Source organism: Myodes glareolus, chromosome 6 (assembly GCF_982192425.1).
Source record: "Myodes glareolus chromosome 6, mMyoGla1.1, whole genome shotgun sequence".
NCBI classification, from domain to species: Eukaryota; Metazoa; Chordata; class Mammalia; order Rodentia; family Cricetidae; genus Myodes; species Myodes glareolus.
The window spans coordinates 41,333,544-41,405,632 of record NC_142031.1 but is presented as its reverse complement, the minus strand read 5'-3'; the positions used below and the strand labels follow the sequence as shown (position 1 = coordinate 41,405,632).

The following is a 72,089-nucleotide window of genomic DNA, read 5'->3' as shown; positions in this document are numbered from 1 at the left end:
AAAGAAATAAGGAATTAATAATGTATTAGGTTTGGTTTGCATCTTTGTTTACTATTTATGCAATACTTAAATTGGGTTTAATTAACTCAGAATAAAAATTAGGGACACAGAACCCTAAGTCATATTTATGCTCAAAATCCTCTTATATACATAGACACAACTGTATTAAATTCTCTTCATTTATTTGAATTTTGAATTACTTACCTAATATAAAATAAATGGATAGTAAGGAGTACTTTATAGAGTCTAATATTTGTTGTGGTGTAAGGAATTATTTTATAACAGTACCAGATCTACTAACATTTTGAAGTAGCTAATCAATATAAACTAATACACAAGTGATGCATTATATATTTGTCTATTTGTGCAATTAAATTTTATACAACCTCAAATTTTAAAATAATATTGTTTGAAAGAAAATGCAATTAGAATAAAAGACTTTTAATTGCATATACAGAAAACATTTTAAATCATTACGGTTAGGTTTTGTGTTTAATTTCTGCAGATTTTAAAACCAGTAACTATGAATGTCTGGAACCACACAAATGATCCTAACTTCATGCTTATGGGATTGACAGATTCCAAGGAGATCCAGCTAGTCCTCTCTGTGCTCTTTCTCTTTATATACATGGCCACTGTACTGGGGAACATAGGCATGATGCTAATCATCCATCTAGATGTTCAGCTTCACACTCCGATGTATTTCTTCCTTACCCACTTGTCATTCCTTGACCTCATTTATTCAACTGTCATCACACCTAAAACCTTAGAGAATCTGCTGACTTCCAGAAAGAGCATTTCCTTCATGGGCTGCTTCAGTCAATTATACCTTTTTGCCCTCTTGGCTGTTACTGAATGCTTTATACTGTCCTCAATGGCCTATGATCGCTATGTAGCTATCTGCAATCCCCTACTCTATCCAGTTATTATGTCCACAAGGCGCTCCCATGTTCTCATCTCTGTATCCTACATGATTGGAGCTATGGATTCCTCTGGCACTGTCTTTCGCATTATCACCTTGAATTTCTGCAAATCCAAGGTAATCCATCATTTTTTTTGTGATGTATTCCCAATTTTAGCCCTCTCCTGCAGTGATACCCATGATGCTGAAGTCACCATATTCATTCTAGCTGGTATTACCGTAGTGCTGTCCCTTATCCCTCTATCCTCATCCTATGTGTCCATTCTCTCTACAATTTTGAAGATAAATTCTTCTTCAGGTAAGCACAAAGCCTTTTCCACTTGTGCCTCTCATCTTCTGGGAGTCACTGTCTTCTATGGAACTGTGATCTTTACTTATATGAAGCCAAGCAAGTCTTACTCCCTGGGAAAGGATCAAGTAGCTTCTGTGTTTTATACAATTGTGATCCCCATGCTGAACCCACTCATTTATAGTCTCAGAAACAAAGAAGTGAAAAGTGCTGTCATTAGGCTTGTTAAAAAGAGAGAGGGCTCTCAGAAATTTAAATAACAATGTTGCTATTTATCTAAACACTTCTCTTTTCCTACTGATCCTATCACTTATTTGTTTTTGTTTTCAATGCAATGTGGCCCTGGCTGTTCTGGAACTCTCTCTGTAGACCAGGATATCCTCCAACTCACAAAGATCCTCCTGCCTGGCTTTCCAAGGGCTGGGATTAAAGGTGTGAGCTACCACCACTGGGATATTAAGCGCTTCTTTATCTTTTCTCTCTGCATGAATTTATCAGCTATGTTTTCTTTTTTCTTTCTTTTCTTTTCCTTCCTTCCTTCCTTCCTTCCTTCCTTCCTTCCTTCCTTCCTTCTTTCTTTCTTTCTTTCTTTCTTTCTTTCTTTCTTTCTTTCTTTCTTTTTGTATTTGTGTTGAGCTTCCCTTCCACTACCAAAGTTTTGACATTTCTGAGAAGGGGACATAAAAGTCTGTCATTACTGAAAATCAGGACATGCATATGAAACCCATGCTCTAAATATTTGAGTTTATCAGAACAAATATCATTCAATGTGCGAAAATAATCTTGAAATGCTTAAGCTTATATAGTACTCAATATATTATTAAATGTCAGATATCTGACTTAGTGAACATTATGCTGACACATTAAGATTTTTGAAAAGTGATTCTCTTTGTAATATGAAATATTTTTATTATTGGTCTTGTCACTAGTAAGTGAGTGACACTTTCAGTCTCATCTTCCTCAGATGAATAAAAATAATTATAATTACAAGTCAACGTGATAACAAAATGTATATACCACATTGATGAAAATGAAATTCTCTGCTTATTATAATTTAAAATTATAATTTATTTGTAGTTGGTTTGAAGAATATTTAACCACAATTCAGTTAATTAAAATTATACAAATAGTCAGAAATGAAATCAATAGTCTTGAAATTTGTATTTGATTTAAATAATTGAAGCATAATTAATTAAATGATAAGGTAATGGTATATTGTAATATTTGTGGCAATATTGAAAATATTTAAGGTTATTAAGTAAAAGAAGCACTGTAATAAATATTAAAAAATATTTCCTCATACTTATCAATCAATATGATAATTATACTTTTTTGTAGTGTATATAAACATGCATGTCATTCCTCTGTATTCTTTTGTAACTTTCTTCATTCACTTAAATGCCAAATATTTGACCATCTTTGTCAATGAAACTTGTGTGTTGAGCACATTCTCAGTGTGTGGCTAACATTTTATTTCTTACGTTATATTGCTTTAGAGCTCATAACCTATAAACGCATCAAATCAGAATTCCAGGGATAGAAATAATCCCATTGGGGTCAACTGCTACATTTTAAAAAGTCAGATCATCTGCAATATTGCAAGAATATTTTCACTGAGTTTTATCTTATTAATTTACATTTAAAAAGTGTTAAAAGTAAATCACTGAATTAAATGATTAACAGAGATTTTATTGTATTATAGACAAAGTACTCTAAGGAATATTATTGGCTGTACTGATGTATTTTGTTGTAACTCAAAAACTTTTTCAAATAGAGAATTAAATTTATTTTCAGAATTATATATATATTATATTATTTCTTTTTAATGTGTATTTCATTAAGCTTTCTTTTAGAAAAGGTAGTACCACTCTCTTAGTGTTTAACTTTGTGGATCTCTTATAGTTATATAGATATAAATTATACATTTATATATTATATTTCTTAAGTAGATTATGATTATATTTTTTTACTACATTTCTCTATATATTCTATTATGGTTATTTTCACAAATTCAAGCTTTCTGGCTCATTCAAATATTAAAAGTTTCCTTATTTTATCTCTTTCAAAGACTGGCATTAGACTATATAAATATTTTGTGAACATTCTCTTTTTTTTCCTCCAGTGTACTGTGTTGTTTGTAATTTATAATTTTGTTACTCCTATTTGTTTATTTTTATTATAAATAAAACAGTTTAATAAATGTTCACAATTAGTATTTTCTAGTTTGCTTTTCTTTGATTTTGAATATGCCTCATTCTGTATATTTTCCTCATTTTCTGTCATATTTTATTGCAGGTATTGAAAATAAATATATTTTTAAATACAGATTTTATTGAATCCTTTTAAATGCAGATATAACCTAATAGCTTGTATCCTATAAGCATTACAGATTTCAATAGCCGCATAACTTTTAACATTTACCATTTCTGAATACAATGTATATTTATAACCATAGAACTACTCCTACTCTTAGATTTGATCAGGGGAGTCTCTGCTATCAATAGGACAATCGTTAAACCAGTGAGTAATTTACAACGAGTGCTCGTCCCTAAAAAGGACATCAGCATTGCATACACGGTATTTTGACTGTATTAGCCCCCGCTATTATTGTCCTCTTATTTTCTTCATCTTTCTTTAATTTCTGGTAGGACTACTTCTCAACATGTGGACAGTGTGTGTGTGTGTGTGTGTGTGTGTGTGTGTGCGTGTGTGTGTGTGTGTGTGTGCGCACGCGTGCACGTGTGTGTGTTTCTAGGACATGGGCAGTGGACACTGGTACTACAGTTCATCATTGTGACATTCATGATACGAAGAAATCCCAGTGTTTGTTTCATATTACTGTAGTCAATCCTCCAGCTGCCTGTCTGCTTCAGTGTTACCTCGACCTTGTAAGGGGGTGATATTGATGTCTTATTAGGGCTGAGTACTCATCTGTCATGTATTCTCAGCACTTTGTGCTATTAAGAATCTCCTCATTAACTGCTACCCATAGAAATGAGCTTCTCTGAAATAAGCTGTGAGATGCACTAACCTATATGTATAATCACACACACCTAGAAGGCAGTTGTCTAACCATATTTTAACTTGCAAGTCTATTTTCCTTGTCTTGTCTATTTCTATGTCTAGGAATATTACATCTTTTGTGTTAGCAACTGTAGTAAAAAAATCTGTCACTTTGTAGACTGTCAAAATTGCAAACAGTATTTTATTTTAAGTGAGATGTTATACCTGTTTTACATTAACATTTATATAGTATGATTACCAATGAAAGCTATATTCAACATGAAATATTTTATGTATATTTTTTCAATTTAATTATTATTTCTTTATATATTTTATCCTTTGTATTGTGTTGCATACCTTAGTCAATGCTATAAGAATAATTACATACACAGCAAATTGAGGTAAAAATTTGGGAATTTTGTCTCTTGAGTCTAATCTCATGTTTCATGAGTCAGATAAAAGCTTGGAGAATGTAGCAACAAGAATATAATTTTTTAGTTTATGATGCTAATACAAAAAGTTTTTAAACTATAGCTCAATTTTAATGTATAAATAAAATCATATTATGTGAAATCACCGGTTTCCATATTTTTTACAATGCCTGTTCCTCCCAAAAGCTTGGATTCAAAGCACATACATCAACAGTCAGATATACAATAATCTCTAATATGACCCCTAATATAACATAGACCCATTTGGTGTGGGAGAATTGTCTGTATTCTGTCAATCATGTTTTAAATAAAATGCTGATTGACCAGGCAGGAGGTGTAGGCAGGAAAACCAGACAGGAAGTGGAACTGATGCAAGGACCGCAGGAGAATTCTGGGGAGGAGAAAGTTGATTCCTGCCACTCCTGCCCAGATCACCGAAGCAGCAGGATGTGAGCTGCCCCACTGAAAAAGGTACTGAGCCACATGGCTAACATAGATCAGAAAAATGGGTTAATCAAGATGTGAGAGTTAGCTAATAAGTAGCCTGACCTAATGGGCCAATCAGCATTATAACTTACAGAGACCTCTGTGTCATTTTCTTTGGGGCTAAGCAGCTGGGGGACTGGGCAGGACAGAAATCCGAACAAGCAGGCCTGGCCTTCTCATGTTACACCCATTTCTCTTTTACAAGTATTTGTGTTCCATTTTCTTCCAATATAAAATTTATAAATATTTTTTTCTCCTTTTTTCTCTATAGGTAATTGGACATTGAATCTTAGACATGTGGCAAATTCTCTGTCTTTGCACTATGTACCTAAACTTTTTTATTCTTTTATTTTGAGTCAAAAATTATAGGCAGTTGTCTCAATTTTACTTGAGATTTCATTCCCCTCATCATACTTTCTTAGAAACTGGATATTTTGCCAGAATTAAGAGGCTGAACACTCACTACCTTTTTCTTTTTTTCAATTTTGAATGTTTTGCCTACATGTGTATATATTACACTCCTGTAGCTTCCTCCGTGTCCATGGGATTCATATACCATATTATTGAAGCTATGAATGGTTATGGACTGCCAACTGTATAATGAGAGCTACATACAACACTCTGCAAGAGCAGTACTTAACCTTGGAACTATCTTTATTCCCAATACTTTATTCCCAATTCCTTTTTCTTTTTTACTGTGTCTTATGACTTACTTAAGACCTAGAATAATTCTTACAGAATGGTCCATAGAATGAATAACACAACTGTCAGAAGGGATGCCTGTTTTTTCCTTCATTCTATGATTAAGATAGGAGACTGAAGCCATAAAAGCTCGGTTTTAATACTGAAGTCAGTCTTAAGAGATGTACATGGAAAATTTAATTTTGTGTACTGTTTTCTTTAGTAGGTAGTGATACCAAATATATTTCTTGGATTGCTTACAAGACCTACATGAAATGATATATGCAACTGATTCTCATCAATATCTAGTAGAGTACATATAATTGTGCATTATTATCACAAAGGAGGAATGTTTGTTTTGACTACATTAGTTTTTATGTATTTGAAAATAAAATTAGGAAGACAGTTCAACTACAGAAAAGCAATATTGTTTTATAGAGCATTTTGTGTAACATGAGTCCTTATATGCTTTTCTTTATATTTTATGAAGAATATACAGGAGAATATTTGTGAATGGACTAATAATTATGATCAAATGAGGACAAGGCAAGGAAGGGCATATCACAATGTCCATATGATCAGACTTTTCTATTGCTTCTCTTTATAGGAGCACATTTCCTGAGAAGAAGATAAAACATTTCTGAAATTCAGAAGATACACTTTCATCAAAAAGTAGAACAAACCTTTTAATTAATTTTTAAAAATTCTTCTTTAACTTTGCATACCAAACCCAGTTACATCTCCCTCCTGTTTACTCTTCTTCCCTACACTCCCTATTCACTCCTCAAGGAGTGTGAGGTCTTCAACTGGGAGTCAACAAAATCTGTCACATCGCTTGAGGCAGGAACATTCTTTATGGTCATCTTGTACACAGGAATTATCTGCATTCAACTGATATTTCAAGTTATTGTTTTGTTTTGATAGGTGAGGGCCTTTCAAAATATGACTCTCAGTGAGACATAAATTTTCATTCTGTGGTTATAAAAGAGAAATCCATAAATGAGCAATTGAGTGGAATAGACAATTCACAAAAGAAGTTCAAGTGATTTAAGAGCACACACACACACACACATATTTTTAACATCTGGAGCAAAATGCAAAGAAAATCTATATTGAGAATCAGTCTTATGCATTGAAAATGACTGTGACATGAAACATCATGTGTGTATGTGTGGTGTGTATGTGAGTGTGTGTGTGTTGTCTGTGAGTGTGTTTGTTTGTGTGTGTGTGTCTGTGAGTGTGTGTGTTGATGGAATATATGTCACTGAATCCATGTTAGGACTTTTTATGTTGCTTCCTCAAAAGACAAGAGGAGAAGTTCCTTATAATACAACTATACTATATACACACACACATTTACATATGACTAAAGAAAGGAAAGACACTGTACTTTTTAGGCAATCATTTTCATATAACAAATCACAATAACCAAAGTTTAGAATTGGCCTAGATATCATCAACAGAGGAATAAAGAAAAATTGTCTCATATACAAAACTCAGTATTCTTAGAAAATTTGATGAACAAATACTATTGGTTGTTGAAAAATTGGTAGAAATAGAGAACTTTATGTTAAGTGAAATTAAGCAGACTGGGAACAAATTCACATGTTTTCACTTACACATGAAATATGAAACTGATTTGACTTGTCAAAAGTTGTTTGGAAAGAGAACTATATTATCCAGGTTGAAGAATGAGGTTGAGATAGAGAAGGAGAGTGTTACTATTATTAAAATAAAAATGTATATCTGTAAAATATTGATGAACTAAGTAAAAACTAGTCCTAAAGGAAAGGAAAAATTTCCATTTCCTAAGTAGTGGCAGAAAAAGAAATTGTAACATAATAGCAAAAATAATTCAAGAGAGGAGGAAGGATAAAGACAACATAGATGAGATCAAATAACCCTTTCTCAAGGTCAGTGGATGAACTCAATGCCTTCTAGAGTAAATTTTTTTTTCAGAAAAGAATTTGAACTTTTTTTTTGAAAGTAATTTTTTTAAATTATAAAAGGTTCCATTTCCGCCCCTCTTCCCAACACCCTCCCACTCCCCCCACTCCCTCTCCTCCTCCCTCTTTGTCCCTTAGGGCAGTCAGGGTTTCCTGCCCTGTGGGAAGTTCAAGTTCCTCCCCCATTCCTCCAGGTCCAGGAAGATGAGTATCCAAACAGACTGGATCACCAAAATCCAGTATATGCAGAGGAAAAAAGTCCCAGTGTCATAGTCAATGGCTTTTCAGAAAGGCTTTGGGCCAGCCACATTCAGAGAATCCGGCCAAATTCCGAGAATCTGGTTAGATCACGTCCTCGTTCAGTCCCAGTCCAACTGACTTTGGTAAACTCTCATTAGATCCATCCCCTTGTATCAGTGGGTGATAGCATCCCTCGCAGTCCTTATTTCCTTTTTCATTTTCTTCGTCCTTCTGCTCCTCATTTGGACCTTGGGGGGCTCAGTCCGGTGCTCCAATGTGGGTCTCCATCTGTATCGCCATCCTTCGACAGATGAAGGATCTATGGTGATAAGCAAAATATTCATCAGTATGGTTATGGGCCAAGGCCGGTTCAGGCACCCTCTCCTCTGTCCAGAGAACAGTCTGGGGAATCTCTCCTTGGACCTGGGATCCCATATATAATCAAGTCTCCTATAAACCCTAAAATGACTCCCTTAGTTGAAATATATTCTTCCCTGATCCCATATTCATCCTTCCTCCCTCCCCCGCATCCTGGTCCACCGAGCTTTCCCCATTCCTCCCCTACTTCCTTCTCTCTAACCCTCTCCCCTTCCAACAATCCTCCCACCCCCCCCCCATGCACCCGAGGTTACCAGGGACTCTTGTCTATTTCCTACCTCCTGGCGGAGAGCTAAATAATCTTCATCAGGTTCATCTTCTTATTTAGCTTCTCTAGAGTAAAATTTATGCAGAAAATCAATCTTAACTAATACTCAGCTCTCATTTTCTTCACTATTTTTACTTTGAGTTGGTTGTATTAGAATTTCATACATAAGTACTCTATCTATTCCAGGATTCCCTTTCCCTTCTTTGATTCTTTCTGTGTCTATAACTGGATTCAAATATTTCTTTAAGTACTTTATGACTTATATGGCTTACTGAGGCTCTTCAGTATTGTTTTTATGCACATTCCCCTAGAGCTGACCACTTTGATATCTTATTAGTTAGCTCAGACAACTTGTAGCTAGCTAACAAAAAAGAAAACCTATTTCCTGACACACTTCCCTGCCCACCCCCCATCCCCCAAAGCCTGCGCTAATGTCTAGGAGGTCCTTGGCCCAGGAACAAGAACAGGTCCTGCTCCTTCACTGAGGCTACCCACCCAGGGGGGAAGCTAGCACCCACCAGGCCTGAGGGGCGTGCACAGCCCCTCCAACTCCTGCTGCAGGGGCATCTTGACTCTGCACAACTCTCCAATCCCTCTTGAGTTCCCCTTTTGTCTGCAGGGTTCTTTGACCTCCAAGAGTCCTGTCCCTGTGCTGAGGACAACCTTTCAGACTGACCAGCCAACTGGGGAACAGTTCCTGAGCCAGCACTGAGGAGATCCACCCAGATTCAATCACAGCAAAGGTTGGACCAAGACACCAAGACTCTCCTGGCTGCATTTGAAGGAAGTGATGGGCAGTCACCAGTGCAAAAATTCCTCCAACAACCTGAAAGGCAACATGACATCACCAGATTCCAGAGATCACAAAACAAGAAGAACTGAACACCCTACTCCAGAAGAAATAGAAGAAATCAACTTTAAACGAAACTATATGAAAATTATAGAGGAACTTAAACAGGAGGTGAAAAACTGCCATAAAGAAATGGAGATAACAAACAAAAAGGTAGATGAAATGAATAAATCTTTCAAAGAACCCTCCCTCCAAAAGCCAAAAAAACAAGAAAAAGTAATCAAACAGGTAAGGGAAACAGTTCAATACTTGAAAAATGAAATGGAGGTAATGAAGAAAACACAAACCGAGAGAAGTCTGGATATGGAAAATTTGGGTAAACAATTAGGAACTGCAGAGACAAGTATTACCAACAGAAAACAAGAGATGAAAGAATCTCAGACACTGAAGATACTACAGAGGAAATAAACTTACTGTTTAAAGAAAAAAAACAAATCCAACAAATTCTTAACACAAAACATCCAGGAATCCGGGACACTGTGAAAACACCAAACCTAAGAATAATAGGAGTAGAAGAAGGAGAAGATTTACAGCTCAAAGGCTCAGAAAATATATTCACCAAAATTATTGAAGAAAACTATCCCAACCAAAAGAAGGATATTACTATGAAGGTATAAGAAGCATACAGAACACCAAATAGACTGGATCCAAAAAAAAAAACCATTCCCTCACCATATAATAATCAAAACACAAAACATTCAGAATAAAGAACAAATATTAAGAGTTGCAAGGGAAAAAGGTAAAGTAACATATAAAGGGAAACCTATCAGAATTACACCTGACTTCTCAGTGGAAATCATGAAAGCCAGAAGGTCTTGGATAGATGTGCTGCAGAAACTAAGAGACCAAGGATGCAAGCCCAGACTACTATACTCAGTAAAGCTTGCATTCACCATTGATGGAGAAAATAAGATATTCCAGGATAAAAACAAATTTAAACAATACGTAGCCACAAACCCAGCCTTACAAAAAAATTCTAGAAGGAAAATAACAAAACAACACCCATAATAACACAAGCATTTGAAAACCCTTTACCAGCACAACTCAAAGAAGAGAAACACACAAACACTACCACCAGGAAAAATAACCAGAGTCAACAATCACTTTCATTAATATCGCTTAATATCAATGGACTCAACTCACCTATAAAAAGGCACAGGTTAAGAGAATGGATACTAATTCAGGATCCAACATTCTTCGGCCTACAAGAAACACACCTCAAATACAAAACAGACACTACCTCAGAGTAAAGGGCTGGGAAAAGGTTTTCCAATCAAATGGACCAAAGTAACAAGTGGGTGTGGCTATACTAATATCTAACAAAATTGACTTCAAACTAAAATCCATCAAAGAGACAGAGATGGACACTTTATACTCATATCAGGAGCAATTCATCAGGAGGAAGTCTCAGTCCTGAATATCTTTGCTTCTAATATAAAAGCACCCACATATGTAAAAGAAACGTTACTAGAAATCAGAACATACATCAAACCCCAAACTCTAATAGTGGCTGACTTCAACACTCCTCTCTCACCAATGGACAGGTCAACCAGACAGAAACTTAACAGAGAAATAAGAGAACTAACAGATGTAATGAACCAAATGGATCTAACAGACATCTATAGAACATTCCACCCAAACAAAAAAGAAAATACCTTCTTCTTGGCATCTCATGGAACCTTCTCAAAAATTGATCACATAATTGGTAACAATGCAAACAACCATAGATATAAATAAATTGTAGTAATGATCTGTGTACTATCAGATCACCATGGAATAAAGTTAGAATACAACAGCAATTCTAACCACAAAAAGCCTATAAACTCATGGAAACTGAATGTCACCTACTGAACCATCCCTGGGTCAAGGAAGAAATAAAGAGAGAAATTAAAGTCTTCCTTGAATTCAACGAAAATAAAGACACAACATATCCAAACCTATGGGGCACTATGAAAACAGTTCTAAGAGGAAAGTTCATAGCACTAAGTGCCCACATAAAGGAAACGGAGAAAGCACACATTAGAGACTTAACAGCATACCTGAAAGCTCTAGAAAAAAAAAATCAGACTCACCCAAGAGGAGTAGAAGACTGGAAATATTCAAACTGAGGGCTGAAATTAACAAAATTGAATCACAGAACACAATCCAAAGAATCAATGAAACAAAAATCAGGTTCCTGGAGAAAATCAACAAGATTGACAAACCCCTATCCAAACTAATCAAATGGCAGAGAGAGAACACACAAATTAGCAAGATCAGAAATGAAAACGGGGATATTACCACAGACACAGAGGTAATTCAGAGAATCATTAGATCTTACTACAAAAGCCTGTATGCCACAAAATTGGAAAATGTGAAAGAAATGGGCACTTTTTTAGATAAATACCATATACCAAAATTAAGTTAAGACCAGGTGAGCAGTTTAAATAGACCTGTAAGTTGCGAGGAAATAAAAGCTGTCATCAGAAACCTCCCTACCAAAAAAAGCCCTGGACCAGATGGTTTCAATGCAGAATTCTATCAGAACTTCAAGTAGAGTTAATACCTATACTCCTTAATATGTTTCACAAAATAGAAACAGAAGAGTCATTGCCTAACTCATTGCCTAACTCATTTTATGAAGCTACAGTCACCCTGATACAAAAAAAAACACAAACACTTAACCAAGAAAGAGAATTACAGACCAATCTCACTCATGAACATTGATGCAAAAATTCTCAACAATTTTCTGGCAAACCGAACCCAAGAACACATTAGAAAAATGATCCATTATGATCAAGTGGGCTTCATCCCAGAGATGCAGGGGTGGTTCTTACACCTGTCAGAATAGCCAAACTCAAAAACACCAATGATAGCCTATGCTGGAGATGTGGAGTGAGGGGTACAATCATCCATTGATGGTGGGAATGCAAACTTGTGCAGCCACTGTGGAAATCAGTGTGGCGGTTTCTCAGGAACCTGGGAGTCAACCTCCCTCAATACCCAGCAATTCCACTCTTGGGAATATACCCAAGAGATACCCTATCATACTACAAAAGCATTTGTTCAACTATGTTCATAGCAGCACTATTTGTAATAGGCAGAACATGGAAACAACCTAGGTGCCCCTCAATAGAAAAATGGTTAAAGAAATTGTGGAACATATACACATTAGAGTTTTACTCAGCGGTAAAAAAACAATGACATCTTGAATTTTACATGCAAATGGATGGAAATAGAAAACGCTTTACTGAGTGAGGTAACTCAGACCTAAAAAGAGTAATATGGTATGTACTCTCTCATAAGTGGATTCTAGCCATAATTAAAGGACATTGAGCCTGTAATTCGTGATCCTAGAGAAGCTAAATAAGATGAACCCAAAGAAAATCATATAGTTATCCTCCTGGATATTGGAAGTAGACAAGATTGCCAGGCAAAACTTGGGGGCACAGGAGTGTGGGGGGGTGGATGTAAGGGGAGATGTGTAGAGAGAAGGGAGAAGGGGAGGATTCGGGAAATCTTGGGGGAATGGGATGTGTGGGATGGTGGAGGGTGGATATGGGAGCAGGGAAGTAAATATCTTAATTAAGGGAGCGATTTTAGGGTTTCCAAGAGACTTGACTCTAAAGGGGTTCCCAGGTCCAAGGAGAGGTCCCCAGATTGTTCTTTGGGCAGCAGAGGAGAGAGTGCCTGAACTGGCCTTGTCCCATAGCCACACTGATCAATATCTTGCATATCACCATAGAACCTTCATCTGGGGAAGGATGGAGATAGAGACAGAGACCCACTTGGAGCACTGGACTTAGTTTCCAAGGTTCAAATGAGGAGCAGAAGTAGGGAGAACATGAGCAAGGAAATCAGGACCACGAGAGGTGCGTCCACCCACTGAGAAGGTGGGACTGATCTAATGGGTGCTCACCAAGGCCAGCTGAACTGGTTGTGATGGGGCATGTGGTCAAACTGGACACTCTGAATGTGACTGGCAATGAAAGCTAACTGAGAAGCTAAGGACAAAGGCACTGGGTTTTGATTCTACTGCATGGACTGACTTAGTGGGAGCCTGTTTTGTTTGGATGCTCACCTTTATAGATCTGGATGGAGGGGTGAGGACCTTGAACTTCCCACGGGGCAGGGAACCCTGACTGCTCTTAGGACTAGAAAGGGAGGTGGAGGTGGGGAGGGTGAGGGAAAAGGGAGGCGAGAAGGAGATGGAAATTTTTAATAAAAAAACCTATTTCCTCCTCTCAGAGTCTAACTTTTCATCTATTGTGGAGAACATATGATGGTGATCTGTTTGTCACAGTTTGTATGTTTTTCTAAAGTCTGGAGATTATATTATCTGGTCATTATCAATTAATATCCTTTGTATAATTATATTGTCCTCAGATATTTTGATCAACTGAATGATTCCTTGAAAGTAACTCTGTTCACCACACAAGTAAACAATATTCTAAAATTCTGAAATATTTATTCTTTCTGAAGAAACCTCAGGAAAAGTAATTTCAGAATTAAGGGAATCAAGACACATAAGAATCTCCTATTCTTCTTTCTCACTGTGAAAAATGGTCAGATAGGGTCTTAGTTCTGTTAGGGCTAATGTAATAGAATTCCTCACTCTTAACTCAGAAGCTCCCTCCAATTAGCAACTGCTCGCAAAGGGACAATAAATTTTTTCACCAGTGTCTCAGTTGCTATACAAGCCACAGTTAAGTGCAGGGCCCATTCTAATCAAAGAAAAGAAAGTCAATTCAACATATACTCAATGATGCTTTTGAAGGAACGATGTTTTTGTCTCATGTTCTCTTGTTTTTCGATTTCTAGATATTTGCTCATGTATTATGATTTCTAACTTTCTGTGTGAATGAATGTGTGTTTCTCTCTGTGTGTATATGTTTCTTGTACTTTTTTAAAGTTCATTTTTATGTTTGTTTTGTTCAATTCTGTTTGTGTTGCTGTCATTGTTGTCATTGTTTCCTGCATTTTTTCCTAGTGAGAGAAAGAAATGGAGTAGATTTGGATAATTGTCATGGTCAGGAAGATATGGGAGGGATTACGGATGGGGAAAGATTGACCAGAACACATTTTATGAAAGAAATCTGCTTTCAATATAAAGAGAGGATAGAAGTAAATAAGCATCTGAAACACAGGATAAAAGAATAAGAATAAATAAAATGTGTATTACCCAGTTTGATGCATTGTATAATTTTAAAGTATGTCCTTATGATAAGAGACAATCTATATGAATTCATATGCTAACATTTTTTGTACCAAGAACAATATTTTTCATGATACTTTGCAGAATTTTAAGTTTGCGTTTAGGAATGGGAAAATGAAAAAATATAATTACAATATATTGGATGCAAAAAATCAATAAAAACTTCATGTTTATGGTAATACACAAATACATACAAAAGAAAGTATGACATGATTGTCTAAGGAGTCCTAACTTAAAGTTGTTAACACATGAAGAATAGTGTGTAGCAGTATGATCAAATTTTATAAAAAGGCTAACCTTTCATATTGATTGGAGGTTGTATCTATACAGTCCCATAACTTTTTGTCACCTCTCCTGTGAAAAAGTTATGTAGTTTTGTTGAAAGGAACGGCAGGCTGGCTCCAGCCACCGGCCCGACTAGCTTTACCCAAAATAATTACACAGAAACTGTATTCATTTTAAACACTGCTTGGCCCATTAGTTATTGGCTAGCTCTTACATATTGATTCAACCCATTTCTATTAATACGTATTGCCACTTGACTGTGGCTTACCGGGATGAGTCTAACCGGAGTCCATCTAGGAGAGGAGAGCTATGGCGACTGAATCACTGCCTTCTTCCCAACATTCTGTTCTGTCTACTCCACCCACCTAAGGGCTGGCCTATCAAAAGAGCCAAGGCAGTCTCTTTAGTAACCAATGAAAGTAACACATGGACATATGACTCTCCTACATAGTTTAGTACTTATTTTATTTAAAATATAAGATTCTTCTCCATTTAGATATTATCTATAATATTAAAAATACTGCTGATTTCTGTGATCAACACAAACAGATATTAGAAGTTCTCTAAATCACAGTAAAAATGAACATAAAAGAAAGGTAAAACCACATACTAAATGAATGGAAAAGAAACAAGAGCCCATATAACATGAAGTGGTATATGGCATATATGGGGTCAGAAATGACAAAAGTCAGTAAATGAATAAACTACAAATATTTTTAAATTACTATTTCTAATAACAGCACTAATTTAGTAAGAATATATAAAAACAGATTATAGAAAGCATAGAAAACAAGAAAAATAAATCATAAACTATTTCTATAGTGTTTAGATGTAATATAGTTAGTAAGTGAAATAACTTATGAGTATAGGTGAATTGCATGCATATTTAAAAGTTTTATGTAGTGAAAATTTGCTAATCCTGCATATTTCAAATTTCATGTGATTAAAGAAAATCTATTTTCACTACTAATTATTTGCCTTTGTTGTTGTAGCCACAGGGTGATTGGTAATGAAAAGTCCCCAGACTATCTTGATACAAAATATACAGCTTTAATAAACAGAAGTAAGACTTACAACAGCTTACACCAGAATCCAAACGATTCGTCCGGAGGCAGGAGCCAGGTGAAAAAGAGAGCTAGTGGAGCACGCTTGCTAGGTTTATAGGCAGGCTTTTGCCTGCGGCACGCCCCCAAAACAAAATATGATTGGCTGAACTCCCCTATCATCTCCCCCTTTTTTCTAAAATAAGACAGAACCAAACCAAATACAACTATATACAATAGAAGCAAATAATAAATATAAAGTTACAAACAACAAGCAATGTTAAGCAAGAAACATACAACAAAAGTTCTGCTAAACATTCTATCTCAGGGAGTCTAAATAATGTAGATGGTAACTACAACTATTAATCTTCAACTCCATCAAAGATCTGAGAAGGAAAATAATTTTACTCAAGCAGCCTGGAAGTACAAGCGGGAAACTTCCGAAATGTGCAACGAATGGAAGAGACAACTGAATACCTGGGCAATCACCCAAAGTCTCGTATGCAATGTTGAGTCAACCAACTTTGGCTAAGGCCTGATGTAACTAACATGCCATTTTTCAAAGGCAAGAAATCTTTTAGGACTCTCTCACCCTGTCTTGGCAAGATAAGACAATCCTGCTTTTATCCATTTACGGATATTCTGTAATTCTGTCAGTGGTTGAGGTATGGGCTTTTTCTTTGCCCAAAGGCTAGTTCTGCTAGGAAGAAGACAAGCTCCATGTGGAGTGTCTTTGGTGTTCAACGTTCCCTCGGGAGTAGAGCGGTGATGCCAGGAGCAATTGTGTCTCACTACTAAAGAACTATGAGTTAGATTAAAGGCCATTTTCCACAGCTCTTCGAAGAGGTTGAAGATTATACTATCTATACTAAGTATGATCTCTATGCACCTAAATAACCTGATTAGCCTAAATATAAATATAATAAACATATATGACTATTGATTTCTATCTATCTAACTTGAAGACTAAGAGAATGAACAACAGTGCAATGAGTAAGGACAATAACCTCCAAATGTAAACAATGTACATAAATATCTTAATCAGAGGTAGGCATGTAAATATATGTATATATATTAATACAAATAGAGGTAGAAGCATATTCACATACAATATTCAATATATCAATGTACAAAAATCAACACCGATACAATTTTCTAAAACCAATAACTCACAAATACCAATATATTATTATTATTCCAATCAAATTACATAAATATCTTAATCAAAGGTATGCAAATATATGTATATATCAATACAAATAGAGGTAGAAACATACTCACATACAATATTCAATATATCAATGTACAAAAATCAACACCAATACAATTTTCTAAAAACAATAACTCACAAATACCAATATATTATTATCCCATCACAAATCAATCCCCCCCTTTTTTATATAAACACCCCTGAGTTTATAAAATAGCTCCCCCATTCCCTCATCCCTATATCAATTATAACCAATCCCTAAATGATGTCTAAACCTAAGGGCAAATTCTACTGGGAGAGGGGACGTCATCCTCTAAAATTGCTTCCAGCTGTCACAGGGGCGATGTTTCTCTTAGGGGGGTCCTGTGAAAATAATTGATGGTAAAATTCCCATATAAACATTTGGTGTGAGAGAGTTGTAAATAGTCTCTGAATAAGTCGAGGAGGTCTGGCCAGAGTGTTGTCAAATATTGTGCATCATCCGGAACTGTTTTGTGTAGCTGGTACCAAAAAACAGGTCTAAAAAGTAGCGCTATCAACATTATGACATCATAGTAACCAGGTGGAGTTAGTGTTGTGGGGCCCCATCTTCATCCTAGAAGCTTTAAAGATTACTGCAGGAAAATTTATTGTTTGTTATGGGAAAGTTCCGGAGAGGAAAGATGTAAACTGCCCTGCTGGAAAAGGTACTGAGCCATGTGCTAATGTAGATAAGGATAACGGGGTAATATGTGTCATAAGAACTAATAAGTAGCCTGACCTAATGGGCCAATCAGTTTATAACCTTATGGAGTCCTGTGTGGATTTTCTTTGGGATTTGCCGACTGTGGGGTACTGGGCAGGAACAGATACCCCAACAAGCCGGCCCATCATGTTACATGTTGTCACCATTTTTAAATATGAAGATGGAGATTTTCTCAGTTGACTGTTCATGTGGTTCTAAGTCACCAAGATCCAAAATAATCACACAGAAACTATATTAATTGCAATATAGCTTAGTCAATAGCTTAAGAGCATTTCTAGCTAGCCCTTACATCTTAAATTAACCCATTTCTATTTCTGTGTATTACCGTTAGGCTCATGGTTTACCAGAAAGGTGCTAGGGCACATCTATCTTCTTCTGCAGCTACATGGTGTCTCTCTGACTCTGCCCTCTTTCTCCAGCATTCAGTTTAGTTTTTCCACCTAAAGTAGTTCTACTCTGCCCTGCCATAGCACTAAACTGCTTCTTTATTCATTAACCAATAAAACCAACACATATACGAAAGAACTTCCCACAACATCTTACCTTTTCTGCTTAAATAAAAAGGTTTTAACTTTTTCATAATAAAATTACATATGCAAGAATTACAGTTACAATATTTATATCTACTTTGTCTTTTATCATAACTAAGGAAAGCTATAATGATAAGTATTTATTCTTTAACTCCATCAAATTATACAGAATGATATAATATTACCTAAGTTAACAGGATGTGCATTGTAAGCAACTTCCAAAACTCTAGAATGGACAGAGACATCTCGCGACATGGACAGTCATCCAAAGTTCTTTTGTAACATTAGAACATTTATCTTTAGCTTACAGGCCCATAGTATCCAGCAGATATTCCCAAGAAGCAGGAAATTTGAAGATCAGCAGTATTTTTTTGTGGGTCTTGCATGTCTATTTCATACAGCATAACATCAAGCAGTCCATGCAAAAGCAGTTTCTTGCCCAAATGGCATACAAACTCCATAGGGAGCCTCTTTGTTGCCCATCATTCTGATGAAGTAGATTGGTGCTGCCAGAAACAGATTTGTCTCATTGTCTTGAAAAATCCTAAGTTCTTAAAACATTTTAAGTGAGATATTCTGTTAGTCTTTAAAAGGTTTGAATAATACCTATCTAACTGAAATATATTTCTATACATCTAGAAAATCTAACATGGCAACAAGTGTAACTATTATAAATGACTATTTACCTGTATATCTTAATTATACATTACATTTTTAAATGAGTTGCACAAACACAATAGCTTAATCAAGAGCACAAATATACATATAGCAAAATTTGCCTTAAATTTATATCAATAAACCAAGTTCCATACCAATTCTAAGTATTAATCTCTATAGCATAACCCCCTTTAAATATAAATAAACATTTATAAACAGTATGTAGAAATTTGGGCATAATTCTCTCTAAACTGCTTCCTGCTTTCTGTTGGGTGAAGTAATTTTGTGCTTTTCAGAGATCTTTCAATGGGTCTTGGTCCATCAAATTTCATTAGTCTGAAAGGAATCCAGAGGTTCGGAATCCAACATTCCCAACACGATCTACAATAACTCGAACATCTAGCGACCATTCACAAGCACAAATCAAAGAAGAAAAACACATACACTCTACTACTTAAAAAAAAAATGACCAGAGTCAACAACCACTGGTCATTAATATCACTTAATATCAATGGACTCAATTCACCTATAAAGAGGCACAGACTTAGAGATTGGATACGAAAACAGGATCCAACATTCTGCTGTTTACAAGAAACACACCTCAACCACAAAGACAGACACTTACTCAGAGTAAAGGGTTGGGAAAAGGTTTTCCAAGCAAATGGACCTAAGAAACAAGTGGGCGTGGCCATTCTAATATCTAACAAAATCGACTTCAAACTAAAATCAATCAGAAGAAATGGAGATGGACATTTCATACTCATAACTGGAACAATTCATCAGGAGGAAGTCTCAATCCTGAATATCTATGCTCCTAATATAAAGGCACCCACATATGTAAAAGAAACTCTTCTAGAACTCAAGGCGGTCATCAAACCACACACACTAATAGTAGGAGACTTCAACACTCCTCTCTCACCAATGGACAGGTCAATCAGACAGAAACCAAACAGAGAATTGAGAGACCTATTGGAGGTATTGAATCAAATGGACTTAACAGACATCTATAGAACACTCCACCCAAATAAAAAAGAATATACCTTTTTCTCTGCAGCTCATGGAACCTTCTCGAAAATTGACCACATACTCGGTAACAAAGCAAACTTACACAGATACAAAAAAAATTAGTAACCACCTGTGTCTTGTCAGATCACCATGGATTATAGTTAGAATTCAACAGCAATGCTACCCCCAGGAAGCCAACAAACTCATGGAAGTTGAACAGTCAACTACTAAATCACCCCTGGGTCAAGGAAGAAATAAAGAAAGAAATTAAAGTCTTTCTTGAATTTAATGAAAATAAAGACACAACATACTCAAACCTATGGGACACTATGAAAGCAGTGCTAAGAGGAAAGTTCATAGCACTAAGTGCCCAATTAAAGAAAGCGGAGAAAGCACACATTGGAGACTTAACAGCACACTTGAAAGATCTAGAAAAAAAAGAAGCTGATTCACCCAGGAGGTCTAGAAGACTGGAAATAATCAAACTGAGGGCTGAAATCAACAAAATAGAAACAGAGAAAACAATCCAAAGAATCAATGAATCTCATCATCTTTGGAAACAAAAGCAGAACCACCTTTCCAAAATATCATATTCTTAGATCCAAATTTTGAAGTCAAGATACCTTTATGTTGGTATTAACAGCCTGTACAATGAAATAACTCTCTGCACTTAGCTCATTCACAGTCAAAAAATTCAAAGAACTCACAATAATATACTTAATCCAGACTCTGTGTGAACGAAGTCACAGACTCTATGAGATTAAAAGTGTGTCAGTCCCATTGTGTATGGAAGGCCATGTTTCTATGATTACCCATTTTTTTCTCTTTTACAACATTGTTGTCTCTCACTCTCTGCACATTGTTTAACTGTGGATCTATGTATTAATTTTCCTTTGATTACTACTTAGTTTTGGTGAGTACAACAGTCTGTGGTGTCTGTGATCTTTCACAACTTGAAAAATACTGCACCAAATCCTTATAACTTTTAAAGTCTTCATTTACAAATACACTGTTATTCTGATGAGACTGACTTTATCTAAGACTTGATATTTTTATATTTCTTCAGTACTTTTGACTGCTCTATGATGTGGGGAGATTATTTTCTTCTTTGTTTAATATTTTGTATGTGTCTTGGTATTGGATAAAACTCTTTTTTCTAAAAATATAAAGTTTTATTATATTGTTTGTTGTTTTGTGAATTTGATGTGAGTTTACTTTCCTTTCTCTATATCTGTGTTGTAGATTTGGTGTTTTATAGTATTAACATTATTATGTGATTTATGAAGATGAATTTCATATTTTCCCCTTTTTAAATGCTGCAGTTTTCTAATTACTTAATATATTAATCTACTACTAATCTTAATATGTATACTTGGTTTATATGAAATAGTTCAGATTATAATTTCAATGGAATAAAATATTATGTTTTAAAGCTCCTAAAGGCCAGCCGGGCGGTGGTGGCTCACGCCTTTAATCCCAGCACTGGAGAGGCAGAGGCGGGTGGATCTTTGTGAGTTCAAGGCCAGCCTAGTCTACAAGAGCTAGTTCCAGGACAGGCACCAAAGCTACAAAGAAACCCTGTCTCAAAAAACCAAAAACCAAAACAAAACAAAACAAAAAAACTCCTAAAGGCGTTCTTCAGATATATAAAAAAATGATTTTCACATTGTTTTACCTTGTCATATTTGCCATTTGATTGCAACATTAAGAATTTTATAGTGTGAAGAAATCAAGTATCAGTAAAGTGAATTTTGCAACACATTAGCACATCTATGTCATAGATTTTCCCATTTCTTAAGATATTCTTGCTAATAACCCACTATTTTTAAAGAGAGTTTCTAAGGTATCATTCAAAATTAGATACTTGGTAACTTTCTATATTTTAAAATATTAATTATAATGACAACTGTGTTGTTTTCTAAAATATTAAGTATTTATTATAAAATACGTCATCATGTTGGTATTTTTAATCAGAAACTAATTGTTGTATATTCCCCATGGATCATCTCCTGGGGCCTCATCAGCACATGTTTTAGTAGATAAAAACATTATAAATTAACCATATTGTTTGCACAACAAGCATGAATTTCCTGGCTCTACAGGTAAGAGAAATTTTATGTCATTTGCAGAACATTTTTGAGAATTACAGTATAAGATCAGAAGATTTTGTTCCATAATTTTGGCTATTTTACATAGTGTGAAACCCTTTAATTACTGAATATTTCATAGATTAATGAAATGTATTCATCCATATCTCATTTATATCACATTTCATCTAAGGAGTGAAAAGCAAAACCTTTTAGAAAATATAAAAAACACCAAACATTGATTATAAGGTTGGATACAGAGAAGAAACCTCCCTGTTTAATAATATGTGTTTTTATTCCTTCAAAGAAAGCAGACAGACCATTTCAAAGAATGAGCAACAACAGCATTAATGGTTAGAAAGTTTATACTCATTTTGTCTTCTGTCAGGTGAACTTATGCTTTCATGAATAAAATATCAATACTCTTATAATATAGAAGCATCTTTGGTTAACTACTTCTTCCTAATGTTTTACTGGCAACAATAATCCTAAGAAACACAAACATAAAAACAATAATGTTTTCTTTAATTTTTCTGTGAATGATGATAAATATTATGTAATTTGTGTAATGAAGCAATTATGAGCTTTCTGTTTCCTATTAAAATTGTTTTTTACAGATGAAGGTGGTAGCACTTTGAATTTTTTTTTCAGTCAATTAAGATTTTTTTATTTTTGACTGGATTTCTTTTTTTTTCTTTTCTGAGACATCCCCATGAATATCGGAATGCCCACAAAGTCATGATCTTTTCATCCCATTCTCCCGAGTGCTAGCATACAGAGGGAGGCCACTGCATGGAACTCCAAACGATGTTTTCATGCTCTTCTTCAAAACTGCCTTCCTTGACAGTCCACTGCTTGGTGTCACATAGATTTCAAAAGTTCTATAATATCTATAATAAAAATAAAATAAAACATACCAACAAAACTTTTCTTCCATCTGACATGCAGAATTACATGAAACTTAATCAGATAGTTAATACATAATGTAGATTTCAAAGGATAGTTCTGGAAGATCTATAAAACTGGAAGGTATAGAACAGAAAATTTGTAGAGAAATTCAACCTTTCCTTTGACAATCTCTTTGGAAGTTCAAATCCCTCTAAACTAGAAAAGGGTAAGAGATGTTTGAGGTTTATCATTTCTTTCCCCCAGTTTTACTGCCCAAAACCCTCAAAAAAAAAACCAAAACAAAACAAAACTAAAAACATCCACCCTTTCCTTTTTTTTTAAAAAAAAAAAAATTATGGCCTCTTTTTATTTATTGCTGTTCCTACACATGTGTATGTGTCTGTACACATACACATATATATTCTTGTATACACAAGTACAATCTACTCAGTATATATGCATGTTTTCAAGGCTGATCATTTGATAATGATTTATAGCAGTTTTAATTATTGGTCTTGTATTTGTATGCCAGGGTTATTAACCTGCAACTCAATATACTGACAAATCTATAAATTCTCATTAATATACTAGAAATTCTCAATAATATTCCTGCTTCAGCCTTGCAGCACCAGGATGACAGAAAATGAATAAGACAACCCATAATTAGCATTTTCAAATGCTTCAAAAATTGGTTGTTTTTATTTTTATAAACCCCAGTCCCTTCCCGGTGTATTCTTTCTATGTACAGACCTATCTTGGGACAGATGCAGCTCAATATCCCAACTGTACAATATTTACAATTTTATCAACTAAAATCAAATGGAAATCATTATAATGTAAAAAAATTAAATTGTGGTGATCTGTGCTCAGGGATGTTGTTGTTGATAACAACAATATATCACATATTTTAAAACTTATATTTTTTAATAAAAAATCTAAAAGTCAACAGAGAATAAGATTAATAAATAGAATACAATATTAAAAATATTTTAAATCTAATTATAATATAATAATATTGTAATATATACTAATAATTGAAATATTTTTGTATAGTTGAAGGGTTGAATATCTACCTTTTGAAATGGCTTACATATTTATTCATATTATCATTTTAATGCTTATTTTTTGTGACCCAATATTAGATAATTTCAAAATTAGCATATATCACTGCAGAAGTTTATTTCATATTAATCTTGATTTATCAAATCATTTGTTATGTTTCAGGAACTCTTTTGAAAATTTACTACCTAATTTTGTCATTCTGCTTGGCTTTTCAATGTGACATGGTTTAATTGTTCAAAGACATTGATATTTTTAAGAGGAGTAAATTTTGAGAGAAAACCTGGATAGCATTTAACAGCACACATGGCTTGAGTTTATGAAGTATGAAAAGAAGAAACACTATCAGTTTCCATGTCCTATATTCAGTTATTAAGGTAGAATATTCATTGAATTGTTGAAAAGTTTAAAATTGAGCCTGTTAATTTCTTCTAATTTCTGGTTATACTAAAAAAATCATTTATCCATGATTTATTTTCAAAATATGCTTGTTAACTTATCTATACAAAAATATTTTGGTCAAAATTCTGGTTAAAGTCATCACAAAATGTATATGCATGTGTATACACACACACACACACACATATATATATGCATGAAAATAAACCCACTTACATGCAGCTATAATTCTATTATCATGTTCTCATCACTCTTATTGAGAAAATATATTGTTATCTATGAATCCTTTTTTTAAAAATTAACATGTAGACTAAATTGTAATTATTCCTGCCTCTGCAAATCTCATCATCCATCCAGTCTTAGGAAATTTCTGTTGACATATGTCATGGAATTCCAAATAAAGTTCTGTGCTATTGTCTCTTCCTGGGCTTTTTTGCTATCTCATAACCTCCGTGATGTTTTCTTGTCACTTGAATTTTTTTCTAGGTAAACACACACACACACACACACACACACACACACACACACACACACACACACCAGAGATAGACGATAGATAGATAGATAGATAGATAGATAGATAGATAGATAGATAGATAGATAGATAGATAGATAGATGGATGGATGGATGGATAGATAGATAGACAGACAGAGAGACATCTAGGTTGGTTCCATTTCTTAGTGTTTATGAATAGTAAATCAAGAAAAACTGATATTAAATTATCTCTATGGTAGGACTCGGAGCCTTTTGAGACATATAAGCATGGGTGGAACAGATTTGATCATATGGCTGTCAACATTCATTTTTTATTTTCAGAAACATCATCCAAATTTCCACAGCGGTTGCATGTGTCTCTATACCCACTAGATATTTTAAGTAATTTTTTTTCTCCAGTGCTTGCTGCTCATTGTTTTCTTGTTAATAGCCATCTGACTGGGTTGAGATAGAATCTCAAATCAATTTCAATTTGCACTTTCCTTCCTACCTAAGAATGTTAAACAGAGTTTTAAGCACTTATTGGTCATTTACTTTTCTTTCTTTAAAATCTATTTGGTTCTTTGGCCCACTTTTTGTATGGAAGGCTTGATTCATTGACATTTCAATATGGAAGTTTGGTATAATTTCTAGTCATTCATAATCTCTTCTGTGACAGATAATGAACCAATATAAAGAATTTCCTTTTATTTTGATAACTATTTCCATTGTTGAACACAATTATTTAACCTCTTATAACTCTGTCAGTTACTGGGATTATATTCTATGCTAGGAGAGTTCTTTTCAGAATGTTTTGCCAGTATCTTGTAGTATTTGTCTTGTATTTTCCTGGAGCATTTTCAATAATCCATTATATTGTAATAATTGATACATTTAAAATAATTTTAAGTGAAAGATTTGTGTCTACTTTCATTCTGCATGTGAATGTCCAATTTCTTCATCTTCACCCATTAAAGAGATTACTTCTTTTTTGTTTTGATGTCTTTCTTAAAATGTTTTATATATATATATATACATATGCATATATATATCTATACTTGTAAATGTATGTATAAATATATGTATATACATATATGTATGTATTTTTTTCTGTTTCTCTTTCTACTAACTTGGTTAATATATTTAGTTTGTAGTGGTACACACTGTCTTTGATCTTATAGTTTTGTCATATAGTTTGAGAACAAGTACTGTGATAATGTCACAACTGTTTTCTAGGAGAACAGTTTTGTATCGTTCAGATAGAGACTTTTGTGCTCCATTTGAATTTAGTACTGTTTTATTATAGTCTGTGAAGAATGTCATTAAAAGTTTGATGGTGATTGCATTGTGAGAATAGGCCATCTCCACAGTATTAAACACCAGTATCTTCTTTTTAATTTTATGAAAGTGGCATATATGAATATATCATTATATGGACATTTTATCCTAGACCACTGAGTATATAAATAGTTTATGTTCATTAACTCCCACTATTATCTATTTTTTCATAATTCTATGAACAGTAAACTGAGTATCTTCAATATTGCTTCGTGTGATTCCAACATGAAGAACATCACAGAAGCTAGCACATTTATTCTCAAGGGACTCACTGACAACACTGAACTGCAGATCATTCTCTTTTTCCTCTTTCTAGCAATTTACCTTTTTACTCTAATAGGAAATGTAGGACTAATTATTTTAGTCCTTGGAGATCCACAACTCTATACCCCCATGTACTGCTTCCTCTGTGCATTGTCTTCTGTGGATGCCTGCTATTCCTCAGATATCACGCCAAATATGTTAGTGGGTTTTATGTCAAAAAACAAAGTCATTTCATTTCCTGGCTGTGCAACACAGATGTTCTTTGCTGTTACATTTGGAACAACAGAATGCTTTCTCTTAGCGGCAATGGCGTACGATCGCTACGTAGCCATTCACAGCCCACTTATGTATGCTGTGAGCATGTCTCCTAGAGTCTATGTGTCACTCATCCTTGCTTCCTATGCTGGTGGGATTCTGCATGCGGTTGTCCACACAGTGGCCACGTTCAGCCTGTCTTTCTGTCGTTCCAATGAAATTAGACATATATTTTGTGATATACCTCCTCTACTTGCCATTTCCTGCTCTGAAACTTATGTAAATGAGCTCCTGCTCTTCTTCTTTGTGAGTTCCATAGAACTAGTCACCATCCTGATAATTCTGGTCTCCTATGCTTTTATCTTCTTGACAATTCTTAAAATGAATTCAGCTGAAGGAAGGAGGAAAGTGTTCTCTACATGTGGCGCTCACCTTACTGCTGTATCCATTTTATATGGCACAAGCCTCTTCATGTATGTAAGACCCAGTTCCAGCTATTCCAAGGAGTATGACATGATAGTGTCAACATTTTACAGCATTGGGATTCCCATGCTCAACCCCGTCATCTACAGTCTGAGGAACAAAGATGTAAAAGAGGCTATGAGGAGAGTTTTGAGAAAATTTTCATATTAAGCATTAAATTAAAAAAATTAAACTAATTTTTCAGTGTCTCTTAGTGATATGTTCTTAATAAGCAGTTTGATATAGTTTCTTACATATTTTTCATTGTAGTTTTCATCAGTCTCTAGTAATACATTCAAACATAAAATCACTGTTGCTTGTCACCACTTATGCCATGTGAACTGCCCTGCAAGATTTGAGGTAATTCTCCCTATCTCCATCACCCATCTCAGCTTAGCAGCACTGTGATTACACATGTATGTTATCACCTTTGGTGTTACTGTTTTCTAGGAATACAAACTCGTATCCCCAACCGTACACAGCAAGTACTTTACAAACTGACCATCTACCATCACTTCAGGATTTAATATTTAAAGAATGTAAAATTCCACTTATTTTCGTTATTAATCAATATTTAAAATTGTTGTTATTACATATTCATTTTAAAAATTAAAATAATGATCACATTCAGCATTCAGTATGATATTTATATATCTAAAAATGTAGCATACACATCTTTTATAATGATTGTAGTAGTTTGATAGGACTATAATTATAACACACCATGCAGTAACTGGCTTATGCAGAAAGAAAACAAAGAAATAAAATCAAAAACAAACAAACAAATAAAAACAACAAGCCAAAAAACTAATCAAATGAAAAAAATCCTTTTTTTTTCTTTCTGGATGTTAGATATCTAAAACCAAAAGTTTACAAAATTAAACAGCTCTTAGGCATTTCCCTATAGATTGTTACAGATTTTTCTTTGTAGGTTGCTTTCTTGTTGTCTTCATTTTTGTTTGCCACTAGATACATATTTTTCCTTATCTTTCCCTATGAGGATAATAAGTATATTGGATTAACACCTGTAAAAAGACTTCATTTTTACTAATTGCATTTTAAAAGACTTCTTCTCTAAATCCAGAGTTATTCTGAAGCACTGGGTGTTTAGTTTTAACATAGAATGCTATTTGTAAATATAGGATACAATTTCATGTAGTCATTGAATTAGAAGGAAATTAACTGGATTCCTCACTGGAAAACTATTCTCGGATGTAAGAGCTGCAATTCTATACCACCCTATGGTTTTATCAGACTAGCCTGACCACATTCATGAAGTCTTGATAACTGTATTTTGTTATATACCCCCATCCCAACCCATGAGGAAATATACCTAGGGTTTTATGCAAGTTACATAGAGTTTTACCACAAAGTTTCATCCAAGGCTCCACTTAAAAATTTTCTGAATGTCTGTAGCAATTCAATCATAATATAAGGTTAAACGAACACAGATAATCTTTCCATTGTCATTAATCTTCCAAGGAATGAATACATTCTTTTTTTTATTATAGAGAACATAAATCTTATTTTCAGTTCCTCAGAGGCAAAAACACATGTGTTAATATTTGTCAGGTTTATATTAAAGGTCAATAACAACAAAATTAAAACATGATTGTATAAAATTAAAACATAGTAGATTTTGCCTTTCCCTACATAAGCTTCTTTCTACTTCTATGCATTGTCCATATTCTTTACCTTACTCTTTTTTGTACTTCGGCTATCTTTTGATGCTTACCATTCTTGTGAGGCTCTTAGAAATGGTATTATCATTTATTGCCCACATTTACGGAAAAAAATATCATTTTTGTCTTCCTCTTTTTAAATAGATGTCCTTTCTTGACAAGGATATTTTTGTCCATTGCATTTGAATCAATGGCCCAACTATATGCTATCTACTTCCCTCTATCCCATTCTATATTGGACTATCAACCATCCACCAGCCAGAGACATTAAGCTCTTGTGATATTGGCTACTGTCCAGAGTTGTTGGATCATATCTTTTACTCTACCCTATTGGTTGATGTAGAAGCAACATCCCTCCCTGGAAAAGAGGCAGGTACTACCCTTCACTGATGTCAATAGAACAAATTCTTGCCAAATTCTTTTGGAGCACCATTGTATCCAATGAGTCAGTTTGGCCATGGAGAATATGAATGGTCTCAACTACCTGAAGGAGGGTCTGGAAGAACTAAGAGAAAAATTGAGAATAGACAGTTAGGGAAGTAGTTAGCACCAGTGTTCCAGTGAATATATGTACCTGGGTTTGTGAGAAGGGGCAGGATCTTATCCATTAATCCATTTTCATGTCAAGCAATACTAACTCTGTAATGGGAATAGACAAGAATTCTTTCCAGAATACCCCTTACTTTGGGAAAAGAAATACCAGAGCACAAGTCCTTGATCACCCATCAGTTAGGCACAGGTAAACTTGAATGTTGCAGAGAACCCAGGGATTGCGAACATTTGGATATAGTTGAATGTCCCAACTCAGGATGTGACTACTTGGGTCTTTTGACATTAAGATGGCTCATACAGGTAGATCCACTCCATCCTGTGCAAACATACTTCTGCTCCTTCTTTTGTAATAGGAGGTTACCTGGGAAGTGGCTGCCTTCAGGAACTTGGTCTAGGGTGGCTTTACTGCCTAAACAACAGAATGCTAATGACTTCATGCCTCAAAGTGTCAAAGCAATTGATTGTTCAAGTTGTCATTTGTATCATGTTAAAGAAGTATTTTGTTGTCTTCTAACCCTTTTGTTTTGGGTATAAAAGTATATGAGAAATTAAACACAGACAATTTCAGTATTCACTCGAATGCCCTCCTGATATTTTCTCTGATTTCTGTTTTTTATTATTTTCACAAGTGTCTTTGTGTTCTTTGTTGGGAGCAGTGAACCCCTATATCCTAAATTTCTTGTAAACAACATGTTTTCCCCTGATCTGAGTGCCTACAGCTGCTTTGAGCACAAGATCCTCAGGAGTTCCTGGTGGCAGGGAAATGGTTTCTGGTGCGTTTGGCTGGTGCGTGGCTATCCCTCTATATGCTGCCTCTGGGCACAATAAAGGGGACATTCTTGGGGGCATTCCTGTTTCAAAAATGACCTGTGTCTGTCTCTGTCTGTGAGTCTTTGTGTGTTTCAGTCTCTAGCCCCTTGCCTGGCTCACTAACTGTATGTTGGCACAGAGAGTGCAGACGGTCATGGTGCACTACAAGTGGAGGTCTCACCAAGATTGGGAACTAGGGGACACTGAGAGGTCGGCCTAGGAGATTGGGAGGGGGGATTGGGGAGTGGTATGTGTGCTTTCATCCCAAGAGATGCTCTGAGGGACGCCCTCTGAAACAGAAGGCAGGAGGGTGAATTGAAAGGCCTCAAAAAGGAAAAGAGTTAAAAAGAAGAATACAAAAAAAAAGAGTAAAAAGAGTACAAAACAAAAAGAGTAAAAAATAGTACAAAATACTGAAAGAAAAAGAGCAAGTTTAAAAGAGAAAAGAGTATGTGTTTTTATCCCCAGAGACGCTCTGAGTGTCATGCTCCAGATAAAGAGGAGATGGGAGCGTGAACTGAAATCCTCCAAAGGATAGAAAGTATACAGCTCAAAAAAATAAAATGTGTGTGTATTTGTGTGTTGTATTTTGTGTTCTGGACTGAAAAAAAAATTGATTCTGAGAAGTGCTTAAAAAAAGGTATTGTGAAGGATTTGATGCGAAATATTGACGTAATATAAGGATTTGATGCCCCCTGAAATGTTGATGTAAAAATATGGATATAAGGATGTAAAATATCCCCTAGAATGCAGTGCCCTCGTTCAGCATGAAGAAGCCAGATAGGTTGGCGACACCCAAATTTCCTAGAAATGGGACCCCTTAAGAGGTTCCCCAGCAGCAAGCAAACGCCATGGCAGTGCCAGGAGTATCAGCAAATGCTGGAGACAAGCTGGAACCGCACAGGCCCAGCTGGGCAGCCCATCTGCATGCAGAATATGGAGAAGGCAGCAGCGGGGTAAGGAGAGGGTCTGCGGCGAGCAGTAAGCTTTACAGCAGCACCTGAGAAACTTGAATAGCTGCTGAAGGTCTCCAAGCCTGCCTGTTGCCTGGGCCAGTTGTGGCACATGCCGGTAGGATTTGCTGAAGAAGGCAGAGGCAGGAGAAACTGCCAAGCCATCATGGCCGAGACTTTGGGATCACCATGGATGGCTGCTAATGGTCACTGCTGCAGCCTCCTTCATGGCAGCTAAAATTGTCATCAGTCAGATGGCTGCTGTGACTATCTTGTAGCTGGCTCCAGCATTTAATATCTTTCATGTTTATGGTAGAATGAGCATGTTCGCTAGGGCATTTTCCAGGTTATAAGAGCAGTTGGATTTCTTGTGGAATTTGCATGTGGTTAGTTGCTCTTCTTTTTTCTAATTATATATAAAAAAGAATGAGATGTTGGTAGCAGTGAACCCCCAGATCCTGAATTTCTTGTAAACAACTTGTTTTCCCCTGATCTGAGTGCCCACAGCTCCTCTGAGCACAAGACCCTCAGGAGTTCCTGATGGAAAGGAAATGGTTTCTGGTGTGTTTAGCTGGGGTGTGTCTATCCCTATATAAACTGCCCCTGGACACAATAAAGGGGGCATTCTTGGGCATTCTGACATCAAGGATGACCTGTGTCTCTGTCTCTGTGAGTCTTTGTGTGTCTCAATCTCCAGCCCCTTGCCCGGTTCACGGACTGTATGGGGGCACATAGAGTGCAGATGGGTGTTGTGTGCCGCAGTTCTTTATTAATATTTCTAAATCTCCATACCCCTACCTTGGTAAGAGGTATATTTGTCAAGGTCAGTCCCCCACACCGGTGATACCAGAGATAAAGATGTGGGAGAAATAAGGGGTACTAGTGATATTTCTCTCAGAGCAATTAATGAGTTGCAAGGGAAGAGAGTATAATAGTATGATGGATGAGACCATGAATGATGGTTGTGATTTTGTCCTGGGAGAGGCACACAAATAGCATTCTCTAAAGTGACCAGATAGCATGTTATTTAGCAGTTCATATGCACAGCCTTAAGTCTGAAACAAGAGATGTAGTGACCATGAGGTCAGAGAGGAAAGACTAGGTTCATCCAAAAGACAATATGTTAAGAAGGAATGAATCTTTGATGAATGTTGGTTTATAATTTCTATTTTGCTGAGTTGTTTGCAGAGTGTTGTGTTTGTCTTTATTTTGGTCTTGTTTCCTTGGTGCCTGCAAAAGAGGTCATACATTTTGCTGTTGATATACTCTTCCTATCTGGTGTGGCACAGGCCTTTATTGTGGAAGTTGAAACATCTCTACTGTTTAGAAAGATGACAAGGAGAATTAGAAAAGCCCAGATTTGTCCCATGGTATTGATATGGAAAACACCTGTAAGTTTTCCGTCATTTTTGCTGTAATATTCCCTTTGGTCATAAAGAAAACAGAAATGGGGGTAAATCTTGGTGATGAAGCGATGGATGGGGGGGTTATAAGGAAAGGATCAGTCTTTAACAGCCTGATATAGAGCAATTTCCTGAGACTATTAAGATGGGCTATTGGGTAGAGGTAGGGGTCCATTGAACATTAAACATCTATATGGAAGAGTTTTCATTAACAGGTGTAGATAGGAAGAAATAGAGGAGAGAGAAAGATCAGATAGAAAATATTTTTTAGAGTATTTGTTGTGCAGTCTTCGAATGATAATAGATGTAATTCGTAGATCTGAGAGTTCTCCCTTAGACAGCTAACGTTGGTGACCAGGCTTCATGTGTCTTTTCCACACTTTACACTGGACTCCATGACTACCCTGACACTGGTAATAGGTGCCACAGTTCCGGCCAGTCAAGAATGTGACAGTAATTGTGTTCCTCCCCTCTTTTACATTTATTAATAACAAACCTCTAGTCTAATTTATTCCACTTTGGAATATAGCACATGAGCCATAAAGTAAGATAAGCAGCTCTTATCTGTTTTATGACCTTCAGAAATTTTATCCTTATAACCTTGCTATTGCCAGAGAATAGCTGATTGTGTGTGTACATGAACTGGAAACTTTACAGAAATACATAACAATAAAAAGAATTACAAAAAGCACTGAGTAAGAAATTCATTCACCCTCAGACATGAGTCCTTCACTGGCTGTTGCTTCCACCCTGAATCCTGAGAGGGCTTTTGGACTGGACCCCAAAGGCTCTCTTTATAGCCCCTGTTACAAATTTTAAATTAACCCTTTTGTTAAATATTTTACAAACTTTTAATCATAACCAATTTTTTAAAAAAATATTTATGTAGAGAACATTTGTATAATAGTATTACAAATCGTAAGATATGAGTTTTAGAGAATTAAACTAAAATGAAAAAGGGCATGAAATTAGAAGCAATAATCTTCATCGGTAATAGTCGATCTTTTTGTCCTGTTTTGCTCTCCTTTTTCTATCACAGATTCAGGAGGATCATCTGGCACCTGACAGATTTTGGAGGAAATCTTTAAATAAGCACATTTTGTTATAGAAGGTGTAGATCTATAAACCAACGCCTGAGCCATATTTTCACTGAACAGGAGCACCGTAAAATAATAAGTTAATACTATCCTTACCTAAAAGATGCCTGAATCCCTGTAGAATTGAATTTAGTAAGCTAAGATCAATGAAGGTTTTAGACATAGGAAAATTTATGAGGCCAAACTGTAAATGATAGTTCAGGAGCAAGTGGAGAGAAACATCATCCAAGTAGTTTGTTAGTACCTATTCTTCTCCTCTCCCCCCGCCCCCCGCCCCGCCTCGGACAGGTTCTAGCTCCCAAATCTGCAACACAGTTAAAGATTCATCAATAATAATTTTAAAAGGCAAAACATTTATACAGTCATGGGGAAGGAGGATGAACGAGAAAAAAATAAAACAGGAGTTCCAGTAGAGATAGGGAGAAAGCTTGGATGTAGAAACCTTGTATATCTTTATTGCCCTGATCAGTCCCAGTGTTTGTTGTAAAAGTCCAAATAATGTTGGGATCTAAGATACCAGTAGGTGGGAAATTAGAATGGTTATCTAAGGGATTCTGAGGACAGATTATTACAAAATAAGTACATTTGGGGTCCTTCAGGTTTGGTGCCAGGTCAAGAGCCTAAAGGTATTATAAGAGGCATTCCAGGAGGGATTGACAAGGTATATATGTCACTTTTCCCATGGATAAGAGGTGAAGTGGAGAAGGAACATGGCAGCTTTAGTTAAAGGCAATCCCAGAACTCGGTGAGGACTTGAACAAGGCTCAGATGCTTAGTGGATTGTCAGTAATCTCAACAGGTGACGGGATGAACAGCCTGAGGGGACTCACTGCCTGGTGACTTTTTTGAATGAGGTCTAAAAGCCCACCAAAGACAATAAAAACCAGAACTCAGGAATGAGATCTCATTCATAGAAAAGGGACAGGAAGGAGTCACATAATATCACTAAAGTCATGAGGGTACAGAGAAGCTGTGGGATTACAGACAGCTTTAAGAGGGAACAATAAAATGATAGTGGGAGGAAAGGGTCATATTAGCCCAGCCAGGTCTAAGAAAGCTGCGTGACTGCAGCTCTGAGGGTGGGGAAATGGGTTCAGTGAAGAGGTCCAGCCATAACCTTAAAGAACACGGCTAGAGATACTTCCCAACTCCAAGAGTAACAAGAGGTTGCCAGACAGTCCCTTCCTCTAACTCAGAGATCTTTGCACAGACCAAAAGGGAAACCGACTTCATTATTGCTGGTTGTTGATATGCCAACCCACCAGTGAGCTAAAAGGTGAGTCAGCTGCTGGTGGACTACAAATGAGGGATAGGGTTTCTAAAGGAAAGCATAGACAACAGCGAAACCTATCCAAGTCAATGTACTAATATAAGAATTTTTCTGCACAGAGAATTCTGTCATTCAGGGGCAGAATAACAATTTTTTGATTCCAATCTACAGCTTGGTATGTGACAAGGAAATTCTAACAGCATAAGTTATTGAACTTCTAAATTTCAGCCAAATTTTATAATTTGAGAAGCTATAAAATAAGGTAACGCAGGTTATTGTATATAATATAATAAGAGCATCATTTGTCTATCCAGAGAGGAAACTGATGCACAATTCCAATTTGAAGAATATTTTAGCAGAATGGGCATCTAGGAGGAGGAAGAACATTGTATGGAAACAATGTATAGTAGGTAGATCTAAATATAACAGCTTCTAGAAAAAAACTGCTTCCCTTTAAAACCTGAAGTATATATAATTCGTGATCCTTGAGAAGCTAAATAAGAAGGTGAACCTGAAGAAAATCATATAGTTATCCTTTTGGATATTGGAAGTAGACAAGATTGCCAGGCAAACTTGGGTGCACGGGGGGTGGGGTGTAGAAGTAAGGGGAGATGGTTAGAGAGAAGGGAGAAGGGGAGGATGGGGGATAGTTTGGGGGAATGGGATGGGGGGAGGGAGGAAGGATGAATATGGGAGCAGGGAAGTATATATCTCAACTAAGGGAGCCATTTTAGGATTTGCAAGAGACTTGATTCTAGAGTGGTTCCCAGGTCCAAGGAGAGGTTCCCAGATTGTTACCTGGGCAGCAGAGGAGTGGGTGCCTGAACTGGCCTTGGCCCATGACCATATTGATGAATATTTTGCGTATCACCATAGAACCTTCATCTGGCGATGGATGGGGATAGAGACAGAGACCCACATTGGAACACAGGACTTAACGCCCTAGGTACAAATGAGAAGTAGAAGGAGGGAGAATGTGAGCAAGGAAGTCAGGATCAGAGGGAACCTTCATCCGACGATAGATGGAGATAGAGACAGAGACCCACACTGGAGCACTGGACTGAGCCCTCAAGGTCCAAATGAGGAGCAGAAGGAGGAAGAACATGAGCAAGGAAGTCAGGACCGCAAGGGGGGCAATCACCCACTGATACAACGGGTCTGATCTAATGAGAGCTCACCAAGTCCCCTGGACTGGAACTGAACGAGCATGTGATCAAACCGGATTCTCTGAATGTGGCTGACATGGGGGGCTGTCTGGGAAGCCATTGATAATGGCACTGGGACTGCTTTCGTCTGCATGTACTGGCTTTTTGGGATCCTGGTCTGTTTGGATGCTCACCTTCCTAGACCTGGAGAGAGGAGGGAGGAACTTGAACTTCCCACAGGGCAGAAAACCCTGACTGCTCTTAGGACTGGAGAGGGAGGAGGAGAGGGAGTGAGGGGAGTGGGAGGGTATTGGGAGGAGGGGAGGAAGTGGAAATTTTTATAAATTAATAATAATAAAAAAAGGAAAAAAATAAAACCTGAAGTAAATGTCAAACCTCAGCTGTAGCCAACAATTCTCTAATTAGACTTAATAGTCACTCAATAAAAGAGTAAACAAGCCTGGAGCTGGAAACCCAGTTCAGTACTCAGTGCTAATGAGGTGATGGCTGTTGGAAGAGAACCTACAACTACTAACTTCCTGTACCAGCATAGTCCCTAACAACAAACATTTGTCCTTATACCCACAGACAAATGCAGTCTTCACCTTCATTGAAGAATCTTCTCTTTGAAACAAATAGAGACAGATACAGAAAGCCACAACCAATCAAAATACAGAGTTGTAGAGTCCCAGTGAATGCATCTATAAACATTCCCACATTCAAGGGTCAGATACCATTGCAGAGCAGAGAACAAGAGAAACAAGAGCTGTAGAAGGACAATATCAATAGACATGCCTAAAATGAGAGTGAAGAGCCCATGAGACCCTGAACATAGAAATAGGCACCCGAGGACCTGAGAGTCAGAGATGTGATCCTTCCTGGAGAAAAGCATAACTTTTTGTCATTCTGTATCAAATGGCCAGTCCTTAAAACTTAATACAAGTATCATTGTGGCAACCCAACAGAAAGACACACACACCACACACATACACACACAAATTCACACACAATAAATAATATTTTTGCATATATAAAGACACACAACAATTAATATTCCGGAATATAGCTTAATATTATATATGCATATATCTGTGAATATATATAGTTTGTGTATTACTGTATATTATTTGTTGTGTATGTGTGTATTTATATACACATGTGAAAGAAATTTATATAAAAAGGTGTTGTGAGTTTTGAAGAGGGAAGGGAGGGTTGCATGGAAGAGTTCAGAGGAAGAAAAGGAAGAGAAAAATGTTGTCGTTCTATTATAATATCAAAAAGGGAAATAATTTAAAAACTGAAAATAATCAACTACAAGAAACAAAATGTGGGCTTAAAAAAACGGTTCAGTGGATAAAGGGACCTGAGAACAGACAACATCTTGGGAGAGCAGCAACCTTAGAAAAAATAGATGTTCACAAAGAGAGGGGTGAAAAGGGGGAGGGCAGATAAATTGATTCAGAGAGCAGTCTTTAGAGCATTCTCTTTTCCAAGTTCTCTAGGAATCTCTGGACCATCCCCAAGAAAACAGGACAGTTTTTGACCTGGATAAGTTTCCAGATGTTGAGAATGAATGAGAAAAGTTTCCCACCACAAGATCTAGATTTATAGACTGTCTAGAAATGTGTCTAAATTCCCCCAAAGACAAAATTTTACTTCTCCATAAGTTTAAGGAGACAAGTCTAGCAATCACACCCAGGACTCCTCTCACCAGATTTTTATTGCTGATGAAAACGGGTCTTGTGTTTCACTTTGAGGGGCCTAAGCCAATTTTACATTCTAAGATGGTTGACCAGCTCAAGACATTGCACTTGATGAGTACAGTGGCAGTACAGAGAACAGGATGCACACTTGAGTACATTTTTTCTTCGAAAAATGTTGACTTTAGAGAGTATTTTGTTAGATAGTGCCTTTACAAATTTCTGTATTGGTGGAACTCTCTTTTCCTTATTTAACCTTAAAAACGACAGTATTCTCATTCACATTTGCCATACAACAGATATGGCAAAGAACATGTAGGGACCAAATACCATAATGACAGCTTCTGTTTTGATGTCCATGATCTAACTATCTTCAAGAATATGTGAACACCTGAAATAGGGCAGACTAAGAAGACTGTATTTATTGTTTTGTGAATATATATGCAGAAATAGATATTGTATATTATTTTATTATTGTATATATTATTGCATAATATATATGTATATACAATAACTAAAAAAGGGGTGTCACTGTGATAGAAAGACATGCAAGCAGTTGGGGGTAGGAAGTCTGGGTGGGTGCCTGGAAGGAGAGAAAGCTATTTAATTCTATTTCAATTAAAAATTAAAAGACAACAAAAAAGAGAGGGATATCATAAATTGAAAGCTTCCAGATCCCAGAATTCTGCTTCCCAGAATCTCAGAATGAGACTGTGTATCTGAGAACCATTTCCTCCCATTTTATAATCCTCTCCATGGCTGGGATTAAGGACCTGCACCACCATCATTAAAGGTATGTACCCTCCAGTTTCTATGGCAGCAAGTGTGGCTACTAGGATTAAAGGTGTGTGTCATTGTGGCTACTGAGATTAAAGCTATATGTTACCATAATCTGGTCTGTAAGGCTGACCAGTGGGACTGTTTTAGTCTCAGATCTTCTGGCAGTCTTTATTTATTAAAATACAACTGAAAACCACTACAATTGAGTAGAAAATAAGACATATTAGAAGTCTTGACTTTAAATGGAATATCTGTATCACAACCGTTTTTATCATGGGACCAATATGAAGGAAGAGGTCAGAAAACGTGTAAGATCCAGAAAGGATGCCTGTAAGAGGTTGTGATGCCTGCACAAAGAAAAGGAGACAAAAGACCAGGATGAATGCCGGAAGAACACATTAAGTCCCACCGGTACCTCAGAATGATGGAGATTAAAAGTCAGTGGCTTTTGGCAGGCGAAGAGTCAGATGTCTTTAGGTATACTTCCCTTGAGAGGCTTTTCATGATCCAGTGGATGGTCCTACACACATGTGAATACAGGCAGTACTGGATGATATCAGGGTGCTCTAAATATAAGTACATGACATTGGGAAAAAAGGGTGATACTGGGAGGTTAGGAAGGAACTGGTGGGTGGGGAGATATTGATAGTATGATTTGATCAAAATAAAATGGATGCAAGTAAAAAAGGTAACTTCTGAATGATATAAAAATCAAGAATCTAAAAAGTAATGAAATAATGGAAAGTTTTGATTATAAAATGAATAATACATAGAACAATATGCCATGAGTGTATATGTATATATATATTTCCCCAAAATGTATGTTATTATTATATATCTTAAAATGATGACTTCAATTTTAGATATAGAAATAGTGAAAAGATAAACTGAGGAAAAAAGAAGAAACTCGTCAGTAGTAATTTAAGATGGCAAACAAGGTCAGGTGAGGTTCAAGACATATGATATGATGCCTCAAATTGTTTGGAGTGTCACCAAGTTCTGTTGTTAGGAGCCTTTTTCAGTCCCCTAAAGATTTGGAATGTGCAGTTCTTGTAGCAATGGCATCTTGTCATGTGTAGAGTGTGTTTTGAGAATTAGCTTATGATTTGTTACAAGTGTACAGTAGATCTTGGGCATTTCACTATAAAGTACGAAGTTGCCATATTCTTGAACTTCCCATGATAAAATAAAGGTGTTTTCTAATCCAGAAACCCACAAATTTTAGTGTGCAAAACAGCATTCCATTACCAAATGAAATCTTTATATACAATATATGCTTGATAGGAATTTAAAGTCACAGTTATATTAATTGCTCTAAAAAAGCCATGGTTCACAATCATGGAACACTGCTTTCTGTCTCCCAGTCTGAACAAATGACACTAAGGAACATTTGTTCCCTAATACAATCTAATATGATAAAGGAATTTCTATCCTATTATAAATACAGTCTTAGATGATATGAACACCTCCAACATTATAGCTATTCTCAGGGAGTGAAAAGCCCATGGACAAATCATTCTCTTTTTAGCAACTAAAATGGTGGATAAAATGAGCAGTTAGTCATAGGGCTAGAGCTAATGGACATCCTCCACCTTGATAATGCTTAGTAGGTACTCAGAAATGCAAAAACTCCTAAGATCGGACGATGATTGACTTATCAGTATGATACCATATGCCTGGGACTGCAAAAGCCATCAAGGCATAGGCACTAATGTACATGTTTTTCTCTGCTAAGCATGAAGGAAGGATGGCCAGAAGGTGGGATGGTGCAATAATCAATCTTAGTAGGACCTAGGAGACACAGTCAAATCTTATTTTTCAGCCTAATTAAGTTGATACTTCTTACACATTTCTTCGTGCTCATTTTTCCTATGGCATTACCCTTACTTACCACTTTATTTTGGATGCATTTAGCATGTTTTATTTCATTGGGATACTGTTGGAGAAAACATCATTTTAGGAGAAATGTGTGTGCTGTATATCATTTTTATGATTTAAATATGATTTTGAGTTGATGTTGGAAGTCAGGGATCATTTGAGCTAATTTGAATGAATTACATTTAATTTTCATGTGAAAAGTGTACAGGTTTTAGAAAGATTGAAATAGCTTAATTTGAGTATAGTGTCTACTACTATCTGTGGTTTATTGTGAGTTTTGACTGTTCGGTTGTTTGTAAAAGAAATATAAGAGTCTTAGATGGAAATTTTTGACATGTTTGTAATTCACATTCAGGATTTTCTGCCTTTTACCATGTGACGAAACCATGAGTTACTGTTTGGTGTCAGGAAAAATTGAGATTAAACAAAGTACTCTTTATGATTGTACTTTGGTACAATTGATAGTCCCACCTATAGTAAACAAATAAAGATAATAACTCCCTTTCTCCCAGAATCTTTCAGTAAGCAACAATTCATTATTTAAGACTAACCTAATAACTCATTCCCCCATTAAGTCCAGTCAGAGATGCATTTATTTCTTTTCTTCTTGAGGCTATGTGTTGAGTCATATCCATCCATGACAATGTACTTTTCTTTTTTTCAGGTTATTATCATTATTATTATTATTATTATTATTATTATTATTATTATTAAAAATTTTCACCTCCTCCCATTTCCCTCTTCATCCCTCTTCAGTCCAAAGAGCAGTCAGGGTTCCCTACCCAGTGGGACGTCCAAGGTCCCCCCCACCCATCCAATTCTAGGAAGGTGAGCATCCAAACAGACTAGGTTCTCCCAAAGCCAGTACATGCAGTAGAATCAAAACCTAGTGCCATTGTCCTTGGCTTCTCAGTCAACCCTCCTTGTCAGCCACGTTCAGAGAGTCCGGTTTGATCACATGCTCCATCACTCCCAGTCCAGCTGGCTTTGGTGAGTTCCCATTAGATCATCCCCACCATCACAGTGGGTGGGCACACCCCTCGCGGTCCTGACTTCCTTGCTCTTTCTGCTCCTCATAAGGACCTTGTGAGTTCCCAAGACAATGTACTTTTCAGTGTAGTTTAACATTATTGTGTCTGACACAAGAAAAGAGTTCTTTCACATGCTAAGGGAATTTATCAAGAGTATCAGACAACTAAAGGAGAAGAGAAAAAAGAATCCTTTGTGTGTTTACCGTCAAGTCTTCCAAACTCTACTTGCATATTTAAGCCTTGCTTACACCTTGGAGACACCAGATAGCCCTTTACAATATAATTTACATTCACAGAAGCTTTACATTTGCAGAAATTAATGAAAGAATTATGTAGAGAGTCCTCCAGATACCTTTCTATCTTAATATCTTACAAGTGTGAGTATATTTGTTGCTATCAAATTAAAACTATTTACAAATTAAAACAAAGGGCATATGTTATTCACACTACCTTATTCTTTTAAAATAGTTATAGCAGGTTCTGCTGCTTGCCTACTTACCAACAGTAAGTATTGTTTTAAAACCTGTACCAAGTGTCAAATCATGAACAATTTGAATAAAATATTAAGCAAAATTAAATTAAAACTCAACATATAAAATCAATAACTATGAAGCCATGCGTGTATAAATAAAATGCTGCCTAAATCAATGAAAAGAGGGGCAGATGTCTCATTTAGAAGGATTCTTGTATCTTCCCTGTCCTCAGAAAGAGAAACATAAACTCCCACTTCCTCATCCTGCCCATGAGCATAGCCTGGAAAGAGAGAAAAGGAGAGACTGCAGAGTGGAGGAATCAGACAAACACTACCACAGCCCAGGTAAGCTGGGTAAAAGTCAACAGTTGTAAGTCATGCTGAAGTCTGTGGAATTGTCATAACCACTTGAGCCTTAGGAGACTAAATAACACATGACATCCCAGGGCATATAGGGATTTTTCTTAAATGAATAAGGCAGTATGAATTACATAGGCCCTATTATATTTTTAAATGTGTATATTAATTATAGACCAAATTTTCTCCATAATTTCTTCATTGCCTCTTTTACATCTTTATTCCTTAAACTGTAGATGATGGGATTCAGCATAGGTATCACAATGGTGTAAAATATTGACACTACCATGTCATGGTTTGACGCATAGCTGGAACTTGGTCTCATGTAACTAAAGAGGATTGTACCATGGTAAATAGACACTCCAGTGAGGTGGGAGCCACATGTGGAGAACACTTTTCTTCTACTCTCCGCAGAGTGCATGTTCAGAATGGCAAAGAGAATGAATCCATAGGAGATCAGAACAATCAGGATGGTAGTGATCTCAATCAAGCCCACCAAGTATAAGAGTAGAAGCTCATTGGTGCGTGTGTCGGAACAAGAAAGAGCAAGCAATGGTGGAATATCACAGAAGACGTGCCTGATTTCATTAGATCTGCAGAAGGACAGACTGAAAGTAGCCACTGTGTGTATAGTACCATGCAGAACTCCGCCAGAATAGGAAGCTATAATGAGTGTCACATAGACTCTGGGTGACATGTTCACTGCATACAGAAGTGGGTTGTAGATGGCTGCATAGCGGTCATAAGCCATTGCTGCCAACAGAAAGCATTCTGTGGTCCCTAACGTAACAAAGAGAAGCATCTGTGTTGCACAGCCAAGGAATGAGATGGATTTATCTTCTTCCAGGAAGTTGACCAACATTTTGGGGGTAACAACTGTAGAATAGCAGGCATCCAAGAAAGACAAAACACAGAGGAAATAGTACATGGGATTGTGTAATCGAGAATCCCCAATGACTAAAACCACCAGTCCAAAGTTTCCTATCAAAGTGAAAAGATAGATAGCAAGAAACAGTAAAAATAGGAAGACCTGCAGTTCAACGTCATCTGTGAAGCCCAAGAGTATAAACATGGTAGCTTCTGTCACATTCTGCAAGGGATTCTTGTGGACATCCATGGGTGATGCCAATCATTCCATTTTGATTTTGAGTTATATATTTCACATGAAAAGTACCATATAAGAGTTTCCACATTATGTCTATGTTTGGTCCTTAAGGCATAGTGACCTCATTGGTAATAATGAGGTGAGCGATGATGAGTAACTTTAGGAAAGCAGACAGATGTCACTATATGAAGTAAAAGAAAATGATAATTATACTTACTTGTCAAATAAATTTATAAAGTTAAAAATGTAGCAGTTAAAGTATTTTTATGTAAATAATTTTATATCACTCTGTTCAAATTATCGTTTTTAAATTTCCATTCTTATGTATTTTTCTCTTATAATACTGTGTATATGTATGTATGTATGTATGCATTTCAATATCTTGACATGAAATAGAATTGTATCACACTCTCACCCATTCTTCCTGCCCCTCACAGGTATCCTACCTCTGAATTTCTCCAATGTTTTCCAACCAACACTCTAAACTTGAAAGTCTATTTTTGCTTTATTATTGTTCTTATAAATATAAATATTTATGCAGAAATATATAAACACAACCTCTGAGACCATTTTTGTTTTTTGTATATATACACTTTCAGAAAAGGTCATTTTGCATTGGATCTCCTATGAGAGGCTCCTATCTGGGAGAGGCTAATTCTCCTCCCAAGGAGGGATTCCAAGAAAATTTTGTCTCTTCCATTTGTGACCATTGATATTACAATTAGTCGGGTCCTGTTTGAGCAGATAATTTGATTTTCAAAGATTCATGACAAAATGAGTAAATTCAAACTATTATAATGGAAACCACACCCATGTAGTAGTCCTTGTTATGCTATAAGGACATCAAATATTATTTGTCAATATTTTAGATTTTTGAACTTGAGATTCCACACTTTTATCACAGGTAAATTTTAAAGTGAAATATCATAATTAAATTTAAAGAAAAAATCATTTAAAAAATTTTTTTCTCTCTACTTAAAATCTCAAGAAAATACAACTCATTGAACATATTAAACATTCATGTAATTTCTTCCCAGTAGTTTTGGTTTAGGATTTTTTTTTCTGTCGTGGACTAAGAGTTTATAAAATATTAAAAACAGGTACACAAGGGGACAGGAATGATTCAGTCATGTAAATATATACATTTACAATATGCATGTAATATGAAGTGTGGTAAGGCTTGCAAATTAAATTGAACATTCATATCAGTATGAGAAAAAATAGAATTTCTATAACTTTAGAACAAGATGGAATCATGTAAGCACATTGTTTCAGATATATTCAAAGTCTATGTGAATGCTTTGTTCTAGTGTATATATATATATATATATACATACATATATATATTAATTTGGCAAATATGTGAGTAAACAGCAAAGAAATATTTATTCATTACTTACAAGATTATATAGTAAAATATAAAAAGCAATGTGATTTAGTTTGCATAAACACAGATAATTTAAATATTAAGATAGGAATTCAGGGAGATATTTTAATACAAAACATTGTCTCAGAAAGATATTTTAATAAACTAGCCCATAAATTTATCTGATCAATTAACTGCATGAGTATGCAAGGTCTTCAAATTATGGACTTAGAAACATACACTTAAAATAGTCCTCTTTTCTCCCTTTTTAAAAATTTCTCAAGATTGGTAAAGAAATTTTTTCAATAATGTTTACTGAATAGGAAAGGTGCAAAAAAGAAGTCATCACATTAAAAGAAATATAGTGAAAATGCTTAATAACACAAGTGAGATTCAAAAATTATTAATAGTTTACTGAATAAACATAACAAAATACAGGTTAATTGCTATGCACTATAGGAATGTCACCTATTCAATAATTCTATAAATTTGTTTCTCCTCTACGGTCTGAGATAAAGCAATTTTAAAGGACTAAGTATTGCATTCAGAGTCTAATCCCTGATGTTAGAGTCTCTTAGACAGGCTCCACTGATAGTGTGTATTTCAAAAATGCTAATTAATAATCTCACTTGACTGATTTTACCACATGAACACAGACAATTGTAGAAGAAACAATTTTGGACCCATCATAATATATTTTCCAGAATAAATAATTTGCAGTATACATAACTATAAAATATAAATTCTAAATTTTCTTTATATAACATATTACAAAATGCTAAGGGAATATAGAAGCAAGGCATTAAAAACATATATAGCATATCTTATTTTGAAATTAAATACAATGACTCTCTAAATTACTGTATAAGAAGATTCGTCTATCTGTCATGGTTTTTGGACTGGGATTATGTCAGTAAAATAATATGTATTTCCTTAAGTTATTGTAACATTTTGACCAAATATTTTAGTAAATATTGTTTTGATATTGACTGAAAAAACAAGTGTATGGTATCTGAATTGATGTAACTTTTATTTCCAATCAGATTTTATTGGAGCATTAAATGAGAAATAGTCAGAAATTTAGACATAACAGGAAAAATGCCAAAGCTTGCTAGTTTTTCCCAAGATTAAAGTTTAAAAATGTATTTCTCTTAAGCTATACTTAAAGGCAGTAGAAATTTTATACTATACAGTTGCAAATAATTTAGAGTTTAATTTAGAAGAAAAAAAATATGTATAAGGCATTTTAACTACAATATCCTCAAACAAATAAAATTTAAAAATAAATTTCTCAATTCTCATGATCAAATCCATGTTAATAATATTGGAAATACTAAAACCAAGATGAAAATCATAGCAAAAAGTATCTACAAGATCTGGAGCTACTGTAATTGGTTATAAATGATGTGTTTATTTCTCTTATTTGATCTACACAACAACTTAAGAAAATATATAGTCTAATATCATCTTATACAAAAGAAAACTGAGGATCAACTATGTGTAAAATATAGTCTTGTCAGATGATTATCAATTAGACAAGGCAGAATTCAATATTTCAATTCTTTGCCAGTACAATGCATGCTTTCTTCATGACCATGCTATGTCTTCATTGTCTACTGTTATAACTAGAAATATCAAATCATAAAAATAAAAGAAGATAACATCTCTCTTTGGCTTATATGAAAGAAATTACATTTAAACAAACTATGCAATTTGAAAATAAACACTTGAAATTATATCTAAATATATGGCCAGTTAAAATGTGTATAAAATAATAGTAACAATGTCAGAAATTGAAATTAAAGAAAACTGAATCAGAAATCAAAAAAAATTATACACATAATCTCATTGGAAGCTAATATTATATTCTAGTTGTTTTCTTTCATAAAAAACATGTAACTTGTAAAGTATAGCAAAATATGTGAGTAATACTTCGTGTTTTCCCCTTTCTTTTCTCAGAAGTCATTGATTCAATTTGCAATACAACTCTGTTTGATATGGGCTTCCATATCAATTTTAAGTTCAGACTTGTCCTATAACTTGAAATCTATTTTAACACTTAAAAAAACTTGACATAAAGAAAAACCCTTGCTTACCTACAAAAATGAGCTGCTACATCAAATAGGAAATGCTCTGGTTGCAGTGCATATAGATGATTAAGCCATCTTGTCATTCACTTTAAAGGCTATGCTGATGCCCCTGGGATTATTCGTGTTCTTCACTGGGACAGAAACTTACTTTTTTTTTTTCAACCCTAAACAAGTGAATGATCCTAGAAAAACAGATTAAGTCCTGAAATTGATCATAAGGAGGCATTTTGGTGTTGATGCCCTGAGGTTTTTCAACCTGTTTATTATCGTATATAGAAGGACTGTGATTTTCTTGAGTTAATCTTATATGACGCCATTTGACTAAGGGTGTTTATCAGCTGTAAGAGCTCCCTGATAGATTTTTTTGTGGTCTTACATGCACTTTTATTCTTTAGGTCTCTTCTTTAGCTATCATTTTTTAACCTGATTTAACAATATCCCAATGGTACCACATATTTTCTCTACATTTTATAAAGTCATATTTTACATTTCTCATATGTTCTCTTTGAGAAACATGTTCACATAAAATTCATATTGCTCTGTTGTGTAGAGCCTGACATCTTTGACAGGCATATAACAAATTACTTCTTTATAGATAGCCTGGCTATGAAAACAACTTCCAAAGAATCATCATTATTTTCATCTTCTATCACTTAAATTAAACTGAAAGTTCCACGTAAGCTATTAATGCATATTCATGTGACTAATTCACACATCTCTTCCTCAGTTCCTTTCACATTCCTCAGATCATTTTCTGTCTGGGTTCCATCCTCCATATTGTAAATTTAATGGAGATTAGAAACCCTTTGAAGTAACTGGGTTGCTTTGTACACTCTTCTTCCTCTTCATCTTTCTTCTTTTACTCTTCCTCTTCCTCCTTATTCTACTTTAGACTTTCATCTTACTGGTCATTTGAGCTGAGTAATATAAATTCCACATTTGCTGAAATAGTTAATGTTCTGTTAATAATGTAATGTTGCTGTGAAGAGACACTATGATGATAATGGCTCTCCTAATTCCAAGAAGCCATCTCCTTTTCCTTCTTGAGCAGCGCCTCTCACAGATGGCAAGGCATCTAAATATTTTAGCCTATAGAAGCTACTCCTGTTCAAACCTCCTCATTAACTAAAATAATTATTCTTCACATTGAATTAAGTTTCTAAAATAGTTATCAAATGTATTTAATTATATTTTCTGTAGATAATGGCTTATTAATACCATCAATAATTCATAAAGGAAAATGATGGTTTTGAAAGCTTCACCTCTGTGTATTAAGGTGAGGGCTGACAACCATCTATAATGAGATCTGGTGCCCTCTTGAGGAATAGACCTGGTCAGTCATCCTCAAAAACTTAGGCCATGAAACTCACTAAGAAACAGTTCAATGGAATCACCATATATGGACTACCCAGGAATGCTTTAAAATTGCCATGGCATAAATTTCATTTAAATTTCATTAAAGTGATTAATTACCCATGTCAAAGTATTGAAGGAAGGAAGTCTAGAGGTAAGAAAGTTAAATTTGATGTTCCTAGCATTTTAAAGAACTTTTTGGTTTTGAATACAGTGTTTAACCTGTTATGTCTCTGTTTCAAGAGTTAAAACAATGCTAGAATATCTCTTGGATTGCTTTGGCCGTTACATAAATTAACATACAACAAATGTTTGTAAACATTTTCTTGTTCTTATTAAGCTGCAGTGTTACTTTATTGTCAATAATTATTATTTACTCAATAAATATTTTCTCCACCATCTACATACTCCAAGAAATGAGATTACCACAAGAACACAATTCTGAGACATGCTGATGCATTAGTGATATATGCATATCTACCCTTTAACCCAATATAATGATAATATTCAGACTCCCTCTTTTTGGCTTCTGGCTTATTAAAATAATATCTGATGTAGCTGTGCATTCTTGTAGCTTATTTAGGCATCAATCTTAGTGAAATTTTATATAGTTTTACTTACCAGGTAATTTTATTTTATTTTTTTTATTTTTTTTATTTTTTTTTATTTGTCAAGTGTGTTTATTCACTATGTTGAGAAAGACAGATATATAAAGACTCACACACAACAAGAACCACACAGAGATAGATAGATAGATAGATAGATAGATAGATAGATAGATAGATAGATAGATAGACTGATTGATTAAGAGGCTCCTTTTTGGCTAGAGAACAGATCACTTGCTCAAATCCCAGATAGATAGGCCATTTTTCCGGGCAACAACGTCCATTTTTCTGACTGTCAGCTTCCCTTAGCCCTGTCGCTCTGTGTTCACAGAACTGATCCACAATTCTCCCCATCATGGCGGCTCTGAACAGGAAGATTCAGAACATAATGCATGGGCACTAAGAGCAAGGCAACTTCACAGAGTCTGACTCCAACCAACTAGCCCAGAAGCCCTGCAATTCTCTGTATCCCAGCCTGGCCTAAACTTATTATGCAACCCAGGGAAGGATGGAAATCATGGCCGTCCTCCTGCCTCAGTTTCCTGAGGGCTAGGATTACTGGTGTGAACCTCTCTCCCTGACATGTTTGTTTTTTGAGAAAATGTATCAATGCACAGAATAGCCTGGAAATTGATTATGTAGCTCAGACTGACCTCATCTTTTCAGTTCTCCTGTTCCTGAGTTCCAGGATTATAGCCTTGTGGAATTATAGAAGGTATTAATGCATATTATATATAACCACATAATAATGAACTATATTTCTAGAGACAGGAGAAAGCATACATGCCTCTAATGGTGACATGATTCAACTTTCATCTATTTATCTATTATAAAAATTAAAACCTGGATTTCCCAGAATTTGAGTCCCTCAGGGAAGGTAAGGAAAGTGGCATTTTGAGTTACAATAAAATAAACAAGACGTAATCACAGAGTACTTCTAAATTAAGAACCCCCCCTTTAATTTTATAATCCTATTCCTCTCTTACAGACGATTTTGGTAACTACGAAAGAAACCCATTTCCTGAATTACCAATGATTGTTTTTCATGGGCACAAGGTCTAAAGAAAACATTAAATTCTGAAGTGTCCATGTTTGAGAGAATACTCCCCAGTGACTTGCAAGACTAAGCATGATGTCAACAGCGAGTGTGAGCAGAGACAGCAAGAGGGCCACCCTCTCCACTAATGGTGGAAAGTGGGGACACCAGATGAACCAACACAGAAAATGGCCCTGGAGATTAAAAGGTGTTCAGCATGGTCATATCCGGTTGCTGTCTGCTGCAATCACAGGAAGAAGATCCTCAGTGAGCAACTGCAACTTAATTCTTGACATGAAGACTGACTTCCATGACGTAGACCTTGTCTTCAGCTCAGGGCCTCATGACCACCGTGTTTTGCAAAGCTCCAATCTTAGCGATGCGATCTACCAAGCACACTGTGTGGAGACGTTGATGATGTTTTACATACAAACACCTCCCCATCGGGTAGTAACTTCTTGAATTTGATTCTGCAGGATTCTTCTAGACTTGCTTTACAGTGAGCTGATGCTCAGTTGTCTCCTGCTTTTTCCAGTGTGTGCTGATCCCTGATCCCCTGTCCCAGGGCACTAAGGGAGATTGTGCATTTCTGCCTGGTCACACGGTGGTAATCAGTCGCATTCGGGACCAGCTTCTTCTGAATGGTTTACACAGATGTAGATCTTGCCTGGCATGAGGGCCATGGCTTTCAAGCCAGCCCCCTATGCTTCCAGGAAGGTAGATATGTGAATCCCAGTAAACACACAGCGGAGGGATATGCTTACAGTGTGGTTATCCTAAGGGTGGTCTGTAGATGTCACAATGCTGTTCCAATCTGCTCAATTAAAAAGAAAAATTAATGATATTTACAAAAGTGTTAGACTTTTCCCCTGCTGACACTAAAAATATTCACACTGCCTTCTGCGATGACTTGAAAGTTAAATAACTTAATTTAAGACTACAGGCACTCAGGCTCGGTCATCATTCTACTTAGCATTTAATAATGCTAACTCCTTAGAGTTGTGCATCTTAACCCTTCTGTCCTTACCTCATGGAAAATAGACTCTTTTTGTTCTATCTATATGGGGAAAGTATGCATGTATATGCCTAAGTGTATCTACAAACTTAAGGAAAACAAAGAAGTTAATTGTGGAACAATTGAAGATCCCATCTAATCTACACTTGCAGATAACCTGAAGATGGTAAGGGCACAAAGGCCACATGAACTTCGAAAGAGTCACTCACTCTACTCGGTATGACCAGAATGGTAATGACAAACCAAACAGCTGCTGTGTGTTCTCACCTGATATATCAGGGTGAATTGACCTGGATTGGAATCGCATTAGAAATCGCCCACAAGCCAATGTGTCTTATGTGATGTGATTTCAGGCATTAAGAGAGTCACAGAATTGCGTTTGGTCTCAAGGATCCCAGGGATACAGCTGCAGCAGTGGAGCAGCTCCCTGGAGACGCACATACTTGTGCCCCAGTGTGTCCAATTCTTTCCCTGAGCACCTCTATTTGGAATGACCCCATGCTTAAGATCTATGGTAAGACATCTGCCAGAAACCCAGGTAGCATGCCCACAGACCTTCTCTTCTATCTCTCTGTTCTCCTAGACCCAATCCCTCGGTCTCATCCCTTCCCCTCTGCCCACATCTCCTGTGGCCCACACAGACCATCCCTTCTTAACATTCTTCCTCCCGCTCATCCCAGGCTCCAACACCAGTAGGCATTCCCTGTGAATACACCAGTTGAGCAGATGAGTAAAACAGGCAATCACAGCCATCACACATCCTGAAAATCCATAGAGGACACAGAAATCAAGGAACAAAACTCTGACACAAAAATTTTATTATATTTATAACGTATCATAGCTCTTTTGCTCTTTAGTTCATACATTTTTCAGAGGTCTTGGGGTGTTACTAATAAATCAATTCTTTTAGTAAATGTTCCTTAAAGTACATGTCATAAGTAAATATTAATAGTTTTATTTTCTAGGATAAATAGTTGAATAGACATAATTTTTCATATCTGATGAATATTCTATTTCCATTTCTTTTCAGGGAACTTTTGAAAAGTTCATACTGGAGACATGCGCTACTATAGACCTCATGGGACAGATCAGCTATGGTCTAGAGGGTCTGGGTCTGGACTAAATCTTAGACTTCAAAGTAACTCTTGAAAGAATTACCCAGATTGCTGTTTTAATAGGACATTTGTACTGAGGACATACCCCAGTATGGTGATGAATGAGGAATTCAAGGATAGAAATATTTTCCTAAATTGATTCTTCCATAAGCAAACATTAAAAGAAAACTGTAGGCAGAACAGTAAGTTAAACGAATCCTTAACAGAGAGGTATCTTTGGAAATACCAATTAGTGTATAAGAGACATATTAGCTCTGTATAAAAAATACAATGTTGGAGAACTAGTCAACATTTTATTTAGGGAAATAGCAAGAAATTAAATATTGTTGCATGAAAAGGGATATTTGTTTTTTAGAGTCTGACAACAAAGACATTCAATCACTGTTATTAAATCTACCTTCTCAATTCTAAACATGTACTTACAAAACGACATCTCTTTAGAAATCTTCTCATGGCCTCTCTTCCATGAGACTACAATAATGGGCAGGGGCATGGGAATCACATTGTTGTTAAATAAGGACTCTCATGTCATGTCATTCTGACTGGGATAAAGTCAAATGTCTAAGATGTTTTCATTTCACTTCCCTAATTGTTAGGGAAATGTCCTGATGCTTCCGTTTCACCTGGGTGATTGCTTCTTAGACTGTGAAAAAAGTTTTAGTTTAATGAGATCCCACTCATCCATATCAATAATTGACCTTGATTCTTGGACAAATGGGGTCCTATTCAGGAGCTCCTTTCCTGTCTATATCATGTAGGGTACTGCCTATGTTTTCTTCTATCAAGTTTAAATCTCACATATATGTTTTAGGTTCATTTGGAGTTAGTTTTTGTGTAATGTTATGGATGCTAGACTAGTTGCCTTCCTCTACCTCTGGTATCCTTTTGCCAAGCGGCATTTGTGGAAGATGCTTTATTTTCTCCAGCTTATACTTTATGGTGTGTTTGTCAAATATTAAGTGGCTGAAATTACCTGTACTAAATTTAGGTCTTTGATTTTGTTCTATTAATGTATATGCCTGTTTTGTGTGTGCTGGTGACATATTGTTCCCTTTTGTTTGTTTTTTTTTCTATATCTTATAGCACGAGTAATGAAAAGCAAAAGACAGATATTAGTGTTAAAAATGAAAATCTGAAAAACAAAGTGTACAACCACTTGCTCTTACCTCTACCTTAGACAGAAATAGGCAATCCTGCCTCCAGAATTACTCAGACTGAGGCTGAGCCTAAGACCTGTCTCCTCCCACCTTATATTCCTTCTAGTCCTGGGCTTAAAGACAGAGACCACTACACCCTAGCATCTATTGGCTAACTAGTGTGGCTGCTGAGATTAAAGGTGTGTGCCACCACTGCCTGGCCTGTATTGCAATTTGATATTAAGGAAAGATTTATTTATTAAAACAAAAATAAAAGATCACTATAATATCTCTGTAATGTAAATTAATATTTGGAAGAGAAATCTCTCTACCAATGTATGGTTTTGCTCAAGAACATTTGAATGCTGGGGTCTTTTGTTGTTTTTGGTGAATTTTGTTTATTTTTTCAAATTTCTGTGAAAAATGAGATGGAAATTTTTATTGTAATTTTACTGAATCTGTAAATATCTTTTAATAGAATGGCTATTTTCAAAATATTAGTTCTAGCTACCTGTGAGAATGGGATAACTTTTCATTTTTTAGTTCCTTTTTTCTTTGTCTTTCATCAGAGAGTTAAGCTTACATTTCATATGTACTTTACTTCCTTGGTTGGGTTTATTCTACATATTTTACTGTTTTTGAGGCTACTGGGGTTGAAATCATGTACATGATCTTATTCTCTGTATGTTTGTTATTAGTCTACAGAAAACTATTGATTTCTTTAAGTTGATTATGTCACCTGTCTTGATTGTGAATTTCTTATACTTTGTTGAATTTTTTCTGTTAAAATTTGTAGAATATGGAATGTATAATATCATGTTATTTACAATTAGAAATATTTTTACTTCCTTTCCTATTTGTATCACTTTTAATTTCTGTGTCTTGCTTTATTTCTCCAGTTAGTTTTCAAGTACAATGTTGACAAAGACCGAGTATATTGGACACTTGTGTCTGTTTTGATGTCAATAGGATTACTTTAAACTTTCCTTAATACAGGATGATATTGGCCACAAAATTCTTGTATATAGCTCTTATTTTGCGAAGATATGATCCCTCTATCTTAACAATCTCTTGTATTTTTATCATGAAAACATGTTAGACTTTGACAAACATATTTTTTCTACATCTCTTTGTGGATTTAAGATGCATTTATGTGGTTTAGACACACATATGGAGACATTTTACATTACAGAAATAGAACAAGTTTTGTGAAGGTGTATGACCTCTTTTCATGTATGGCTGTAATCTGTTTGCATGTTTTTCACTGAGTTTTTGAATGTATTATTTTTTATCATGGATAGTGTACTGTAATTTTGGTATGTCTTCATTTGATTTTTGCATTAGACTCCCGGTATCATAGGAGGAGTGTAGAAATGGTTCTTCTCTTTTTTAATTCCCCTTTGATAGTTTAAAAAGGAACAGTCTTATATCTTTTTTATGACTTGTAGAATCTATGTGCTTGGGAATTTTTAAAATATGAAGTCTTTTGTTGCTGTTTCATTTATAGTGAGTCCGTTTAGATTGATGGGCTTGTTCTCACTGAATTTTGACATTTTTTGTAGGTTTTGAGCTTAAAGATGTGCAGGTTTAAAATGTTACTTTATAAATTATCAGAATTTCTTTGGTGTATGTGTTGGTATGTTTCTGTGTTCATTTCTTATTCTACTAATTTATTTATGCCCTCTCTCTCTTTATTTATTTGAAACAAGATTCTGCAAATTCTTTTTCTCTTCTGCAAGAATCAGGTTTTAGGGTTGTTAAATATGTATTATTTTTTCCATTTAATTTATTCTTTTTTCTTTTCTTTTTTTATTCCTTGACATCAGCTGGGTTTGTGTTTGGTTTGTGTTTGTTTTTCAAATATTTCTGTTTTAAATTAAGTCACTTATTTGTCCTCTTTTAGAGTTTTAATGTGTCCACAGGAAGCTGAAAATTTCATACATAGGACTAATTTCAGTGCATCCAAACAGTCGGGGTTCTTAGCAAAGGGGGCGGGGTAGCAAAGGAGTGAAGAACATGAGTTGGAATATTGCAAGTCAACTGCATTTTCTAAACATAACAGGACAGTTGTACCTGTGACAACTGAAGCTCAGCATGCTAAGACCTGTGCTAGTTTACAGCATAGCAATGATGTGTGAGCACAATGTCTCACACCTAGATGAGGAGCTCTTGGTGATTAACATCCATCCAGTGGGTGGAGAGTCAGTTTACTTTGAGAATCACCCCTCAAAGGTTAACTATATTCATTCCCTCAAAAGCGACTGATTAGCAATAGCTTCTCGGCTATGGGATTCCCCATTCTTAATTTTTGTCTGGCTTGAGATTGCATAGATTAGTGAGTGCAGCAGACCCAGGTGCTGTCATGTCATGTTTGTAACAGTAATGTCTATAATCCCAGAAAATGTATTTTTTTTTCTACAGACATCCAGTGACTCTGGCTCTTCCAATCTTTCTACTATTTTCTGCCATAATCCCTAAGCCTTGAGGAAAGGGAGACTTGAATATTCTCATGTTCTTTCTATACTGACCAGGTGTGTATCTCTTTATTAAGTGCTACTTACTGCCCCAAAAATCTTGTTTTATGGAGGCTGAGAAATTCACTAATGTAAGATTGCTGAAATAAGTAATTAGGAATCGATTTTTGCCATATCCTTTTAGGAGAATAATAGTCATAGGTTCTACCATAGGGTCTGTAACATAGTAAGACATGAGATTTTGACAGCTAACAATCCCAATCATAAGCCTTGTGTTTTGGAGAGGAATTTAAGTCAAATAAAAAGCAGTTGGTTATTCCCACACCATCCATGCAGCTGTTGAATGAGTGGGCATGACCTGTTAGACCAACCATTAATTTATCTCTCAGTATTCACAGCTAGTTAAGTCTGTTAATGACTTTTTGTCCATGGAAGAAAGGAGAGAACCTTTTCTTGCAATGAAATCCATGTTTCCTTACCATGAAGTTCTTGAGAGTAAACAAGAACAGTAGTGGTAACATTTAAGTTTGGAATGAGGTACTTGAGAAGGTGTCTAGTGAACAGAAAGTAGAAATGAATGGTACATGAATAGCTTGGAAAGAGAAATGTAAAGGAGGCAAAAGTGGAAAAGAAGGGCTTAATGATCTCTCTCAGCTCAGTTTCCTTGTTTAAAATAATAATAAAAATAATAATACAGTAATAAACCAAATTTAATCTATGGACGCATGACAGCTTTATTGAACTGCTGGCACCTCCATCTACAGAAAGCATTAGCAGAAACAACATACCTAGGAGGAAAGTAAGAACCAGTTACAGCTGTCATTTTAAAATTAAGCACTTACAACATTTCTGAGTCCTAATAATCCCTCTGCTTATTATTATTTGGATTAGAATAGGCTTTTGTATAATGATAAATTCCTAAGTTTATAAAGATGTACTCAGGTTAGCAAAGATTAACTTAGAGATGTATGTCTCTAAGATTCTAAAACTGCAAAATGTATCACTAATAATAAAAATCCAGAGACAGAAATTGGAGTTCAACCCCAAAATCAGAAAAGCAAGGCAGCCAAGCCACTAAAAAAGTTTTAACTCTACCAAGGCTGGGTGGCTATAGACTGAGCCAGCTAAATTCATCTCTTCTCTTTTAAAGCTCCTGTAGTGCTGAGATTGAAGGCATGACTCCCTACTACTGGGATTGAGGTGAGATACCACCACCTGGATTTGTTTCTGCATTGATCTTGTGTAGCCCAGGGTAACCTTGTACTGACAGAGATACATCTGCCACTGTCTCTAAAATTCTGCGATTAAAGGTGTGTGCCACCATTTCCTGGTCTGTAGTGGCTTTAGTTTTGCCCCTGGTCTTCAGACAGGATTTATTTATTAAAATACAAATAGTATACTACTATAGCAAAATCCTAATCTTATAAAATTTACTAATGTGCTAACTGTTAAAGAGAGTTAGGAGATGCAAATTAATGTTCAATCACCTTTAAGGTATCAATTTTGTTAATGCGTGCAGAACTAAATTTGCAATTATGCTCAGTACAAATTTAATTCATTTATAAGGACAATCTTTGACCTTCTATATATGACTTCAATGTTTCTTCTAAAGCAAGTAGCTAAAAACAAGATTATCACATTTATTTTATTTTTATTTTAAATAAATAAATTCATTCTTTATGTAGTATTTAGCAGTAAATAAAAAGATGCACAACTTGTTAATATAAAGAGAACGTGAGAATACTCAGCATTGAATGAAAGAATTATATCAAAGTCCCATTCCTCAAGGTTCAAGGATTATCACAGAAATACAGCAGAAAGATAGAAAGGGCCAAAATAGTAGATGTCTGTAGAAATAAAGAAATAAATAGATAGATTTATTTTGAAGTTTATTTAAAGTCAGATATATAGTTAACAAAAGCTTACTTTGCCTTCATATAATAATGCTCTAAAAATTTTAGCAAAATAAGAAATTTTATTGTGCCTTTTGCTACAAAAATCATTATATTTTATTCATATATTTTGTTCAACCATTAAAAGTATGATGAATCTCTAATGATTCCATGTGGATTGCCCAATGAATCCTTCATGAGTAAATTAAAACCATCCCAACTCCTAGTACAGGAAAAATGTCTGTTAAAACATATAGAGCTCTTGATTAGTCTTTAGAACACTATTTTCATAATTCATAAAAGGACAAAAATAAATTTTGATTATTACATGATTTCAGGAGTGTAAATTTTATCATGAAAACAATGGGGTCCCTCTGGCCATGGCTCCCTGCTCCTTCTCTGATTCCATAAGATCATTACATTATTATCCTTGATTTAAAGGATTTTTTCTCTATTCCCTTCCATCCTGATGATAACGAACATTTTACAATCTCTCTCCCTACTTTAAATGACCAACAGCCTATGACAAGATATCAATAGAAGATTTTACCACAGGGAAGAGGAAAAGCCTTACTATATTTCAATCTTTTGTACATAAAGCACTTAAACTGGTGCTGATTAGATTTCCTGGGATATTCTTCATTCATTATGTGGATCACATTCTCCTCTTCCAATCAATTCATCAATACTTAAAAATATTTATTTTTCATGACAGAGGAAACTAAGAGAACAAAAATTAACCATGGCTCCAGATAAAATACAACATCAACCATTTTATAATATTTAGGATATACTATTACTCAGCAGTAAATTTGCCAATTTCCTCTTAGTTTAAAACTTCCTAAACAATACACCTCAGTTACTTACAAAGGGTTTTAGGCACTATTGATTGGGTATGCTCTTATTTGCCTTCTGCTACTAAGGACTGGACCCCACTCTTCAAGATGTTTTCTGGAGACTCATGGTTAAATTCTACGAGAAAAATAACACCTGAAACACAGCAGGTTATTAAATAAAGCTACTGCTAAGGCAGTAGCTCATAGTATTAATCCCTTTCTCCCCTATCAATTCCTTTTCAGTCCTTCCTCTTCATGTCCTACTGTGGTAATGATTCAACAAGGCAATGGTATTAAATAAATTTATGTATGCCATAATTCTCCACAACAATCTGTAATTCCTTATTTATAAGACATTATAGACTTAATAATGTAAGGACACATCCTAAGTAATTTATTGGTAAAGGACCTACAGAAATTATTATGCCACTGAATAATATGTAGGATGATTATTAGATATCCCCCAACCACTGAATATTTTAACTGTGCATTGTGCTCAAATAGTTTCTCCATTAGAAACTACAAAAATTAAATCCCACCCAAATGCTAGTGCTATTTCAGAATTATTTCGCTTCCTTCAGGCATCTATATGAACATAACTCAGCAGCTTTTCATAACTTGTATTCGTGTTTGTTCTAATTTGCCAGATCCATTGACATCCAACAATACCCAAGCTGATGTGCTGGCCTAGTCCTCACCCCTAACTCTTCCTTCTAAATCTTCTCAAAATTCTCATGAACTACTTCCTCAAAATTCTCTTTACCTCCCTGAGCAAGCGGGGCAAGTTATCAGGGCTTGTTCCTCTTGTTTGTCTTTTAACCTGTTGCCATCTGCTGGTGCAATTTGTCTTCAGGGATTAAAATCTAACACCATTTGGCAAACAGATATTCAAAGCTCAGAATTGTATCATTTAAAATATCTTCATGTAGGCACTGCTTAGGAGTTCTTCCCAGAGAGATCCTTCATCTGGCGTTGGATGGCGATACAGACGGAGACCCACATTGGAGCACCGGACTGAGCCCCCCAAGATCCAAATGAGGAGCAGAAGGACGAAGAAAATGATGAAGGACTGCGAGGGATGCTATCACCCACTGATACAAGGGGTCGGATCTAATGAGAGTTTACCAAGGCCAGTTGGACTGCGACTGAAAGAGCACGTGATCCAACCAGATTCTCTGAATGTGGCCGGATTCTCTGAATGTGGCTGGCCCGGAGTCTTTCTGAGAAGCCATTGACAATGACACTGGGACTTGTTTCCTCTGCATATACTGGATTTTTGGGATCCAGTCTGTTTGGATACTCACCTTCCTGGACCTGGAGGGAGGGGGGAGGAACTTGAACTTCCCACAGGGCAGGAAACCCTGACTGCCTTTAGGGACAAAGAGGGAGGAGGAGAGGGAGGGGGGGGGAATGGGAGGGTGTTGGGAAGAGGGGCGTAAATGGAAACTTTTATAATTTAATAAAATTACTTTAAAAAAATATCTTCATGTAACAGTCAAGACCTTTTCTAATATGGTGTTGCTTCTTCTCACAGAGGGAAACATTAGATGCCACTAGTCATTCATTATACGTCTTTTCGTTTTTGGGGCTATCACAACAAGTAAAAACTGGTAATGGCCCTGTCTATACCATTAAACACTTCAGATAATTTTGCAGTTTATGGAATCATTCTATGTGAATTTCTTACAATCCACAAGCTCAAACTACTGTGGAACATCACCAAATACTTATATAACAAATACTTCAAAAAACAGAATAAATACATCCATCAAAATCTCCAAATACTATCCTGCTTCTAACTATATTTACTTTAATTTATTTCATATTAAAAAATGTTTCCTTTGCTGCTCAAAAGTATTTTGTCCGGAAGGAGGTATAATCGAAATTATATATTAAATAGAAAGATCTAGAAACTAACCAATAGAAAGAGCCAGATTGTCTGTTAACATCAGGATGTGTCTTTCTAGAAAATAAACACAGTCCCAAATGACTTCCATTAAAATGTATCTGACAAGGACAGCATTCCAAAGACATCTAGAAAAATGAAATGTCTGAAGATAGGAGATGACCTAAGATAAAGAGTATAGGAATGATTTGTGGAGACATCAAAACCCTAACACATGAATCTGACACTTTGGGGAAACAGCAGAGATACAGAAGGATAGATCCAAAAATGATGCTGTGATATCTATTGTCTATATTGCATGTTAATTCTCAGCTATCCAATCCAAATCCAAATACCTTTTCTCAGGAGGGATAAAAGGAATAACAGTAACACAAGAGAGGTTGATGCTCCTTTGCCATGATAAGGATTGTTTTTACCCTTGGGTTTAGTTTTATGGGTAAAAGAATTTGTGATAATATTTGGTCCCAAGAATGGAGGATATTTTGGTTGGACTAATCTAAATGATTTATCCAAATGCTACAACATAGACTTAGTCATATTTAAATACTATTTAGAAAGCTCTCAAAGTGTAAATTACAGTTGTATGGAGATGAAAAGAGGAATGCCTAATTCATTGCTTACTAAAGTTGATATTTTTGTGCTGAGAAAACAAACTTTGGCTTCATTTGGCACATGACAGCATAAATGAACAATCTTCTTCTTTTTTTTAACCAAAGGAAACCCATCAAATACTGGGATCCTAAAAATAAATTTATTTGCCATAGGAGTCACCCAAAAGTAATATGCACAAAAACAGGGGAAAACACAGAATCCTCCGATACATATATTTATAGTGCTTTCCATGATATCGCTGTCCATTTTTTTCTATCACATTGTTTATGCTTACTCATATGCCCGTTTTCAGTGATGACCATTTGGCTCTGAATAACAAACTAGTGTGTTCTTTTCTGAGGAAGATTATTTTTTTCTAATCCCAGGTTTCCTCGGTTGCTTACAGTTCTTTGTGAATGGTTAAGGCCTCATGGATTTTTTCTGCCCAGTTTAGTGTGTTCGTTGGTTTCATGCTTGCTCAGGTCTCCCGTGAGCAGACATGTTGCTGAAATTAAAGGAAAATCTGCAATCACTAATATATAATTCTGCATAAACACTAACAAACTCTATAAGCATTTGTCTTTATACCAACAGATAAATGTTATGTTCACTCCTAAACTAAACTTCTCTTTAAAACAGAAGGGACTATTATTAAAGAAAACACAATCAAACACACAAAAAAAGTGTTGTGGAGTCCATCCTTAATACATATATCTATAATACAACTCATTTACCTCAGACTCAGAGAACCTTGTTGAAAGGGAGGGGATGATCCAATGGCTGCAAGAGTAAGAGGACCACGGAGTTTCCTGTGAGACTGTCTTCTACAATTATCAGAAGATGATGATGAAGATATTTTTCAAATTTTAAGTTTGAACATTATTTTATCAGATATTATCACTACCAGAATATGTAGGAAATGGAAATCACAAAACAAGGTATTAGATATTCCTTATGAATATCAGGAATCAGCAAGGGAGGCATCAGTACTCTTTAAAACAATAAGGGCTACTGTCATTGTCCTTGGTGCCCACTGTGACTACATTATAAATTCCTAGAAAACATCATATTGAGTGAGGTAACCCAGACCCAGAAATATTCATATCTACTCACTCATAAGTGTTTTTTAGACATAAATCAAAGAAAACCAGCCTACAAATCACAATCCCAGAGGACCTAGACAACAATGAGGACCCTAAGAGAGACATACATGGATCTAATCTACATGGGTAGTGGAAAAAGACAAAATATCCTGAGTAAATTGGGAGCATGGGGACCATGGGAGAGAGTTGAAAGGGTGGGGAGAAAGGTAGGGAAGCAGAGAAAAATGTATAGATTAATAAAAAATAAAAAACAAATAAATTCCTATTGCTGAAGATATCACATATTTAAGTTGTATACTATAGAAAAGTCAACCTCTTATGGACTGAGAAACTCCCTTCAAGGTTGCTAGGTTTATACTGTCAGAAAATATTATGAGGGCCGGTTGGAAAAAAGTGAAATAAGTGGTTAAACAGAGCTGGATACTGTATATAGCAACAGTAATCTGCCAGATAAGATGTGCCCAGTGGTGCAACAGAAATAAGACTCTCATGGAACAAAAACTGTTTTCTGACTGGATGTGAGGCTGGATCAACAGGAAGAAATTTCATGCCTGGTCTTGTAATCTTGTCCAAAACCCCATGGTTGAAGGAGTCATAGGCTTTAGGGTAGAATCTGCTGTCACTAAATGGTTATGATGCCAATTTGTCTCATGATAGCTTATATTTTTACGCATATACCTCCAATGCTCTCAACCTTAATTAAAGAAGACTTTTGTGGTAAATAGCAGTAAATGCACAGATGCTTAACGGCTCAAAGTGTGGAGACTATGAGACTGGGTACTGAACAAGAATAGAACGTATGCAATAAGCCCCCATCACCCAAGCTCAGAAAACATTGAGAAAAAAGAGGCAGAAAGAACAGAAGAACAGAAAAATGAGGTAGAATTCTGACAAATGTTGTCTTTGGAAATGACACTCTTGGACTGACAGTAGTCATAATTACCTTTACCAGATCATGTCAGCCAATGTTCTGACAAGATGGGGTGGTTGATCTTGAGGTCATGTTTTCATGAGGAATTTTTAGCAGCTGATAGCAAACAGAGGAAAGAGAATCAATTCTTTTTATTATTTTTTTGGAGTGACCTCTGGTAGGTTCCCACGTTCTAGTTGGTGAATCCCACATTCATACATATATGGACACAGTAACTAGATTTAAATTGTTAACCAAATAAATAATAAAATCATGACATTAAGAGAGGGCATACTACAAATTATTCATCAACCACAAATGTAAATCATATAAGTATTCTTACTTAGGCTTGAATTGATGCAGATTTAATACTGAATGACTCTTCTTTGAGAAGCCCATAAGTGAGTTCTTAGGTATGTTTCTTCCTGATTACCTCTTTCTCTTAATCCCCATGATTAATATTGTTAATAAAATCTTTTTAAATAAAGTTTAGGTATGTTCAAAATATAAAGACAGACAGAAAGAAACAAAGAAACATAGATAGGAAAGAAAGAAAGGGGGGAGGAATGAAGGAAGGAAGGAAGGAAGAATGGAAGGAAGGAAGGAAGGAAGGAAGGAAGGAAGGAAGGAAGGAAGGAAGGAAAGAAGGAAAGAAGGAAGGGAGGGAGGGAGGGAGGAAGGAAGGAAGGAAGGGAGGGAGGAAGGAAGGAATTTAAAAAAGATGATGACTACATACAGATAATGAGAAAATGGAATATAAAATATAGTTCTTTTCTAGCACAAATATGGCCACAACAAACATTTTCAAAAAAGTAAGAAAGTTATTAGAAATGTATATATTTATCAGAATTAGAAAATTTTCTCTATATAAATGAATTAATGCAGACTCAATACAAACAGACCAACAAAAGACATGAAACAGTACCAAAAGGGAGAAGACATATATAGAGTAAGACATTTGGGAGTATATTACAAATATTATCTAGATTTATGTTAATTATGTAATACTTATCCTGAATTTGTGAATATGGAATTAATAACTAACAACAGTATAGCTCTTACCCATTCTGCAAAAGAAATAACTAAATAGAATGACAATCAGAAATCAAAGAGGAGAGTGTTTACAAACAACTATACTTACAAAATACTATTTTTATATTTATAACTATTATTATGATTTAAGTAGTCATTTAAAGGAAGACTCACAAGATGAAAAATAAACACTAAGTTATAGGTTAAGAGTCCTTGCTTTTCTGTGAAGGAATTTTTTTTTGGTTTCCAGATTCTCTGTAAGGCAGGTCTACATTGACTCTAGCTCTAGCTCCAAGAGCCCCTGATGCCTCTGGCCTCTACACCCTCCTATACTCACATCCACACACTTACACAAAATAAAAATTAAATTTATTTTAAAAACATGGACAGACTAATACATATAAACACTAAATTATTTTTATTCATCTGGAAAGCAATTATATTCTACTATAGGAAACAAAACTAATAGACATTATATAATTTAATTGCTCTGACAGTGATATGGGAGGGATAAGAAGAAGCCACAGGTACTTATGGACAAACTAATTTGGGATTTACAATATGGAGCAAATATGAAGACTGTTTCCATCAAGGAGAAATACAAAGTGCTCCACATGTTTGCCATGTCACATGCAAGCCTGTATTTTCACACACATATAAACACACACACAGTTATATTTCAAAACTTTACCAGGACTTTTAACATTAATATAATGTCTTTAGTTTAATAAATTTTGAAAAATAGGTAATTTTTGAATGTAAATTTCTGTTACACATAAATTGTATAAATACAAAAATATGTTATCATAACCTGCAAAATGTTTTTCATTTCCTGTTACTTTTATTACAAAACAGTAGAGACTTGTTTAATTATACAGTATATTTTAAGTTAAAATTTCTTTGTCATGTTATGAACTCCAACTTCAGATTAAGCAAGTTTGTGTCCTTATTCTTCGCACTGTGTTGCATAGGGTTACCCAGTACTTGTCTTTTTGCACTGGTTTGCTTCACTCAGCACCATAGTATCCAGGTTCAACTTTTATTATCACATATTGCATTCTTTAAGTTGAATGATATTTTTGTTTGTATTTACTTTTAATTTGTCTAATCATATGTCAATAAATAAAGCACTTTCCATATTTTAAATTTTTTAAAGCATTCTACAGTAAATATAAACATATTACCTTCTTATGATATCACTATTGCTTCTTTTATACAAAACCCTAAATTTGGATTGCTAGCATAGACAATTACTAAATGCACAAAGTCACAGATGAATATACCTTTGCTTCCGGCAATTAGTGACTAAGTTCCTGGCATTTCATTAATATTTCAAATGCTTTAGGGATAATCTGCAAATTGCATGGCATCTCCTTAGGGGGAATTGCAAAACGTGAAAAAAAATCTTTAAATTGTACTCAACTTCTTAAGCAACACACGGATGAATCAAGAGAAGTTTCATTCCAGATCACAATGACAGACAGTTTGCATGTCCAGAATCTAAAGCAATGACTGAGTTTGCTCGGGTTTTGTCATCACATGTAAGTGACTATTTCTGATGAAGTTTTTGTGATTTATGCCTCCCAAGATATCTGAGGAACAATTGGATTTCTCTTGTTTTACCTTTATGCCTCCTTTTTCAGATTATATTTGAATATATTGAAATACGATGAGACAGTAAGCAACATGTTAACATGTAATTCATGTTGTCTTAGAGAATATTTGTTTGCATACATGCATGTGCTTATAAACATAAATTATTTTATTTATCATGAAAGCCAAACATGATAGGAAGAGATGATGCATAAGTGTCATATGCATTTATATATGTGTGTGTTTTTACACATACAGATACATACACACACACACAGACACACGCATATATATATGTGAAAGTATAATGTGTGAAACCATTATATATATGTATATGTGGCAAAATTTGAAGCTGTAAATTTTCAGTATTTCATTTTCATATTTTTGCACTAGTGACTCACCTTCTTTGGTGATGTTTTCAAAATAATTTTTAAAATTTAGTATTTTTAAAGGATTCCAGAGTATGTTCCTGAACAGGTATTTGTTTCTTGAAGTTTATTTTGGACTCCTTTTCCTATTTTGGAAAAGAAGTTTATTTCTTTTTCTCCAATTCTGATACTTTTTATCTTCTGATGTTATATTTTATTATTGTCTCTTAGAAACCTATTTGTTTTCTATTGAGAGACAAAAATGGAGCAGATCTAGATGGAAGAAGAGGCAGAGAGGAACTGGGATGGTAGAAGAAGGAGATATGGTAATCAGGATATATTACATGAGAAAAAAATATTTTCAATAAAAGACAAAATACAAATAAAATAATTTTCAACATTTTTCCCTTTGAAATCTTTTGCCCATTAGTCCAAAGGGAATTTCAAAACTCTCTTTTGATAATAACCTGTATTTCTCCTCATTTCCTCTGATTTCTTTATACTTCTCAAGGTTCATATTTATATGATATACATCTTAACCTATGAGTTGAAATCCCTTTTAGGGGAAGGGGATCTTTCATAGCAGTCTGCATGTTGAATATTTACATAATGATTTAAAACAGTAGCAAATTATAATTATGAAATTATAACAAGGTAATTATATGGTTCGGGATCACCACAACCCTTCCTTTTCAAGCGTTCCTCTTCCCACACACTGGCAACGTATTCCCATACATATGGTCATAGACACACCATACACACATGCCTCCACCACACACACACACACACACACACACACAAAGAGGGAAATTCAATGCCCACTAATTTATTGGGAGTTGTTGCAGTAAAATGTTTATGAAGCTAAATGGAAAACAGTAGTTGTCTTCCTCTGCATATGTATAGACTTAATAACCATGTCCATGATCCACATTAGGGCACTCACTCACCTAACAAGATTGTCACAATTTTTTTCATTTGTTATCAGTATTCTTTTGCATTAATATGTGTGTGTATCTTTCTGCACCAATTATCTATCCATTATAAAATAGCAGATTTGCATCTCATTACTATAATCAAAATAAGTACAGACAATGAAAGATTTGCTTCTGTGAGTAAAGTCACATTAGTTGCAAAAATTTGATTTATTTTTCTCTATTTCTAGATATATTCATTTATAAAAGTCTGTTTAATCTTAAATATTTTATAATTGAAAGTTTGACTTGTTTTGAAAACACTACCTTGCATAACTTTCAGGTGATACTATTTGAATGTACTAATTTTGTTATTGTGTCTCTTTTCAGGAGAGATTTTCTAATAAAACTTGATGGAAAAGCAAAACCTCACAGTAGTGACTGAATTCATCTTGATGGGTATCACTGAGCGCCCTGAACTGCAGGCACCATTGTTTGGACTGTTTCTGGTCATCTACATGAGCTCCATGGTAGGCAACCTGGGCATGATCATCCTCACCACAGTGGACTCCAGGCTACAAACTCCCATGTACTTCTTTATCAGACACCTGGCTATCACGGACCTGGGTTATTCTACAGCTGTGGGACCCAAGATGTTGATAAATTTTGTTGTAGATCTAAACATAATCTCCTATAATCTTTGTGCTACACAGCTAGCTTTCTTTCTTGTGTTTATAATTAGTGAACTTTTTATTCTGTCTGCAATGTCCTATGACCGCTATGTGGCCATCTGTAAGCCTCTTCTCTACACTGTCATCATGTCCCAGAGGGTGTGTAATGTGCTAGTGGCAATTCCCTATTGCTATTGCACATTTGTTTCCCTTCTAGTCGTCATAAAGATTTTCACTTTGTCTTTCTGTGGCCCCAATGTCATCAGTCACTTCTACTGTGACAGTCTCCCCTTGATATCTTTGATCTGCTCAAACACTCATGAGATTGAAATGATTATTCTGGTCTTGGCAGCTTTTAATTTGATTTCCTCTCTTCTAGTTGTTCTTGTGTCCTATCTGCTCATCCTCATAACCATTCTCAGGATGAACTCAGCCGAGGGCAGACGCAAGGCTTTTTCTACCTGTGGGTCCCACTTGACAGTGGTCACTGTCTTCTACGGGACTTTGATATTTATGTATGTGCAGCCCCAGTCCAGGCATTCCTTCGACACTGATAAAGTGGCTTCCATATTTTATACATTGATTATCCCCATGTTAAATCCCTTGATATACAGTATGAGGAACAAAGATGTAAAATATGCTCTCCAAAGGACACTGAGAAAGATATGTAGCATACTTTTTTAACTATTAAATTCTTGAGGAATTCTACCAACCACAATTCATCAAACATCTACATCTTTTTGTCCAAATGTACACCCTGCACAAATGAACATATTATATATTTAAAGATTGCCATCCTTTATGATAATGTGTATTATAATGTTATAAATACATCAGTAAAAATGCCTTTGCTTTTTTAAAAATTATTTACATATGTATGTGTATATCTCTGCATGGATGGAGGCCAGAGGACCACTTACAAGAGTCACTCCTCCACTTCTACGTGGGCTCTCAGGGTAGAACTCAACAGCAAGGTATTCACCCCACTGAACTATCTTCTTGGCTCCCTTAACAAGAGGGATGAATTGTAACATATAATAGAGAAATGTGTCTACCGTAAGAGACTGCTTTTAGCTCTATACATCATAAGCATGAAGAACAGTGTGTATGCCTTATGCATGTAAAAACAACTGTGGATGTTTTTGAGGAATTGATTTGATCTTTGTGACATTCATATTGCTAGGGATTTTCTAGCATCTATGTGTATTATTAATATGTTTTCCACATTTCAGTCAGTATAATACTTCTGCATATACTTCTTATGTTCCTGTGTATATTGTTTTAAAATCACATTCTAGTACTCTGTCAGCAGACTCATGGTCACACAATAACTAGGATTACTACAGTATATACATAGGCTCAAATGTCTCTATGCTATTTAGAATTCTTAAGGTTTTTGGTTTTTTGGAAGCATACTTGCTTTCATATACAGTGAAATATAGCATTTCACTATAGCATTCAAGAGATGCTATTACTATAACACAACTGAGCTTTGGTACCATATAGCTTCAATTTAGTCTTTAATTTTTTTTCTAATATAGTGTACTTGTGAATATTAGAGAATTAACTCATTATAATATACTTTCTGAGTTCTGCCATAGAAACGTTCAGAAATAGCCTTTTTTTCTTACTGACTTGTCTTCATGTACTTAATGCCTATTTTTGTGTAGTGTGTGATCACTATCTTTGCTGTCAAAGGGAAAATAGCACCTCATTTTTGAGATGGCCTATTTGTTACATCCAGTAGAAGAAAATGCCTGCTCTGTGTTGACCATGTAGTGTGGGATCATATTTTTGCTGCTTTCCTCATGTTTTCACTGTATACCCATGTGCAGAGGACTTTTTCTGAGTATATCACTTATTAACATTACATGAGAAAATATATACAATACTATCAGTACTACGAGGCTGATTTTCAAGTTAGCTTAGAGAGAGAGAGCACAGGTTCTCTCTTCCTCTTCCTCATCTTCCTCCTGTTGGCAGGTGTGAAGGACTGCAACCTGCCTTACCTGAAGTTTTATCTAAACTCTATTAAAAGTCCATTCCTTTTGAGTTTGTTCTTCAATTATTTAATTGGTAGTACTAAGAACACTATGGGATCCCCACTTCCGTTTGGTCATCAGCATTCCCTCCTGTGACAGGTTCCTCTGCACATAGTGGCCGCTTACCCTGCGCCTAATGTGTCTGAGAGAGGCAGATGTTGTCTGGACACTGTACTCTAGGCCCTCTTACATGGATATCTGCAAGAAATTTGACAATGGAAAAGGTTACTTTTTTATTTCAGAGACACGGCAGTGGATACTGATACTATTTTTACAGGAACCATACTCATATAATTACCATGATAGGCTTTCATTCATCTTTATCCTTTGCATTTTATTGTGCAAAGCATCAGGTTGACAGTTTTAATATTTTAAATACAGAGTAGACCACTATGGACAAATGCTTCTTAGAAGATTGTGACAAAACGTTTTTTTGTATAACGGAAACTCTATGTATGTGAATTAATAAATACACATTTCTCACACGTCCCTTCCTTTGAACTCAATATTTGATTCTACCATGACGCATTACTCTAGACGCCTCAAGTAGATGGCAGCAAGGAGTTCTACATCTGATGTATTTTATTCAGGGTCCTTCCAAGAAGATTATCTTTGCTATTATAAGTGGCAGGACATCTGCTTTAAGTTGAGTAATATTCTTCTTGAAACTGTCTAATATTTTTGTATAAAACAGAGAAACAGTTTTTAAGAGAAAGGGAAAGAGAGAAGCAAATTGGTTAAAAATTGTCCCTAACAATTATTGGACCATATGAAATACTCTAGGGTAATCAACAAATTATTTAACAAATCCTTAAGGAGAGTCTCTAAAGTTTTTTGAATTATAAATTATCCTGAAATTTCCAAGTAAAGGAACAAGATAAGGAATTAGGAGAGGAGCCTTATTCCAGGTAACAAAGACAGAAAGTTTCCTGAGGTTCTGTGTGTAGATAGCACCAGTGGTAATGGATAACTACTTCTGTGGCCTTCTTGTGTAATTTAAGGGCCTATCTCTGACCCAGGCTGCAATTCTTGCTTTTCCATGATATGGATCCAGACCCATGTGCTTTACACTTAGTTTTTATTTTTGCATCTTCTAGTAAGGTAACAGTCTGGGAAATGACACTTGCTATTTCAGTTAGAAAAATATTTCTGTCTGCATATAATATTATATGCATAAAAAGGCAGAAATAAGAAAAAATAAGAGAAATCATTGATTAAAAAGCATAGTCTGGATGTTGTGATTTTTGCTTGCTTTTTTTGTTCACGTTTTGAGAGAGAACTTTTGGGAAAAGAAAGCATGTCCTCCTTCCAAACAGGTATTTAAAGTCTGTAGATAATTTTTGTCTTTCAATCATTCTGTAAATAAAAATTTGTGTGAAACTCATTGCTAACCTTCTTGTAATACTAACACACTTTAGTAACACCGGATTTTCAAGTATCCATTTCTGTGGTAATGACACAATGCCATTTTTTTCATGATAGAAGATGACTAAATTTTTCTGGATCATGGTGTTATAACATAAACCAAAAAGCTCAATATTAATATCAAAGTTTGAAATAGATATACATTTATTTTCATTGAACTTCAATACAGATGAAATGAAATACCAGGATATCCTTTAACTTAGAAGACTGTAGATGCTTATTAGATACAGATAAGAGTGTTATATTTCATGATTATAAACCAAAATTAGCAAGATCCAAAAGCAATACTTAGGCTCTATAGAATTCTGCAAATTATTTAAGATATTTTCCAACGTTACGATCTGATTTACTTTCATATATAAGGAGGATTCATAGATGGAAGGGAGGACATAAGGTAGTAACATTCATGCAGACAGTATTCTAAGAAATGCAAATTGATATACAAAGAGCTCCATATATAATTCTGAAAAATTGTGTGGTTGTATTTACAAGGAAGGCTGTCTTTCTAATTTCTGCTGTGAAGTGTGTAAGTAAAAAAAAAAAACCCTAAAAGTTATTAATGGCTGTGATTTTTTTATATTAAATAATATCTGTTCATTGACTTTGAATAAATAATAACTTTGATTCACTTTCTGAACATCATGATGTACTTAGTAACTTCTATACTATTAGCTCTATTCAAATTTTTCTAAGCACAACTAATGTGATATAAACATGTATATAAATTCTCGTGTTTTATGGCACTGAGGATTCAAAAATTGCACTTAAACATTTATATATACACATGTTATTTTAATATAAATATGTGGCATATGTAACATTTAATATATACATATATGATCACATCAAACATATAAATATGTTATATGAGTATATGACAAATATCTCATTAATATATACAAACACATTAAACATATTATGTTTTATATCAATAATAATGCAAGGTAGAATTACAAGATCAATTGGTAAATGTCAATTTTTTGTCTTTTTAGAA

General features: G+C 35.3%; 3 protein-coding genes and 1 pseudogene across 3 annotated transcripts; 3 read left to right on the top strand and 1 right to left on the bottom strand.

Annotated features, from left to right (window-relative positions):
* Positions 1-511: 511 nt before the first annotated feature.
* On the top strand, positions 512-1,471 carry LOC125407792 (olfactory receptor 8H1-like). Its single transcript, XM_048445667.3, has one exon. The coding sequence runs from the start codon at positions 524-526 to the stop codon at positions 1,469-1,471; it is 948 nt and encodes a 315-aa protein (XP_048301624.3). The 5' UTR covers positions 512-523.
* Positions 1,472-26,634: 25,163 nt separating this feature from the next.
* On the top strand, positions 26,635-27,568 carry LOC148121730 (olfactory receptor 5T18-like; annotated as a pseudogene).
* Positions 27,569-42,689: 15,121 nt separating this feature from the next.
* Positions 42,690-43,658, bottom strand: LOC125407667 (olfactory receptor 5T9-like). Its single transcript, XM_048445433.3, has one exon. The coding sequence runs from the start codon at positions 43,635-43,637 to the stop codon at positions 42,690-42,692; it is 948 nt and encodes a 315-aa protein (XP_048301390.3). The 5' UTR covers positions 43,638-43,658.
* Positions 43,659-67,370: 23,712 nt separating this feature from the next.
* Positions 67,371-68,312, top strand: LOC125407612 (olfactory receptor 8K3-like). Its single transcript, XM_048445302.3, has one exon. It carries the CDS (start codon positions 67,371-67,373, stop codon positions 68,310-68,312), a length of 942 nt encoding a protein of 313 aa, XP_048301259.3.
* Positions 68,313-72,089: the final 3,777 nt, after the last annotated feature.

Bases quoted from the DNA above. Each gene is read 5' to 3' on its own strand.
- LOC125407667 (XM_048445433.3), bottom strand. From the start codon at position 43,637: ATGGATGTCCACAAGAATCCCTTGCAGAATGTGACAGAAGCTACCATG.
- LOC125407612 (XM_048445302.3), top strand. From the start codon at position 67,371: ATGGAAAAGCAAAACCTCACAGTAGTGACTGAATTCATCTTGATGGGT.
- LOC125407792 (XM_048445667.3), top strand. From the start codon at position 524: ATGAATGTCTGGAACCACACAAATGATCCTAACTTCATGCTTATGGGA.